The sequence below is a fragment of the Pinus tabuliformis genome, chromosome 8, assembly GCF_031772625.1.
Source record: "Pinus tabuliformis cultivar Carrire ecotype Pingquan chromosome 8, CPIR1, whole genome shotgun sequence".
NCBI classification, from domain to species: Eukaryota; Viridiplantae; Streptophyta; class Pinopsida; order Pinales; family Pinaceae; genus Pinus; species Pinus tabuliformis.
In genome coordinates this window covers 887661062-887733150 of record NC_142294.1, presented here as the reverse complement: position 1 = coordinate 887733150, position 72089 = coordinate 887661062, and the positions used below count along the sequence as shown (strand labels likewise).

General features: G+C 36.6%; 1 protein-coding gene and 1 pseudogene across 1 annotated transcript; both read right to left on the bottom strand.

Moving 5' to 3' along the window:
- Positions 1-18942: 18942 nt before the first annotated feature.
- On the bottom strand, positions 18943-19254 carry LOC149238391 (enhancer of rudimentary homolog pseudogene; annotated as a pseudogene).
- Positions 19255-30242: 10988 nt separating this feature from the next.
- LOC149238390 (uncharacterized) lies at positions 30243-65147 on the bottom strand. The gene is made up of 2 exons (XM_089369547.1): positions 65108-65147; positions 30243-30655 (listed from the first exon to the last, which is right to left on the bottom strand). The coding sequence occupies exons 1-2, from the start codon at positions 65145-65147 to the stop codon at positions 30243-30245; spliced, it is 453 nt and encodes a 150-aa protein (XP_089225673.1).
- Between the last annotated feature and the right edge of the window lie 6942 nt (positions 65148-72089).

Below are 72089 nucleotides of genomic sequence, written 5' to 3'. Positions count from 1 at the left end.
GATGATCAGTGATTCCTCACAAATTTTCATCAAACTATTGAGAAATAAAGATAGAAAACAAGGAAAGAAAGACATATTAAAATTGAGCCTTTCTTTATGGGGGATCAGGTATTTCTCTATGACAACAATTACCTCAAGCATCTAGGTAAGATTCAAATGCATTGGTTGGATCCTTTCTTTGTTGCGGAGATAAGAGATTCTGGAGCTATTAAACTCTCACAGGTTAATGGAGTTATTCTTCCTGCTTGGGTGAATGGCGCATGCCTAAAGTTTTACTATGGTCATTAACGTCATTGGGTTTTTTTCTCTCTAAATGGGGTGTTAGTTAGGTTTAGGATTGAGTCGGTTAGTTTAGTTGTGCCAATCATTATGTTGTTTCTTAGTTGCGACCCACCACAACTCGTTGTTGTTGGGGAGGCATAAAGTGTCACTTCTATCATTTATTCAGTCATTAATATGAGTTTTTTTAGTCATTAAGTTAGTTTTTCCTCGTAACAGCGCCTTTTCAAATATTTGATTTCCACTTTAAGGCATTAAAGTACTTCTCTTTAATTTTTCATCATGGCATTTCCTTTTTGGGTGATTCACGCCATGTCATGGGGATTTGTGTCCTAGTTGTCATCAATATCCACTCCTCAATGGTCAAGTCATTTCGTGCTATGTTACTACTTTTTCTATAAATGTTATGTGTCGTAGTTTTATTTTTTATTTGTTTATATGTATCCCTTGGAGTTTTTCGCCCTAGCTTATGTGCCTAATTAAACTATGTCTCCATTTCATCGTCGTCCCCTTGTTCAAATTTTCTATAGTTGTTGGTCATATGCCATCGATTGCATTACCAAGCCCAAAATTCCACATGATTTATTGGATGATTGTATTGTGCCTATAGAATATGTCTTGGGAAAATATGAGAAAGCTACCCTAGTTAATAATGATTTGTCTAACCCTGCTCTATTTTTGGCTTTAAAATCAGAAGTTTATATGGATTTTATTGATGTTACAAGTGGTGGTGCTAATTTATGGCTCAAGTCTGAGTTCCATTCTTTGCAACAGTCCACTCTGATGAAATTGTGAGACTTTCCCATCTTCAATACCATAGGTGAAGCCATAAGGTGTATCAAGTTTATTATTAGTAGATTACATGGTGGTTTTCTATGGTTCGACAAGGAATACCCTATCCATGTGGATGATATTCACCATATCATAGGACTATCCATGTATGGCCCAGATGTTTCGAATACATTCCAAAATGTATCGAAGTGGGGAAAGAAGAAAGGTAACGAAAATCTCTACGAGAAATATGGCACTCACCAAAAGGGTCATGGAGCTATCATTGAAGTAATCGATAATGAAAAAATTAGATTCACATGTTACATTATCACTAGGAAACTCATCTGGCACTACACCAAGGGAGAATGCACATTAGATGCCATTTCTATTGCAGAAGCTTGTGTGTGAGGTGAGCCTTTGAACTGGTGAAACTATCTTCTGAATGAGCACTTTGAAGCCTATGAAGATGTATATAAGTGGGTGACATATTTCATTTATGGATACCTAGTCATTTCCATTGAAATGATGAAATGCTACACACCAGAAATCCAAGACCCCGTTGAAATATCGAATGGAAAACCCCTTGCTCTTGCCTATGTTCCATGGCGGACGAACTCAAATTGATGTTTCTAACCAAGAGTTTAATGAGAAGGCATTCAAGATATGGCACACTAAAATGCTTGATGTTACTCATCTCAAAATCAAAGTGCCTAGGTCAATTTTGGACAAGCATGCAGTGAAAATGTGGTTTCGTATCAGTGATGAGCACACCTATGTTTGCCCCAAGGTCATCCATGAAACCATATTCAAAATTAAGTTGCTACCTTATTACATGGAGGAAGCATTCAATCAAGAGGTATTTGTTTCAACCTTGAGATTTGACCTCTGATGTATTAGCATCCTCTAAGAAGTGTACAGTTGATCCCGCGAATGATTTCAAATCTATGATGAAGCAACTACAAGAGTGTGTGTCCTTTTTCCATAACACTATGTCAGAATTTGGCTCCTTGGTAAGCTTCGTTATTTTTACTTCTCAAATACCCAATGTTACTCCTTTTATTGGTAAGTCATTTAAACATTTGGCACTTCCATTTGTTTCTATAAGCCTTATTTCATTATCTCCCCCTACAATCACTGATACCGACCCTTCTATATTTGATGCTTTTTCTTTTGCCCAAGCCTATGCCAACGTTACTTCTACGTCCACCAACTTGTTGACAACTCTTCTCATGTTTTTTTTCTAACCAAAATTGAGCCTAAAGACACTATTGATCCTACTAAAAATTTTTAGGAACATCATCTCTCTCTCCCACTCAGTCTCCTATGCATTCCCCTGAATCATCACCCCACACTCCATCACCATCCAAAACCATTTCTGATCATCCTGAACCTGGAAATACTATTGGGGATATTGTTGACATGGAAGTTGAGTCAGACCCCAAGGATACAACACACATGGAGTAGACTACGGTTGAACCTGAGCCGAATATAGAAGCAGTCACTATACCACATGCGTAGTGTTCGTCCATCTCACAACTAGATCCCAACCCAGTTGCTTCTATAGGATAGATTGCTTTTCTTAGTCAGGATCTAAACCACTGTTGGGAGGCATTGCATTTATTCACACAGTCACATGATATAGTCCCTCTTTTACCTTTACATGTTGTTTCCAAAATTTGAGAAGACCTCCCATGTAAGCAGAGTCAAGGACCTGAAACCTCACCACAAGGACAATTAGAGAAGTTTGTCACAAGTGGCCAACCCTTATAGGTCAGGCTCCCTCTGGTTGATATTTTGTCTACAAGTGATCTTCAAACTTGGCCATCACAACTCTTTCAATTTATTCGGCCTCATCCATTCAGTTGGAGGATCATTTAATTTTTTCTTACTCAAAATATAATGATTTCTCTATTATACATGAATAAGAACAACAACTCATTTGTGTTTTGAAGGAATGAGATTAGTTTCGAGGATAAAAGGAGAAACTGACATGATATATTGAAGATATTAGCTCCAAATTATAGTTTATGAGGCCAACTATCATCGATTTTGTACCCAATGCTCTAGAGGATTTTTCAGCATGTTCACCTGCACACCCCATATGGAATTCTTGAATCTTCTTGTATGGAGATAGCAACTGAAAATAGAGAATTACATAGTATTGTCACCAATTTGCAGAAGTCTCTTCCAGATCCCACAATACAATTACAAAAGAAAATTAATAAACTTATCGACCAAACATCCACTGCTTTAACTATGCTTCAACAGTCTATGAGGAATTCCCAGGAAGGGTTCTATCGAGTTAAATATTGGTCAGGATTACTTGCTTAGTGCAATAAGTCAATCTACCTACTGCGAGAACAAAGTAAAACGTCTCATCAAGAAATCTCTTGAAACGGCTAACTTGGTGCAACAACAACAGTTTATTGATTAGGCTAAAGACATTAAGAAGCAAATCCATGCATTAGAGGAGGAATCACATAGGGTAAAGCTTGTTGTTCGTGATTTTCAACCCATTGCTAAAGCCAAATTCATGCAACTTCGCCTACTGAATCATGAAGCAGATACCCAGTGGCAGAAATTGCTTTCTTCAAGGCCTGAACAATTAACTACTGAGGCTACTACTCAATTAAATGAGAGAGCCGCTACTTTATTCACTACATGGAAATTGGCAATGGGTGACTACCATACCTTTAAAACTAAAAATTTACAGGTAGTGTCAGAGTTGGGTCCTTCATTTGAAGGTAAAGTAGTAGAACAGGGAACAAGCACATCAACAATAGTCATGCAAAAACAAGAAAAACCAAATATGCAGCTAAAGGATTGACTTGAGGGTGAAACAATCGGTTGTGGTTGGGGCCTATTGGGTCCTTTATTTTTGAGTAGTTTTGACCAATTTTGGCCAGAAAAAGACTTACAGAAGTGATCAATGAAAGAAAGAAAGGAAAATGGTAAAACTGGTTGGATTCCGAGAACAAAAAAGAGAAAGTGGTAGGCTGAGATCAAAATCAATTATCTTAGGACTCGCCAAATCCACGGAAGAAGGATCAAAATGCTAATTTTGAAAGGATCAAGAAGATATGGACTAAAGCACCTAAATTTTGTCAAAGGGATCAAAGTGGACAAAATCAAGCGAGTGAGATCAAGGTAGTGGATCGAATCTATAAAAGTCACATGGATTGAGTTGAGAAAGGAGGATAGAGAGAACCATGCTAAGATGTTTCTGAAATGAAGCCTTAAACTTTATGTTTATATTCTGATTGTAATTTGGTTCTGTCATGATTCAGTCTAGTAGTCCTCTGAAATATCTTGCGCATTCTTGCAGATCTTTATTGTAATGATATGATTTTGATAATAAAAGGTGTTGTGAGGTATTATCACATGTTTTATGGAATGTATTATGGTATGATAACCTATCTTTAAAAAAAATGATACTTTGTTTGTACTAATTTAGGTTATATTTATTGTACGCAACCTTCTCAATTGTCTACATATTTTGTTAGTAATGATAATTCAACCTTGACACTATCTAGCATTCGCCATCATCTTTAAAATTCTTGGCACGCGTCGAGTGAGATGTTTCTCCCTTGTGGAGGAATGAAAATTTCGGCGTTGCGCAAGACTACAATAGGATCTTTGTCGATAACCCGAGGTTGAACCCAATGTCTGTAAAGTAAAACTTGTTGCCAACAATAATGCTTTTAGAATAGATCATAGTTTAAATTCTAGCATTGCAAATACAGGAGGATAGTTATGACCAAATGTGAACGTGTTCCAAACTTGAAAACAAATAAATTATTTGGTTTTGTAATATATATATATATATGTGTGTGTGTGTGTGTGTGTGTGTGTGTCTGTGTGTATGTATGTATGTATGTATATTCTAATTTTCATTAATGAACTAAAAGTTGGATATGTGTGATGGCACATGGGAGAATAAAAGAATTGAAGGCTCAGCTCAAGATATTGGAATTTGAGATCAAGATCTATAAGGCAGGGATAAAGAAACTTGACAAGCAACAACAAGAACTAACATATTGGAACTAGGAATTGCAGGAACACCTGTAGGAATTGGAATACTAGGTTCAACCCTCATAAAAACAAAGTGGTAACTGTAGAAAAATACCTTGATTAATGGAGAAGGAAAGAAAATATATCCATCGTTGGTCTTGTGGGGAAGAGAACATAAAACAAGATTGTCCTCACAGGTTGAAAAACAAGGGAAATTAATTTTGTTATATATGTATATGCATAGTTAATGATTGATGATACCATGAGTGTTGGACTCAAGACATAGAGTAAATTTTTGGACTACATGCTGATTTTTTTATGTTGTGCTTTTAAACCTTAAGCATGTGGTTGATTTTTAATGATTATTGAAGTATGCATAGCTATGATGTTTTCATTATAATTCTTTTATGCTTGTGAATATGAAATTTATCTCTTTTGTGATGTTGCTTTCATTGTTGCCTCTTCCATTTCCTATTGATATTATAACTAATCATTGATACACATGCTTGGAGCCCTAAGTAAGAGGGTTGAGGTGGCATGGAAGCCACAGATTCTTAAGAGTTACATATTGAGTATGAATATGATAACAAGTACGTTGGAAACTTTAGTGGTTGGGAATTTGTTACATAACAACTAGGTAAGAGCCAAGCAAGTTGGTTGAGTCCATGGAAATCATGGGCATTAAAAATGAATTTCTCTTAAACCTAACTTCATTGCATATGTGCTTATGTATTGATTATGTTGTTACATATAGATATGAAATTACCAATTTTTTCTGACATGGTTGTCAGGGGCCATTCAAATGGAAAGTTGATTGCTCATGGATAACATTATTGACAAATAAAAAAAAGACAGTATGGCCTGGATCACATAAATAGCGATTGTGTGGTCTCTAAATTCTATTTTATAGTGGGTGGAGTCATATGTATATTTGCAAGTGTTATGTGATGTGGTGTTGTGCCATATTTTTATGTATCGTGTTATGTGTTCATGTTATGTGTTATGTTGTCTTATGCGGTATAACGTGTTTGGGGCATACAGGTATGGGATTGTCTGGGCCTTTGTGCTTTGTAATGGGTAGGGTGGAGGAAGGGTGGACTCTGTATTCCTGATGATAACATTATGTCAACATAATACTACCTAGTTTGGTGGTGACTACCTGGTTTGGTGGTGCCCATTTTTGCAGGGTAGTGAATGAGATTATATATATATATATATATCTATATCTATATCTATATATATATATATATATATATATATATATATAGATATATATATATATATATATATATATATATATATCCCTTGTTGATTGAGTGTAGAGGTGAGCCTCTAGATTCCCTTTTCGCTTGGACGACTAATCCAACATATGGAAGTTGAAGAGAACCCTCTTACCCTCAAAGATGTGCTCATTATACTTACCCAACTTCCCTGGTACAGCTATAGAAATGGTGCAACTAATTTATTTTTTAAACTTTTCTCTGAGTTCAAAACTCAAATCAGATGTCACCATCGCACTTGTCTCAGCGAGACGTTTCTGATGATATAATTATTTTTCCAAATTGGACGTTGGGATCTTGAATTATGTTCATTCACTTCTCATGCCACATGGCACCCATGTGGTGCCCACATGGCATGTCTCGACCCTCCTCTTCTTGTCCACACCACCCTTGCATGTGGGTGAATTATTTACACACACATTATCTATATATGTGTGTGTGTGTGTGTGTGTATGTGTGTGTGTGTGTGTGTGTATTATTGTGATGTGCCCTCGAAGCCATCACACAATGATACATATAACATAAATGTTTGTAATGTTACATTGCCTCCACCAACATTTGACGGTCTCAGTACACTCATGTTTAGATCAACATTCATCAACAATTGTGACACCCCCCTTCGATGACGTCAAAAGTGTTGAAATTTGGATAGTGTTGAGATGAAGTTCCCCTAAGGGAAACCCTAAGCCCCAAATTGCAAGCCCTATGGTCAATGAAGAATATTATTTTGAGCAAGAAAATATACATATATATATATATATATATATATATATATATATATATATATATACATTTAAATTTGAATTAAATTTGAATTTCCCTCCAAGTAAAAATTCATGTCGGCTTGTCCTAAAAAGATACTATTCAAATTAGCAAATAACTATAAATTCACCATTGGATAATTCTCGATGGCTCATGGTTATGAGATTTTTGGATGCAATCTTTGCAATGAATGGTCTTCGTGATATCTACGTTGCATGATCTCTATGATATATGGTCTCGATAAACTCTATGATGTATGGCATCTACGATATCTACATCTGTGATCTCTATGATGGATATATATGGTATCTGCAAAATAAACAATGCAATAATTTCACTCTTGGAACAATCTCATTTTGATCTCTCTCCTAGATGCCTGCATGGTCTGACATATATGTCTCCAACACTCTCACATGGCCCATAGGTCTTCGTATATGGCTACAACACTCTTGCATGGACCACAGGTCTTCACATATGGCTACAACACTTTCGCATGGCCCACAGGTCTCCCATATGGCTACAGCACTCTCACATTACAACCATAGGTCTCGCATGATCATTGTAATGCAATGATCTTTTCACTCTGGTTTGGTCTCATTGTATTTGCTATGATCTCATTTGGAGTATGACTATAATGACATTAAGAATTTTTAATGAAAAATGGTTTATATCTTGTTGTGGTCTCGCTTTTCACTACATGCTTGGTTTGGTTCTGCATTATATGTATGATCTTACTACATAGTACCTCATACCAGTATGAACTAGAGGTTTATGGTATGTTTGCTTGACCTAAGTGATAGCGGTTGGCATGGCCTAGGGTGGCCTAGGTCACAATGGTCAGTAGTTCCCAATGCCCAATGGTTAGTAGTGCTTGATGGTTTGCAGTTCCCAGTGCCAAGTGTTTAGCGGTGACTAGTGCTTGGTGGTTAGCAGTGCCCAATTCCCAGTGGTTAATAGTGCCCGATGGTTAGCAGTGCCCAGTTCCCAATGGTTAGAAATGCTCGATGGTTAGCAGTTCCTAATGGTTAGTAGTTCTCAATGGTTAGCAATGCCCAGTGCCTTGTGGTTAGCAGTACCCAGTGCCCAATGGTTAGTAATTCCCAGTGCCCAATGGTTAGTAGTGCCTAGTGCCCAATTGTTAGTAGTGCCTGATGGTTAGTAGTGCCTAGTGCCCAGTGGTTAGCAGTGCTCGATGGTTAGCATTGTCCAATGGTTAGCAGTGCCAAATGTCCAGTGGTTAGCAGTGCCTGATGGTTAGCATCTCTTAGTTCCTAGTGGTTAGAAGTTCCCGATGTCCAATGGTTAGCAGTGCCCAGTGGTTATAAGTGCCTAACAGTTATCATGGCTTAGGATGGCCCAGTGACAATGGTTGGCATCGCCCAGGGTGGCCCACTCGGTGACAGTGGTTTGTATGGCCCAGGGTGGCCCTCTCGGTGACAATGGCTCATATGGCCCAGGGTGGCCCATGATGTGATGATGTATCTTACTATGGATTTACTTTGTATCTCAGCTAAACAATTGATGAATCTCTAATAGAATAAGAAGAATTGAATTATGGGTTTTCCCCTTGTGAGGCTTTTCTTTGGTCTCTGACCAAATTCTAGTGTTTCTATTTGTGCATGTTTTTCTTCTTTTGTCTCTTTATGTTCCACTACATTTTTTATTGCTCTTTCTACATAATTTCTAATGATGTGATGATGTTATGGGGTGAATGCATATAAATGATGAAAGGTATAAAAATGTAATTATCAACAGTAAATAATAATATAGCCCTAGAAAAAATTAACATGGTATTAGAGTTGGGATGAAGAAAAGTGATGGATATCACTCTCATGAAGACATTAATGGACCAAGTAGAATGAAATATGTTGGAGACCTAAAATAATGTTAGGGCTTCAAGGAAACCCTAGGCAGCTTTGTTCTAGCAAGAGAAATTAGGGTGTGATGGATAACATGAGGTTATGGTTTGGAAGAAACCCCTAAAATGTGCTTAGAAGAAGGACCTGGATATGATAAAGGCTTGAGTTCTACAAGTCCTGCAACACTAGATTTATTAGTAAGAAGCTATCTTAGCACCTATGACAGATTCAGTGTAACCCTAGATGGACTAGTCTCAGTTGGGCCTGGTTGATGTTGAAGACAATTGAAACTATTGGAGGTAACCTTGAGATATGGATGATGGGAAAATATTACTCTTGAAGGTTGATTCAAGAGGGAGTTAATCACCTTGTGTTAAAGATAAGTACTTTCTAAACTTATATTATTTCTTTGTGACATATCTCTTATTTAGATTATTTCTTATTGTTCCTGCAAGAATATTTGAATACTTCTAACTTCTTGATGATGATTCCATAATCATATCCTTCTTGGGGGTTATCTGGATATTAAATAATGTAGGAAAAGAGAGATAGTGCAGGGAAAGAATAATTAGAGTAGGAATAGGATGCTAGAATATTAAAATGAATGTACGTTTATTCTAAGAGCTAGGCATATGCGAGATGAATGGATTTGCTATAGGTTGCTAAGGTATCCAAATATTACAATGTATGTATAGTATAGCATAATTGTTTTGATTTGGATAAATATTAATCCTTGAGGTATGACAAGAATATCACCTTGAGCGCATATATGAGTAAGTTTGTGTTGACAATGTTGGATGATGCGAACATCTAGCCTGGTCTCCCTAGTGTGAAGTCCCAATTAGACCTCACACCACTTGGGATAGAAGCCCAATCCGGTATGTGTGCCCAACTACCACCATCAATGTTTTGCTCTTGGCTATTGAATGTGATGTTGTTAGAGCAAGGACAAGAATGAAATGCTTAGACAATGAAATAAATTCAACCCAAGATTGAAAAACTACAAAAAGAGGTATGAGAAATTCACAACAACAATAATACAAATTATTCCATGAGGAGCATCAGTGAGCCAAAACCGCCTCAGACATACATGTAGAAGAACATACTAGAGGTTAATTATAAATTAGTTCACATCAAGTCACCGGAATGGTGTATAATAAGTAAGCACATATTCAAAAGAAAACATATGTGCAGCAACTACAAACTAGTCCATAACATATTGCTTGTATGAAAGCACACATACAAATACAATGAAAATACCAGACAACCAATGCAAATGTAGAAATTCTACAAATTCTCTACAAATATCGCTCTAAGACCATGTAGAAAATATGACTGTAGATTAACCCGATGATGCAATATAAATCAAAGCAAAATACTATAACCTTCTTCTACTATCAATTTTGTGGAAGCTTAAAGATCGAGCAAGATCGAGCTGAACACATATAACCAGAAGAAGAAGAATCAATGCACAATACACATGAAAATAATTTTGGGAAAGCCTCAGCTAAAAACCCCACTATCTGCATAATCATACAAGGTGGAAATAAATAGGAATTATACAAATCCTTAGCTCTCACAGTTAGCCAGCTCTCAGTACAATCCTCACAGATGCTCACAAGCAATCCTGGCTTCTCACAAGCCTTCCTCTCTGCCCTCCAAGCTCCTATTTCCTTGCGCTGTTCTTAGTGGATGATTCTCACCTCACTAAGTGGAACACTACTCCCACACACTGTCAGAACTGCACAATCCTCCAAGGAACCTTACCTTGATTGCATGCATGAGTTTCCTTTATAGGAAAACACATGGAATTGATAGTACACTGCCCTTGTATTTACTCTCAACTGGGTCTTTCTCATAATAGACATGCATGAGTTTCTGATGAGGGAATCTTCAGTTATCTGGAGTACACTAGTTGAGTGCATGCATGCATCAACTAACTGATAACTATGTATTAGTTCCTCAAACAGTTTGGAACTAATTTAACTAGACTTAACTCAGTAAACTGAGCTAACTAATTACAACTCAAATATAACTCAATCTTATCTCCTTAATTGAAGGGATAACTCTTGCATGACTTCAGAAAGACTTCTAATTTGAATTTCTCCAACTAATTAATCCATAATGAATTAATTAATTATTTCTAAGCAGCTGGTGAGACTAAATTCGATTTTAATTCAAAGACAAATTAAAATTGGAATTTCCAGATTCTATTTTTATCATTTCTTGTTGCTATTTTCAACACTCCCTCTCAACAAGAAAGGAATTCAACTCGATCCCGATTGTGAACCTTTGGAATGTTATGCATGCAACACTTCTCTCTAGTGTTGTTGCTCCAGCAACTCCAGAAACAAAAACACATCCAACCTGAATCAGTATGATGCATCTGTCATCAAAGTCTATAACTGCTATTGCCTTTGTCAACTGAAAACTTTGCGCTTCTGCTGACTCTGCCTTTCTACACTGTTGTCAATCCTTCTCTATGCTCTTCAGTATCTCACTGCTATAGCCTCTGTCAATTTGATCTCTAACTACATCAATCCCACTGATTCCTCTCGCTACTATGTATTTTGGGCTCCCATAGCAAGGTACAATCCATGAGATAAACCTCACAATGGACCCTACCCAATTTCAGCCTTCATGGGACTATCACTTCACCTTGCCCCACCTCACACCTGGAGGTATGGCTACACGTGATCCCTCTACCTACTTAGTTCGAAATTCCCCCCTAATGGAGATATCTGCATGAGTGGATCTCTTCACTCGGTATCCTCTTTGCTTCTCCAATTGTGGCTCCTCCACAATTGTCTCATACTTCTTCTGGGACTGCATGTTGAGAGGTAATTTACTCTCCCTCTCAACCACCAAGTCTCTAACATTTTTCTTGCTCCTCAAGGCTTTTCATGCATCTTGAACCTCAAGAGCATACATGTTCTTAACTCCTGAACCGATATGTTTCACTTGTCTCGTGGTGATGTGTCTAAGGAAAACCTTTCCCTTACTAAGGACAACATTGTAGCCTTTTTCCTCCAACATCGTGACCGATACCAAGTTCTTCTTCAGTACAAGCACATACTTCACATTTGTCAAGGTGATAGGAGCTCCATGCTCCCTTTGAAAAGCAACCATGCCCACTCCTGAAACACTATACCTTTCGTCATCACCCGTCTCTATGCGCATCTTGAGGTCTTTCTCCTCCAAGGCACTGAATAAATTTTTATCACTGATCATGTGGAATAAGGCTCCACTGTCAAGATACCAACCACAAACCATCATTGATGACACCATGCATGCGATGAGAGTAAAGTCCATTTCGAACTGAGAGGCTAATGCCTCACCTTCCGATCCTTCCGAGGATCCCTTCTTGGACTTCTTTGATGGGCAATTAGTTCCATAATATCTCATCTCCATTGAAGTATGATATGAATTTGATTTGCACCTGCAACCCCAAACTTCAAATTTCAGATTCTCTTCTCAGTATACTGTTCACAACTCCGATAAACTTGGCTCTGATACCATGTAGAAATTTCTCTATAGATCATCTAGCTCTGATACCATGTATAAATTCTGGAAATTCTCTACAAATCTCGCTCTAAGACCATGTAGAAAATATGACTATAGATTAACTCGATAATGCAATATAAATCAAAGCAAAATACTATAACCTACTTCTACTATCAATTTTGCAGAAGCTCAAAGATTGAGCAAGATCAAGTTGAACACATATAACCAGAAGAAGAAGAATCAATGCACAATACACATGAAAATACTTTGGGGAAAGCCTTAGCTGAAAACCCCACTATCTGTATTATCATACAAGGTGGAAATACATAGGAATTATACAAAGCCTTAGCTCTCACATCTAGCCAGCTCTCAGTACAATCCTCACAGGCAATCCTGGCTTCTCACAAGCCTTCCTCTCTGCCCTCCAAGCTCCTATTTCCTTGCGTTGTTCCTAGTGGATGATTCTCATCTCACCAAGTGGAACACTACTCTCACACATTGTTAGAATTGCACAATCCTCCAAGGAACCTTACCTTGACTGCATGCATGAGTTTCCTTTATAGGAAAACACATGCAACTCATAGTACACTGTCCTTGTCTTTACTCTCAACTGGGTATTTCTCATAACAGACATGCATGAGTTTCTGATGAGGGAATCTTCAGTTATCTGGAGTACACTAGTTGAGTGCATGCATGCATCAACTGATTAATAACTCTCTGTTAGTTCCTCAAACAGTTAGGAACTAATTTAACCGGACTTAACTCAGTATACTGAGCTAACTAATTACAACTCAAATATAACTCAATCTTATCTCCTTAATTTAAGGGATAACTCTTGCATGACTTCAAAAAGACTTCTAACTTGAATTTCTCCAACTAATTAATCCATAATGAATTAATTAATCATTTCCAAGCAGCTGGTGAGACTAATTTCAATTTTAATTCACAATTTTAATTCAAGGACAAATTAAAATTGGAATTTCTGGATTCTATTTTTATCATTTCTTGTTGCTATTTTCAACAACAACCACTATGAGTAAGCATGGGAATCAATGCTAGAAATGAAGAACTTATTATTGATGTCACTGCTAATACAAGTACATATCATGTAATTCACCAAATCCCAACAATGGAACATGGCTTTCTTATACCATTATCCAATGCAAAACTATAGCCTCACCACAACTCACCCTACTAGCTACCAAGAAAAGAGTGCATCTAGCTCTTAAGCACAAATCAACTATCTACTTCTAGACCCTAGCTCAAGTGCTAAAAGTCCAGAGGGAATACTTATAGAAATCAGGTGATTATTCACCTACTATAACCCTTTACCTACTATCACAACTCTTGAGCTTCCTCAGTGCTCTCTCTCGTCTAGTGATTGTTACATGCTCGAATAAATCTCAGCAAAATTGTTGGTATTATGATGATAAATATTTTTGATAGAATATCAATTGTGAGGAGAATAAGGAAGTTGTTGGAAATCCTAATGCATGTTTTCAATGTTGTTTCATGGATATGGTGGCTCATACTGGCTAATGAACAAGGTGACAATGTTCATTTTCCTATTACTACCCCTCCTTTACATCCACCAAAATTGATGTCGTTCCTTTGAGCTTATTGAAATGTTAACAATGTAAACTTTGAAATGGGAACATATATTGTTCCCTGTTTCGTAGAGATAGCAAAAAAGTGACCCGATTTTGAAAAGGGGCGATGCAGAACACAAATATTTTTTTTAGAGCATAGTTTTTGGCACTTTAATTTTTTTTATGTACATTACATTTTAGAATGTTAGTGATTTGCACGCTGATTTTAAAAAGTGGTGATTGCCCTTTTTTTAAAAGACCTATTTTTTGACTTTAAATTTTCTAATATATGAAATGTAAATAATTATTTTCTAAATTTAATAATTTTTGACACTTTAAATTTTTTAATGTATTAAGTGTGGATATTTTTTTAAATGTTACATTTTTTTACACTCTAAAATTTTTTATGTCAAAATTTTTCGACATAACAATATATATATATATATAAGAGGAAAAAAAAAACATAAGATGTAAAAAAATAAAAATTATCTCGTAAACCATAAAAAAGTTTGGGAAAAAAACCTATAAAATTAAGTAACTAAAAATAGAAATTTTTTTAAAAAGCAATAACAAAAGACTAAAAATAAATAAAAACATACTACATTTAAAAAAAAAATTAAAAGAAAAAAAGTCAATAAAAATCTAAAAAACCAAATATACTTAAATATATATATATATATATATATATATATATATATATATATAGGATTTAAAAAAAAACCATTTAAAAATTAAAAAAAACATATATTTTCGATTTTTAAAAAATAAAAAACATTTAAAACTTTAAAAAACATATATTTACGATTAAAACTTTAAAAAACATATATGCACGCAGCTCCGCCGCCCAGGGTCGCGCCCCCACGGGCGACCGGGCGGTGGCTATCTGATTCTAAGAATCGGATAGCCACCTCCACGGGCGGTTAAGTGGTGGCTATCCGATTCTCGGAATCGGATAAACATTGCTCAACCGCTTGTGGGGGTGGCTATCTGATTCCACTCGACCACCCCCACGGGCGGTCGAGCGATGGCTATCCAATTCTGAGAATTGGATAGCCACTGCTCGTGGGGGTGGTCGGGCGGTGGCTATCCGATACTCGCTCGAGCGATGGCTATCCAATTCTGAGAATCGGATAGCCACTGCTCGTGGGGGTGGTTGGGCAGTGGCTATCCGATTTCGAGAATCGGATAGCCACCGCTCAGCAGCCCGTGGGGGTGGTCAGGCGGTGGCTATATAATTCTGAGAATCGGAGAGCCACTGCCCAGCCACCCCCATGGGCGGTCGGGTGTTGGCTATCTGATTCCGAGAATCGAATAGCCACTACCCGGTCGCCCGTGGGGGTGGTGACCGATATAATTGTTTTTTTTTTTTTTTAAATAGAAAATAAATTTTGTTAAATATGTTAATTGTATTTTAAATGTTTTTTTTAATTTTATATATATATATATATATAAAATATTTTAAATGTTATTTTAAAAAATATTAAAAATATATTTAACTTTTTTAATTTTAAATGTTATTTTTATTTTTATTTTTGTGAAATCCAAATTTTAAATCATTGTCAAATCCAAATTTTAAATTTTAATTTTTTTAATATAAAATTTGAAATGTTTTTTTTTTAAATAAAAAATATACTGTTTTTTCTAATTTTAAATGTTTTTTTATTTTTATTTTTTTAGTTTGAAAATATGTATATTTTTTTAAATTTTAATTGCTTTTCGGGTTTTTTTAATTTTTAATTTCAGCGTATTTTTTATTTTTTAGGGTTTTTAAAAACGTTTTTAATCTTAATTTTAGTAGTTTTTTATTTTTTTTTGGTTTTTTTGTTAATTTTTTATTTTTTATTTATTTTAATTAATTAATTTATTTTAGTTTTTGTTAATGCTTTTTAAAAATTTCCTATTTTTACTTACTTAATTTTATAGTTATATATTTATTTATTTTATTTTTTTTTCTAAATTTTTTTATGGTTTACGAGATTAAAAAAAAATGTTATTTTTTTTGAAAATATATTTTTCTTATTATTTATTTATTTATATTTTTTTAACTTTTTAATTCTTATCTTTTATCTTTTATAAGTTAATTTTGTTTTTTTTTTACTTTTTTTTAATATATATTTTTATTTATGTTTTGCTATTTTTTTAAACTTTTTTTTTGTGTTTTTTTTCATTGCTTTTATTTTTAATTTTATGTTTTCATTATTTTTTTGAAATTTTAATGTTTTTCGGAGCCATGACAAAATCTTTTACACCATTATTTCAAAATGTTGAAAATTTTCCCAAAAAAATAAAAATAAAATTTGTTATTCCAGCATCAACATTTTTCATTTTGATGGTGTTTTTTGCACATAAAAATTCGGTTTCACTGGCATTTTTTTAGAAAATGTTGAATATTGACCCTAAAAAAAAAGTCATTGTTCCAGTATCAATACTTTTCATTTTTAGGCTATTTTTTGCACAATTTTTGCACAAAAAAATTGTTTTCACTGCCATTTTTAAAACATATTCAAAATTGACCCTAAAAAAAAACATTGTTCCAGTATACACACTTTTCTTTTTTAGCACTGTTTTTCATGTTTTTTGGGGGTTTTTTGGCCAGAGTTCCCGTTTTGAGTTTATAGTTCCTGTTTCAAAGTTTACATTGTTTGTTCTAGAAGCTTGTAAGGAGTCATCTCTCCCATTAATGGAAACCATAATTATGCAATCTCTTGCGAGAACCCCTAGCTTCCTTTACATAAGTCAACACTTACATCATTTTTGTCCTGCAAGAAAAACAGATCAGTCATACATATTACAAACGAAGAATAATATTGCAAACACAAACAACTAATTTAAAGAATGGCATTGATTTGGACCCTTATATAGTCCCTTTTTGCATTGTTGTTGTCAATGCATGTGGCCTCTGCAGGATCATTCTGGGATTTCAGAATGTTCACAACATATTTCAGTTTAGGCATTCACATTTCTAGAGCTACTCATTTTGACCTAAATCATGTATCCTACACCTAAGCCTACGAAGGCATCCTCTTAATGTGTAATATAGATTTATTAGTGTGCGGTGGCAAGAGGCATGTATTTTAACCACGGATACTCATTTCTCAATTGTATTTGCAGTCTTTCTAATAATTTTTGCATGTTCTACGTCATAGGATGACTAATGCCATACATCCTAGTTGCATAGGCCTCTTACTTTCAAGGGAATGCGCTGCTATAGTTCCCTTTAGAAAGGACACAAAGAAATAATGCATTCATGTGAATGAGCATGATTAGTTGTCTTTAAGTTCAAATATATATTAAATACAACCATTACATTTCCATTCTCCTTGGAATATCTTTTAAGAGCATTCCAAACCCTATTTAATTCATTATTTTCATCTGAAGGTAGGGGAAGAACAGAAAGTGAATGTTCAATGGGGATTTATTGACACGTGGTCTTCATTTAATGGATCCATGGCTAGTGCAAAGTAGAAATGATCCCTTATAAGATGGAAATATCAACAAGAAAAACCAACTAGGTTGATGTGTATTAGGATTTGTCTTTCTCCTTTTCATCTCTTGGATGTGACTTTCATAAGGCTTGGAAATCATTCCTCCTAATGCAGATCATCAAAAATCTTTGAAGCTCGCTCTTAGGTATGAATCATTGCCTTATACCTAGAGAATGGCCAGTCCATACTTGCAACAAAAGCTTATATGGATGTACCATCATCTCCAATTCTTGAATGTGAAATATCAACATAGATTATAAAAGAAGGCATGCCTGATATAAGAGGCATTTGATTCTTTTTTTCATCAACCAACCATTAGTTCTAATCACCAAGCTCTATTTATTCTCAATTTGGAAATGTGATCAGGCCTGCATTTCTTGACATGTTCTACTAATCAACATTGTTCCAAACAGCAAAATGCAACTCGCATAATTTCTTTACAACAGGATAAAGGTGCTTGTTTTCTTATTGGGGCATAAGCTCAAGAGGTTTACCATCCTTATCCCTTGAATCTATCACATATTTCATAACACCTTTAAGCTTCTCATTCATATTTTTTATTAGTGGTGCTACCAAAGTAGGGTTCATACACATACCATATGTTTTGCACAACTATAGAAGTTTGTTAGAAAGTATTTAAAAAAAATTAGAAAACTTATCACTCCTTAGGAACTTATTTCAACACCCATCCATATGTCCTTCCAATACAATCTCAATGCACCTTTGAATGCCTATATAGAAATCCCAAGCGTTATGCAATAAATCACACTTCCTAGTGTGAGATAGGTCGCACCCTTGGAAAACAATGTAGGTCGCATTTTCCTTCACAATGTAAGTCACACTTTCAAATTATCACGGCTAACCAGTAAGTGTGCGACCTATGAATTGCTTGTACAATTTGTGACTAATGAAGCGAGGAGGCCATCTTAATCGTGGATTCCATATTTGGACCTAATCGCAATTTCCAATCATAGCCTCATCGCAACCATAATTGCAACCTGAGGAGAGAAATGGTGACCTGTGCGAAGAAGAAAAAAGGAATTGCAAATTTCAGAGATCGCAAAGTCACATTCTAATGCAGGTCACATTTTCGGGCTATGAATGGAAGCCCTCAGGTGTGATTTTGTTACTTTGGGTTAGTCACACTCATGCCCTATGACCAGATCCTTTCATGATCGCAGGCGACCACCTCCATAACACAAGTTAGTGATCCTATGCATACCATTTTCTTTTTCAAATCTTATTACTTATCCCCCTACAGGAATAAAATTTAGCATTTCCATCTAAAGCAAAACGAGCAATGACTAGAGGATGAGGTGTTGAGAATATCTACCCACTAACCTATAAGAAATTGTTGACTCTTTAGAAGAATTCTCCCTCCCGTGCGACCTCTTTATTCTTCTTATATGTATGGTGTGCGCTTCAAATGTTGAAAAGTTTGATGTTTTATCCATTGACGATCATATGGAAGATAAGTTTGAACTAAGTGATCGTATACACGTGCACACAGGTCTGTTATCCCATCATTGAATTTGTAAAGCTTAGCAATGTCATAAGTGATGTTTCATAAAGCAGGGTTCAATTCTTTCAATTTCCTTTCATACAATCCACAAATCCCATCCATAGCTTGACCGAATGAATCAAAATCTATGAATGTATGAGTTTAACGATTTTGAGCTATTTGCATCAGAATAATGGTATTCTTGTTAGCCATCTAGATCAATTGGGACCTCTATTTAGTGTACTCAATTGTATTCGTCAGTCTCTTGGCTCAGTGAAAGTCCATTTACAGCTGTGCTAACATCGTATTCTTTTAAAATACCCCTTATTAGGAAACATGACTTTGGCATCGTCAACAGAGTCGGCCTTAAGCCTTAAAGAAACAAATCTATCCCTAAATATGTGTGATAATTGCATGGGTAATCTCTCAACGCGTTAAATTTTGTGGGTATATATTTCTAATGCAACCATTTTGATGTATTTTCACCCTCATCGTTATTTTGAGTGTGTTGTTCATCCCCAAATACTTTAATATTTTTTCATGGCATGTCAACAAGCCTTTTATGGTCTTTTCTAGTATGTCCTCCATTGTTCACCTGCAAAAGTGAAATAAAACCCCTCTCACTATATGGTGCATTGGATAACTTGTATATTCACAAGTGGAGCCCTTTCCACTCTTATAACTTTCACACTCAGACTTGAAATACGCGGTGGATGGTGGGAGTCATAAACATAAATAGATATTGAAAATATTTTGAAAAAAATGAAGTTTATGAATTCCAACGAGGGCTTTAAATAATCCCATAAATACTAGGCTCTTCCATTTGCAACACTGCTCAATAAGAACCTACATTTTAAAGACGAGGTTTGAAGGAATAAACAATCATTATCCCTATAACATACCAATCATCTCAATGACTAAAATGATATGTGAACCCATAACATGAAAATTCTAACATTATGTCTTTAAAATGTCATGCAATCACGTGAGGATCCAAACTTATGAATGCAAGCCAAGGAATGAGTAGGGAGATGAAGTATGGCCAATGATGAGGAGTATGTCTACCACTTGTATCATAGAGAGTATGAGGCTTCAGAATGCATCATTAAAATAATGAGGACACAAACCTTAATGCAACCCTGGAAACTGAGATGAGTAGAGGCAAACATATGTGATGGATGGCTATAGGGTTTCGAAAGAGACAACAGTTACCAAAACCATAATGCACATGTTGAGATGGGGAACCAATCATGAACCTAAGGGGATATGATATGCAATTATTCTTACCATGATGCCATACAATGTTGATGAGAATGCACCCCTAGAGGTATATGAATTAGGTTAAAACATGAAGGGAACCTTTATTTTGACAATTTAGGGTTTCTCCCAAACCCTAATATGGTCAACATGGTGAAAGCCAAATTGAATTCCTATCCATCCACACACAGTGCCTCCACTAATTGTGATGCATATTATAGAAAGATAACTTTTGAAGTCATGGGAGACTCTTAATGCATCATTGAAGCAACAAACCTCCAAAACCCTGATGCAATCATAAGGCCGATGCGCAAGATAAGACATGACAAAAGAATGCAATACACATCACGTGATCACGTGAGTAGGTGCATCGATAGGGTTTGAAAGACAAGGGGCATGGGGGTAATTATCAATTCACAACACGATAACAACCTTTAAGGCCTTAAGAAAGCAGATGGGTACCCAAAATTTTGGGTGTTGTTGTAGTGGCTACAATAGTTTGATTCCCAGTACATATGATATATTGATGCACTTTATAATTCCCTTGATATTTGATCTTGACTTTGATATATGCTAGTTTGATATTGTTGACAGTGCTTGTAATGAATATGGTAATAGTATGGTTGTCAGATTGATACTAATAATCAACTAACTATCTTCTTGTTAATCTTAATAAGGCTTTGATAAACTGCAATTGTTATGATGACTTAATGGATGCCCTAACCTGATGATGTTAGGACTCTGATGAAAATTTTTAAAGAAGTGATTTTGTGACCATTAACCCTTGATGTATGTTTGATTAAAAGTACATATGTGACATTGAAGCAATTGATGATGACTTGTCCTGATATGTTTGTGTGTGAACTTGATATAGTTTGATTCCATGATATGATATATGATAGTCTGGATGCATGATATACAATATTTATAATGATTGTAGAGGCTTCCCATTTAGAGGGAGAGACCCTTGATGAGATCCCAAAACCTATTATTATTTGTGGTGGATAAATAGAATGCCCTAGATTGCAGGATGAAACAAGTCTTCTATACCTGAATAGAAGATCATCTGATGTTGTTGAAGGTATTTCTTTGTTAATTAATTTCATGTGCTAAAAATTTATTGTTGACAGGACTGGGTTATCCCAAGTTTTTTTGGGATCCACTTCTTGTATAAAAGGACCTCATTATTAGAGTACGTGTATTGTCAGAAATGGGCATGCTGAATTGCATTGATGGATTATTGTTTCTAGATCTGATAGATTCTTGCATTGATGCACCCTAAGCTATATAGTTGGGAAAGAGACATCTTCATCGATTGAGAGAATGTTGTTGTATGAGACAAGCTTAGGCTTGTGGTTGTTGCCTCATTCACGGGGGCTTCACTTAATGAACCTCTGACATATCACGTGAATTTGTGGCATACTAAAAAATATCCCTAATTTGACTACATATTGGAAAATACCCCTAAAAATAACATCATTTAACCCCATACCAATATGAATCAAATACACCATCCCAATTTTAAAAACCCCTACTTTCACTAGATATTGTAGGTTTCCATTTTTTCATTAACTTTTTTAATACCCCTTTATATTTTTGATTAACTTTGAGCTCCATTTTTTATGCCTACCAATATAAAAAACCTTTACCCCATAATATATGGTCAATATATTATGTCATTTTTTCCACAATATATATCCCCTAATATGAACACACATGGTATGGTATTACTCCCCCAATCAAGCCCCCATGGCCTCCCTACATGAGAGGGAGAAAGGATGAATATGATATTCTTTTATTTATGATATGTAGTTGCTCTAACACAATATTTTATTTGAAGTCCTGCATAAATAGGAAATCAGAGGATTTCTACTCGAAAGTACTGCATAACGCAGTGTGGTTGAACTCTTTAGTGATTTGTTTGAGCCGATACCAAATATGAACACTTTGATATGATATTCAGAGAGCAACTTGAATTGATGGATATGACCCTCTTGGGCAAGGGTCAGGGCTAATCGAGGACACTCAGTTATTCTCTTGCCCCCTGTTTGAGCTCCCAGGGTAAGGAATTGAGCTGGAGAGCTATTTTGGTTGAGGGGACTCATGGATAATAGGTTTGCATAATCCTTACCTCATGGTAGGTGTGTATCTCCCCTATTGTCATCTCAGGGTTGTGTCTCATTAGAGGAAATTTCAGCCTAAAAGTGCGCATGAAATTTCCATGTAATTTCCATGTCATAACATGTAAACCAATCAAAATCCTTTAAATTTAAAAAGAGGTACATGTAAATATTTTGGAGTGAAAAGAAGAAAAACTACTTTTTTTTTTTAAATTATATTATTGGCTTATCTCCTTATAGTTCTTCTCAAATTTCAAGTATAGACACTCGTTGGATGCAAAATTAAATTACACATCCAACGAGTACCCCTTATGCATACTTTTGAAAGGACCCACATTAATAAAAATTGAAGATATATTAAAAAAACATGTTCAATTTGTTTTTTTGATGTGTTTTCATTTTTTTTTATCAATGTGGGTCTTCTCAAGATTATGCATAATGGGTACTCATTGGATGTGGAATTTAATTCTGCATCCAATGAGTGTCTACACGTAAAATTTGAGTAAACCTATAAGGATATAAGCCAAAAATACAATAAAAAAAATGGTTTTCTTATTTTCCCTCCAACTTTCATTATTCTTATTTTATTATTTTTCCTTAGGAGGCCACTTTTAGGCTGAAGTTTCCTCTAATAAATCCTTATCTCACAGTAAGTGTGTATCTCCCCCTGCCGAGTATACCCCTGCTCGATGGTTAGCAATGCTCAATGCTCGGTGGTAGTAGCGCCTAATGGTTAGAAGTTACCAATGCTCGATGGTTAGCAGTTCCCAGTGGTTAGTAGTGCCCAATGCTTAGAAGTTCCTAGTTCCAAGTGGTTAGCAGTGTCCGATGGTTAGCAGTGTCAAGTTCCCAGTGGTTAGCAATGCTTGATGGTTAACATTTCCTAGCGCTCGATGTTTAGAAATGCCCAATGCCCGGTTGTTAGCATTATCTGATGGTTAGTAGTGCCCAGTGTTTAGCAATGCCCAATGTTTAGCAGTGCTTGATGGTTAGTACTGCGTAGTGCCCAGTGGTTAGCAGTGCCTAGTGCCCATTGGTTAGTAGTGTCTAGTGGTTAGCAGGGCCCAGGATGGCCCAGTGACAATGGTTGACATGGCCTAGGGTGGCCCCCTTGGTGACAGTGGTTCATATGGCCCAGGGTGACCCTTGATGTGAGGATATATCTTACTATGGATGTACTTTGTATATCATCTTAACAATTGATGAATCTCTAATCAAATAAGACAAATATAATTATGAGTTTTCCCCTTTGTGGGGTTATACCCTGGTCTCTAACCAAATTTTGGTGTCTCTATTTGTGCATGATTTTCTTTTATTGTCTATTTATGTTCTGTTGCATTTTTTACTGTTCTTTCTACATAATTGCTAATGATTGGATGATGTTATGGGGTGAATGCATATAAATGATGAAAAATGTAAAAATGCAATTATCAACAAGAAAGAACAATATATCCCTAAGGAAAATTAACAACAAGGGGGGTTGCATTTCATGTAAACTGTTGATTTTCATCATCCATATTTTTCATCCATTCGAGTCTAGCCTCCGCACTCAGCCACAATGCATGGTTATATGACTTTTATGTCCCTTGGACTTTACCAATGGCGTTGTCTCATGCCAAGGTTAAGTGGCATAGTCACACAAGGTTTTATGCCTTAACCCTCAAGGCTTAAACCTTTGGAATTTCGACACAGTGAAATTTGTTTGTAAGCCTTGGCACCCTTGACTTGTCCATATATATAATTACATTACATAAAACTTATGTGCAGTATTCATATAGTCCCACTTATGTGCGAGTTGAAACTTCTTGTCACAGGATAGTGAAGTAATTTGATTTCACAGAGCCCTCTTCAAAGTGAAGCATTTTCCCCTACACCATAGTCATAACCAATCAACTATACACATCGTAATGGCTAAGGAATTTAGTCATACTCCCAAACCTCTACACGTAATTCAACAGTGTTTACACACTTATATTTTATATATAGGTTTACGATCTATAAGTTACATGCAATCCTCTTTTGCATTACAACGAATGGATCAAACAATTTAAAGCATTATTATATTATTTTTTGTGAGGTTAATATACCTTATACCAAGTGCACCCTGAATTTACTGGTGTTGTGTGGATGGCACAGGTTTCTTGTACATTCCTTTGATTTTTTAGCCATCATTTGGTGTTGGTCTATTATGCCTGTGAACCATTAATGGTTCATTCCTAGACCAATTCAAAGTTTAAATAAATTAACACAATTATTATCCTTGTTCCCAATGCCTAGCACAACAATCAACACAATTGCATTTAACCAATGCATACAACACATACATATAGATATAGATATGTGTAATTTCCTACGTGAAGAATATTAGTGCAAATACAACATTAAGAACCATTTATCAGAGCTTTAATACTTTCAAGCTTAGGAAAATCAACCATCCTTCATGCAACAACATTAAGATAAAAATTTACATTTAAATTTCATGTATGAAAGCATCAATGTAAAACCACAGTCGCAAGGGTCTAGTAAACAAAGATTTATCCTTTTCGATCACAAGTGAGATTTAAACCTTTCATACCATGAACAAAACTCTAATTTAATATCTCAACGTGAACTTAATGATAAGGAATACATAAAGAACACTTATCTTGAGTCAAATTTGGGCAACTGGTTTAGGCACTACAAGTCTCCACCCAACCATAGACAACTGCAACCAATTCTCACTTGCAATTTTCACCCCCAAGCCATATTTTAGAGACTGAGGGGTCTTTGTCTCGAGGATTGAACCCAACTACCAATTGGCCCAGTGACTTTAGAGGTTATCCCACCTCCACCTACCAACTAATTTGCAGTCAAAAAAATACATTGGGAGTCTAGAGACCTATTGTCTCCACCCTTCAAATTTCATCGTTGCAGTTCCACCCAACTTGGGGACTCTAGAATCCACAATAAGACAAAACTAGAATAAGGAATCCTCCATAACTCCTCTAGGAATTTATAGGAACAATTGTTCCACCCTAACCCTCAATAAACTCAGGAAAAACCCATCTCCTTCCTTTGGACAATAGGGAATCGAGAGGCAATTAGTTCCTCACCTATAAGTGAATTCCTTCTCACTTTTGCCAACCAAGAGTTATCTCTCTACTCCTTTTCATTCTCCCTACCTTTCGATTATTTTCTCTATGTCTTTCTTTGCTTCTTTTTTTACCATATCTCCCCCTTGTTTTCCTATGTATTTTATCTCTTTTCCCCTTTTTGTGTCTAATCATCTCTCCCACTTTTTCTCACATATTGAATACCCTTCAAACCATGACCTCCCTACCAGAATCTTTTCAACCAATAAAAGGGTGCCACCTTCCTTCCTATTCCCCAAGTTCACTTGTTGTTGGTTGGCCTTTTGCAGTGGGTGTCCAGCACCCCTTACGAGATGGCAACTTTCCCACTTTTTATCTTAGTTTCTATCCTTTTTTCTTGTCAATTCATCCAATAAAGCATGCCTTGAATCCTCCCTCTTGAAACCCAATAATTTCTAAATTCACCATGCCATTAAAACTCACCAACCAACCTTCAATGGTTTTCAAAAAAGTTTAGTTTTTTTCTTGCAACAACTAACCTGAACATCCCAAGCAAGTAACCATCCTCAGACCCTAGAATCTGTGTCCCTTGAAATAGCCCATTTTTTTTGTAATTAAAATACATTACATATTTACAATGCATTTACAAGTAGAAAATAATCGAGTTGTCACAAGCATGTTGTTGATTTTTTGATAAATCCATTATCCTAGATGATGTTTTCTTTTATGAGAAGCCTAGAGTGGCTGAGAATTCTTCTTGAAGAGAGATGTCATTGGTTGTATAGCATTATGAATCTTCCTTGGGTTTTAGCTGAGAGGCCATAGATTGTGGTCCGGAAGATTGTCACTCTCTTAGGCCAATTGACTGAGAGGTTGTTGAGTCTATTTAGGGAACTTGGTTATGAGACATGAAGTGATCTCTTAGGTCATGATGACTGAGATACCAATGAGTTTCGTTTGGGCCACTGATTTTGTGATCTCTCCCTTAGGTAGTTACTAAGAGACCAATGGATTGGTTGAGGAGATTGATCTTAAGTTCCCTTCCTTGGGTCATTGACTGAGAGGCCAATGAGTTTGGTCGAGAACGATGAGTTCTCTCCCTTGGGTCATGGACAAAGAGACTATATATTCGGGGAGATTGATGTCAATATAGGGATTCATCGCTTCGGTCATGGACTGAGAGACCTTTTTTCAAGATCAGGGAGATGGACCCTTTTTATACTTTCTTTAGTCATTGAGCTTGACTGAGAAACCATTGCATATGGTTGGAGAGTTTGGCCTCATGAACGATATTGGTTGATCCCATTGGTCAGTTGGGCATTGACCTTGATGCCATTGGGTTTTGGCTTATGGGATGTGTTTGATGCTATGTATCTTTCCTTATGATGAGACTTGTAGATTTGATCTCTCCCTTGGGTTGTTGCTAAGATAATTGTGGATTGTTTGGGGATACTGATCCTAAAATATATGGATAATTATACATCTAATATCTCCCTTGGGTTGTTTCTAAGATACCTGCGGATTGGTTGGGAGATTGAGTACCTCTGCTAAGAGGGAATGTTTAAAATTGGTAGCTATGGTCAATCTTTTCATTAGCAAAATCAAGAAGAGAAAATTTGAATTTAAAATAATTGGTTTATTAGCCCACAAATTTTCCAAGTTAGACCTCCTAGATCATGTCAGTCTGCCCAAGAGGCACGTCTCTGCGCTTAGACGAATAACTATATATTGAGCCTATTCACTCTCATTTTGGGTAGATTCATGTAATCTCTTATATCTCTATCTTTTGTGTATTTTAGGTTCTATATCTTGCATATCTAAGGCTCTATACCTTGCAAACTTGTAATACTTTTTTCGTTCCTCGTCTATGTGGCATGTGAGATTCTCTATGGCACTTATCTTTATGACATGCGAGCTTCTTTATGGCACTTGTCTCTATGGTATGTGATCTCCTTTGTGGCACTTATCTCTGTGACATGTGAGCTTCTATATTGAACTTATCTCGGCGTTATGTGAGCTTCTCTATGGCACTTATCTTTGTGACATGTGAGTTTCTTTGTGGCACTTATCTCCATGAGATGCGAGCTTCATTGTGGCACTATCTCTGTGACATGTGAGCTTCTTTTTCGCACTTATATCAATGATATGCAAGCTTCTTTGTGGGACTTATCTCTGTGGTATACAAGCTTCTCTATGGCACTTATATCTATGGTATGTGAGCTTCTTTGTGGAACTTATCTCTATGGAATGCAAGCTTATCTACGAAACTTATCTCTGTGGCATGCAAGCTTCATTGTGGAACTTATCTTTGTGGCATGCAAGCTTAATTGTGGCACTTATCTCTATGGTATGTGACCTTCTTTGTGGATCATTATCTCTATGGGAAAGTGAAGGACTGTGGCACTTAGGCCCCTCTATTGCAGACTTTGATTATGAACCAACATTGACTATTTCTCTCTCCCTTGTCTGGTTTTGACTTGGAAAAAATTGAGGTCATAGATTGATGTTTGGTTGAATATTTTGATGTAAATTTTGAAGTACTGAATTATCTCTCATAAGTAAATATTTGTTGGGTTTCCCCTTGTGGGTTTTTCCCTAGCCGCTAGCCTAATTTCTATTGTCTCTTGTCTTATTTTTTTCTATCATATATATTGTTTCTCTATTGTTATGGTTGAAACTTTTCATGTATAACTACTTGATTATTGGAATGCTATAAAGAAGTCATATTGTATCAATATAAATAGTTATCAGATTAAAATTTTGTACTAGTCTGGATTACACTAGAAAATCAACAAAAAGAACTAGTAATTTTGATGGAGGAGGAATGTTTGACATGTCACGGGATATGGTACAAAGTAAAGAAAGAAATGACTAATGTCCACTTTCTTACTCTTGGTTCACACTATGACACATGACCCATTGAAACCATTTCAACAAAATTCTAGCAAATCATTAACCAACTAGTGGGCTTCATATTTGTAGCAAGGATGTTTCCCTCTTATAGCTTCCAACTTTAATTATCAATTCAATATCATACAAACTTCCAAGTTGTTTTGTACTACATGTGTAAGTCACACTCCTTTTCCTCATTGTGTAATTATTTATATTGGATATCCTAACTAATGGTGGGGCAAGTGGCACTAGAGGTGACACTCTTAAATCTTTACTCAAAGGGGAATATCACTAAAGAAATAAATCCATGATTGCTACCTATCAAATATATGAGATATTCTTAACCTAAACTAAACAAGTATAAAAAAAGTTCTCAAATAAACCCTCTTCTAACTATTGTAGCTCAATTAAATTAAAGAAACAAAACCATTTCAAAAAAGGAAATGTTGCCATCTAATCAATTATAAAAAACAGAATTCAAACCATAAAGGAAAAAAACATAGAAATAACAAGAATTAATGGAAATTTATATTCTCTAAATCCTAATTCCCCTTTTTTAACATCCTAGTCCCATTAATCATATTATGAATAGAGTGTGCATTGCTAGATGAGAATTGTGATGAAAACAATATTCTACGAGAATAGGCAGGCCTACAAGAAACTCTACAATGTTACAAGAAACCTACTCAAAGGGTTAAATAAATATATGGAAGGAAGTAAAATGTCTTTATGCTCATGCACACTACCTGAATAACCTAAAACAAACCATGATAATCATATCTACACTCAAAAATTTGACTAAGTCATGAAACAAACTTCTACAGGAAAGTAAACAAATATATTTCCAGAAACTTTTGTTATTATAAATTATCAATAAATAACAAAATTTAAAGGATAAAATGGATGAAAAACATAATAAAAGTGGTTTCATAGAGTCCCATTGGGTGGGCCCTCCCCAAGGGACTCAAAGAACCCGAAATGATGACTAGCAACTAATTGAGTAGAAAAAATTCTCCATTAAATTGATAGAACATAATACATAGTTCAATAACTTAATTGAATAGCAAAGATCTCCTTGAGACTAAAACCAATATTACAATAAATAAATATAACTCTTTTTTTGGGTCTCAAATCCCTTTTTAATACATAAATAATATGGAACAATCCCCTTGATAGGTGGACTAGTTCCCTCCAGAATCCTGAAATCAAAGGGCTCTATTTTTACTAGTAACTTGGGTAGCTAGATTTTATCTTATGTTAGATAAGGTGTCCTTGAGTGAATTATAGTAGTATCAATTGAGTGCAAGTTATATCAAGATCAATGTCCCTAATTCCTTGCAAGGCTATTGGTGAAAGGCTTTTCATAACATCCTATCACATTAATGCACTATTTGTACCAAAATCAAACAAAACCATGAGCATGACCATACCATTCAAGAATGTTACTCAGTTCATAATTAAACATGAAAAACAGTGAAAATTCATAGCAAGTGAGGTCCAATTACATGTTTTTAGGGAAAATTGGTGTTATCGATGGGCCTAGCTGCAATATTCCCATTGCAAGGACCTATCATACCCCCTAGCTTAGAGTGTTGTGCATCCTTGTAACATTATAATTCTTTTTTTTTTTTTTTTTAACAAGAACGGTTATGGTGTTTCATTATCTGCTTGGCCAATGGCCACGAATTCGGTTACAAAATGAGGAGTGCTTTCCAACATGCTGTTCTGCCAGGAGGGGATTGGCAATTTCTCTTATCCTCTTCCTCTTTTTACAATTTTCAAAATAGACTTTGAATGATAATTGTCCTAGATAGAAAATGCAGACAAATTGATCTAATAATAAACAATAAAACATATCTTTTCATGGAATAGGAGTCCATAGAGAATCCTTATTTCTAAGAACGGTTCCAGCTTCTAGATGGACAGCAATATTTGCTTGGGCGTCTGCTGCTTTGTTATTTGCTCTTAGAACATGAAAATATGTCAAGCGAAGCGATTTTGAGATGCTTTTGATTCTGGAGAGAAACCTGGCCAGATGCAGGTCAGAAGGGTTGGAGTTGGTCACCACAGCTCTTATAATAACTTGGGAGTCTTCGAGAATGTTTGTTTCCTGAATTCCCAGCTCCTTGAGGAAGATCACCCCTTGCAAGAGGGCAAGAGCCTCGGCTTGTATGCTTGATGTATGTCCAAGCCCCCAGGCAAAGTTATGAGAAGAAATATTGTCTGGCATGATAATGTGGCCACCCGCCCCAGCTTTCCCTGGGTTCCCTTTAGCTGCTCCATCAAAAAAAAGAGATGGAATTAATTGTTTGGACAACCATTCCTGGAAATCGATCTCATTTTTCCTGATTTGCCAAACTTCAAGTTCTGGAGGTGGGCTTCTTGGTTTATGGAAGCTAATCTTGAAGGCCGTTCCCAGGTCTCTGTCATGTTGACTGAGGTTAGAGTCGTCTTCTATGCCTTCCAATCACTCACTTAATTGGCACTTCACTGTATTAACTACTATTCTGTGATCCTGAGCTTCGTCTCGAAAAATCCTCCTGTTCCTTTCTAGCCAAACCTGCTAGCTAGTGAATTTTGGCAAAGCACTCCATGCTGCTCTGATCTATTTGTTCTTTGGTTGAACGCCTGGGTATCTGGCCATCCAACCTGCAAACAGCTCTTGAACTGAAGTGGGGAAATTGAAATCGAGATTCCACTTGTCCAGCAGATCTTGCCAGATAGATTTAGTGAAATTACAATCGATCATTATATGGAGAGCGGTTTTAGAATTTGACTTACAAAGAACACATCTGGATGGTCTGTTAAATCCTCTGATTTGAAGTCTATCCTCGGTAAGAATTTTTTGGTGGCTAAGAATCCAGCAAAAATGATTGATTTTTGGAATTGACGGGAAGTTCCATATCCCTGCCCAGGGAGCTAGGTTGGGAGGGACGTTTGGACACTCTAAGAACTTGAAGTAACCCTGTTTGACTGTATAACTAGAGCGACTGTTTTCCCAGCCTCTTGCGTCCTTTCTGTTGGTGTGGAGGGGAGCCAATCCATGGAGATGGACTTTAAAATCCGTCCATTCATTTTCCAGATAGCTGGGCACTGGTAATCGCTTCCAGCCCGTCCAGTAGTTCTCTGTCCAATCCGACAGATCCCACAACGTGTGTATGTGCGCTGCCTCCATCCAATTTCTGAGCGCTGTAAAATTGCCTGCGTCTACCAAAGGGGGGCGATTCATTATTTTATCCGTCCAAACCTGAATTTTCTTACCGTTACCTGGAACCCAATGGGCACAACTGTTTATCATCGGCGTGATTTTGTTAAGGAGAATATTGAGGTGTGATCTGGTCGATTCTTTGGGGTGGTCTAAACACCGGAGCCTTGGGCCTCTAAAGAACTTTTTCCATAGTGCAATCTGAGCCCAGCTAGGATTAGGGGCAATAATTTTCCATGCTAGTTTGGCTCCCATAGCAAGGTTTTTGGCATACAGATCTTTGAGATTTAATCCTCCTTCGAGATAAGGTTTTGTGACTATATCCCAACTGATTAGAGAGAATTTCTTATCGTTGTGCTTGCCTCCTCTCCAAAAAAATCCCCTGATTAATTCATCCATCTTTTTTATAGTTCCAACTGGTGCCAGAAGGACCGCAAATCTGAAGATCAGAAGGCTGTTGAGGACTGCTTTGACGAGCACAGCTTTGCCAGCGATATTAAGCCAAGAGGAATCCCAGGAATTCATCTTTGATTTGAACTTATCTATGAGGGAATTCCAGTCTTTGCTTGCCACTCTCTTGTTGAAGACTGGAAGCCCAAGATACTTGAAAGAGGACCAACTGATGGAGGCAGAAAATCCCAAACATCTAGCTATGGAGGATGCAGTGGAAGCAGGAGTATTCCAACAAAAAATCTGACATTTCCCCTTGTTTAGCTCACTGCCTGAGATTTTGCAGAAGTCATCCAAAACTGCTTTAAAGTTGATAGCTGATTGAAGAGTTGCAGCTCCCAGGAGAAGGGTATCGTCAACGAAAAGTGCATGATTGATGCGCTTCACCCCCCTTGCAATGCACAACCCGTTGATAGCATGATCCTGCTGCTTTTTATTCAGATAGAAACTAAGAACAGAGGCTTGAATGACGAAAAGGAGGGGTGAAAGAGGGCACCCCTGCCTCAGTCCTCAAGTGGCTTTGAAAAATTCAACGGCCCTTCCATTCACTAGAGGAGCAATCCAGGGCTCCATAATACAGGCTTTTATCCACTTTATAAAGCCTTGCCCGAATCCCATTTTAAGCATTACATCAAACAAAAATTTATGATTAACACGGTCAAAAGCATTCGATAGGTTGAGTTTGATGACCATACCTCTTTCCTTATGGTGCTGGCTGGAATGGATTGCCTCTTGGACCAACACGAAATTGTCCACTAGCTGTCTGCCTTTGATGAATCCCCCTTGATTGTCTGGGATGATTTTGGGGAGGAATCTTTTCAGCCTGTTTGCTATCACTTTGGTGATCACTTTGTACCCGATGTTGCAGAGTGAAATTGGGCAGAATCTGCTGAAGGTGTTTGCCCCTTTTTCCTTAGGGATGAGGGCTAGGAATGCCGAATTAGTGCAATCTCCAATCTTCTAACAGTTCTGTGATTTCTGGATCATTTTGATGAATTCCTTCTCAATAATCTGCCAACATGTTTGTAAGAATCTTGGGGTGAAACCATCCAGGCCCGGGGCTTTATCCGGGTCCATGGTGGATAGGGCCTCCTTGACTTCTTTGGGCGTGATTATGCTTTCTAGAGCCTGATTGATGTTGGGTGAGATGATCTTAGGAACATCATCTAAGAGGCTGAGATTATGGTCTGCTCTGATATCTTCTCTGTACAGATTCTCAAAATGCTCAGAGGCTGCTTTTTTTATGCTAGCAAAGTCCCTTAAAACACTGCTTTCTTCTTTTATTTCTTTAATAGAGTTTCGGCCTTTCCTAGCTTGAGCTTTCTTGTGAAAAAAGGAGGTATTCCTGTCTCCGGATTTAAGCCAAAGACTTCTAGATTTGAGTCTCCAGTACTCTTCTTCGGCCAGGCATGCTTTGTGGAAGTTTTGCTGAAGCTTGGCCTCTTTTTCCAGGTCTTCATTTGAAATATCAGCTGTTTCAAATTAAAGGTGATGCCGCTCCAGGTCTGAATAAGTTTTTTTCCTTTCCTCAGTTGGGTTGGGCAAGGTCCTGGCCCATTTTTTTAGCATGGCTTTCACTCTTCTGAGTTTTTCTTCCCATACAAAGGAGGCAAAGCCCTTGACTGGGTTTTTCCAGCAGTCTCTGACCTTATCCATGAATTCTGCCTCTTTGATCTAGAGAGAGCAGAATCTGAATGGAATAGGCCCCAGATCTGGAGAAGTCAGCAACTCCAGACTGATAGGTTTGTGGTCTGATGTGCTGCTGTGCAGGATGCGCGATCTAGCTTCCAACCCAATGAGTAGGAAGGAGCTTTGAACCAAGAAGCGGTCCAGTCTTGCCGCTATATGTCCTGGTCCAGCCCTTTTGCTTGACTATGTGAACTTGCCAATGGTTGGCTTGATATCGATCAGATCCCAGACTTGCATGAGATCCTCTACTGTTTCTCTTGCTAGATCTCTGACAATATTGCCTCCTCTCTTTTCTGATGGCAGTAGGGTGAGATTGAAATCTCCTGCAATGATGATGTTCTCCAAGTCTTCCCGGTCTGCCAAATTTTTTATGGAGTCCTAACATAATTTCTTTTCACCTACATTATTTGGAGCATATACATTGACTAGACTCATAATTGTATTAGATTCTAAATGTTGCAAATTTAACAATATTCAATGAGTATTTAGGGTTTTAGAGATGAGGGAGAACTTATGAGGATTCCAGAGCGACCCAAGTCCTCCTGAGGCTCCCAGAGCCGAAGTTGCATGCGCACCATCTTTTTTCCAAAACTTTCTACTTGCTTGGAGGAAGGATGATTCCTCCATCTTAGTCTCCTGGATGAGGAGGATGTCCGGGGATTCCTGCCTTATCAGACTTCTCATCGCCTCTTCCTTGGCTTTGGATCCCATACCCCTACAGTTCCAGGAGACAATCTTCATTACTTATTTTTGTTGTGGAGAGCTCCTTTGGAGCTCTGGATTGGGGCCTTCTTCGTCTTCGGAGTTTTTGATAGGAGTTTCTCTAGCGTAGGCTGGCTGCCCTGGAGCTTATCTTTGTATGTTTCTTGTTCCCTTTTTTCTTTTGTTGACATTCGGCCTCTTGTAGATCTTCTGGGGGTGGATTGCGATTCCCCTATTTCCCCTTCTTCCTCCGACTCGTCGGATTCTTGGGTTTCCTCCTCGTCTTCAGATGTCTTTCCTTTGGGAATCTCTGGTTCACTTTTAGATTTAGTCGGGGAGACTTCTTTCGGGGTTTTTGTATCCTGGGAAACTATTGTTTTTGATCCCAGGATTTCATATCCATTTCCTTGACTTTCCATGGGCAGCTTCTGAGCAGGCGTTGTTTGGGGTGTTCTGGTGTTAGCATTTACGGCCTTCCTGGAGGTAGTTCTGGATCTCTTCGCTTGATTCCATCCTTCCTCTTTCCCTTTATCTTCAGCCCCTTTGGACGGGCAGTCTCTAGCGAAATGTCCATAGACTTGGCACTTCCGACATTTGAACGGCAACTGCTCATAGTCTAGTTTCTGAATATGTGTCCACGGGCCCACCCTTATTTTGACAGCTTCAGGAAGACCAACCTCCAGATCCACCTCCACGCAAATTCTGGCGCAGTCATACTGGTCTCTATTGTTGGCCCTGTCAATGAATTTCCCGAGGGTGTTCCCGATGTGCTTCAGGGAATCCCAGTTCTAGCAATGGACCGGAAGATTGGGGAGTCTTACCCATACTGGGACTGCTGAAGGCACGTCCATTGCCGGGTCGAAATCTGGCATCCATTTATTCAGGTACAGCCCTTGAGGCCCCATGAAATAGGGACCATTTCTGAATATGATGTCTTTGTCTTCTTTTTCTAAGAATTCAAAAAGAAAGTATCCTCTTCCAAGAAAGTAAGATGTTACCTTGCCCTGGATCAACGGAGCCCAGTTTCTGGAGACCCAACTCTCTGTTGATTTAGGAGAGGGCTAGAGACCTGTAAACTGACCCACTAGGGCACGTTCCGACAACAAAAGGGCTACTTGGATTCGACCTTCGAGAGGAAGGGCGATCTCCGGGATGTCATCGAGTCTTTTGACGAACTTAGCGGCTTCCACTGCTTTCTTCTTGGGGAGCGAGGCCAACAAGGATCTAAAGGCCTCAGCTACAGAGGATGGAGGAGGGGTGGAGGAAGATCCCAGGGGAGGGTCCGAATCTTCCATGAGGAGCCAGCTCTACCCACATCTGGAAAAGGAGGGAGAAGGATAGGCAAACACAGGGCCTGTAACATTATAATTCTTACTCTTGGTATTCTTTCTATTATTTTTCCTTATCATGTTTCTGCTTACATTCCTTTCTAATATCCCAAGGCACATACTTAATGAGGGCCTCTTCATGATAAAATTATTTTGATTCCTCTATTTCTTGCCACTCTTACGCTTCTCTTCTTTGATCAAATTATATTACTAGTTTGAGTAAGAGTGGTGGTTCAAATATTTGAGTCCCCACTATTAAAGCACCTTTCTTATTTATAGGTCATGGATTCAATTTTCTCAACACTCTTGAGGTCAAGCTCCATGGTTGAGTCAACAAGAAGTGATCCCTTTATTTATAGTCTCGAGGGTTAGCTCAATCGATCGAGTCCCCGTCATTAAAACACCTTTTGCTATTGAGAGGTCATGGGTTCAATTATCTTGACACTCTTGGGGTTAGGATCCATGGTTGAGATGGTAGGAAGTGATTCCTTCAAGTGGATCTATTTGGTATAAATATTTCGTGGATATAGAGGTCACTGATCTCCAAGGTCTGTGAACCACATAGAAAAAAAAAGAGTGGTGATTTGAATCTTAATCAAACCCCTTTTATCCCTAAATTTTGCATTGATATTTTATATAGTGGTGTCCAATATATGGAAATATATAGAATGGTAGGAATATGAAGCTCCCTTATCTGAAGACTACAGGGCAAAGACTACCATATCCTTTAGTAGGATAGGTTGGCTTCATCCACCAAGAGATTTCATATATTTTTAAAACGGGATATAGATTATTCCTACCTACTTTTCCATGTTGGATCCACCACTTCATCAAAAGATAAGATCTCATGTTCTACCAAAATAGCTTATGGTTTGGGAATTTTTTCTCTTATCCAAAGGGAGCTAGATAATCCTTCCTCCTTATACTTTTTCATTTTTTCATCTCTTAGTTCTACATTCCTAATCCATAATGATAAGGCCATTATTTGTACATCTCCCACATAAGGATTGGGGTCCCAAGAATGTGGATGAGAGACAACAATATTGTGGGGATAAAACTCACACAATATTATTATCTCTTCTATATTTTTGTTTTGATATTCTTGTATCAATACTTTGGGTGTTTTGATGTTGAATTACCTTGTTGTGCCAAATTAGAGATTTGGTTTTTGTACCATTGATACTTGAGAATAAGGGTATAAGTTTTGGCAAGTCATTTTTAGTTTTTCTCCATGCCTAGATGACTCATTGTTCTTAAATAAGTTTCTAGTATCCTAATTTTATCATCTCTAGTAGCTACTTCTCTTTTGGTATTCTCCTGCTCCTACCTAAGTAATTGATTCTCTTTTAGTAATTTTTTATTGCTTTCCTATTCTTGTAGTTTTAATTCCATCATGTCTACCCTCAATTGCTTCAATTTATCTTGTATTTTTATCATATCCCCCTTTCCTTAATCTATTGCTACCCTCTTCCACTTATGAGCTTCAATTTTATCATTTTCTATCTCCAACATGGTATGAGGTAAATGAGTGTTTTGTGTGATTATATCTGGGTTTGATGTTCCTACTATTGCCAATGGTTCCTAGTCTTCCTGAGGTATCTTCTCATGCTTAAGTTCCTCCTCTTTTCTATAGATATTTCTTTTCCAACAATTGGTGATCTTAAATGTGAACTATTGGGATAGAAAGCAATTCTATCATTTTAGGGGATCATTGATATCTAGTCCTTGTTATTCTATAGGCTTGGGTTCCTGGTTGCAAAACCAATGTCTTTCCTTTTAGATTTGGTGTTATTCTCAACATAGTTATAGTTACAACTACTTATTTATCTAAGGATTCCATTTTCATCTATTTCTTTTGTTTTTCTTCAAAGATCCAGGGATGTTGAGGTTTCCTTTTCCCTTGTTTGTAATGTTCTATTCTTTCATGGCCTATTGAACCTCTAGGAATATCTATCTATCTATATCCTTGAAATCATATCATGGGATATTATGTTCTAAGATTCCTAGGGATTTTCAAAATATCAACTTGATCTTTAGAAAATTTGTCATCACATTCTCTAAATCTATTAAAGTAATCTATCCAATTTCTTCTATCAAATATTTCAACTACCTCTGATTTACAGTAAACCCTATATGATTCTATGGATTCTCTCATATTGAACCATGCCCCCATATTTCATAATTTTGTAAGATGCTTCTTGCTACAGGAAAGATGATGGAGGGTTCCAATAGATAAGTTGTGTGTAGGATTTTTTTCTCAAAGGATTTTAATTAACAAACAACAAGTATTTTTAATTCAAAAACTTTGTGGAGGACAATGTTGTTCCTCGAGATTATTCTATTGATAAAAATAGTACCATGGCATCCTATGGAGGACAAATGCTCCAATATTTAGGTCTATATAGAATATTACAACAACCAGAGGTGGTATTTCTCACTCAAGAAATTTTTTCTAAAAATTTTGAATCTCTACCTGATATAATGGATAGTTCATAGTTCTAAGTCACAAGACTGAAAACTAAAAAAATAAAATTGATGAAATAAAACTAGGATGCTATTTATGATCAATTTGATTGTCATTGATAAATGGAACCATATTCTTATGTACACTAGCATCAAAAATGATAGAATAAAGAAAATATTTGAGACAAATTCTTCACATATAATTATGTAAAACACCTATATATAAAGAAAAGTAAGAAATCAAATAGATAATTTGATTTCTGTAAGAAAGATAAGTGATGCAAGTGCAAAAATAATGTTTGAAAAGGATACTTGTAGGATGGCTTGAGGAGTAATGGTATTGCTAAGGGGAGTTTGGATTGGAATTCTATATAAGTTACTAGAGAGCATTATTAGTGAAATATGAAATAGTTCCATATTTCTTGAGAGTGGAGCATAAGGAGAAAAAACTCTCGCAGTCTTTAGATAAACGACTATGTTGTGGCATAAAATATTGGAACATATCAGAGAGAAGGGCCTTCGAGGATTACACAATAATGGTATAGTAGAATATATGTATAATTTCTCTTTGGGTTTTGATTTCTATGATCGTTTCTTATATGGGAATAAGAATCGAGTAAGATTCTCCTCTGGTAGGGAAAAGGAAATATTATAACTAATGCATTTGAACCTGCATCAGTTCCATCATGGGGAAAATTTGTGTCTTATGTCTCATTTATAGATGAATTCTTAAGGAATAGATGGATTTATTTTCTCAAGAAGAAATCTAGTCTTTTACAAATTTAAGGTTCTTGTAGAGAATCAAACAGAGAAAAAAAATAAGGCGTTGAGGATAGATAATGGTGGAGAATTCAGTTGGAATGGAATTCAAAGAATTCTATAAGAAGTGTAGTATATCAAGGTACAAGACTAATCCATAAACATCTTAGCATAATGGAATTGTAGAGGAAAGGATGAACAATATGTTGATGGAAAATGAAGGAAGCATGCTCAATGGTGTTGAGTTAGGACAGGTATTATGGGCAGAAGTAGTGGACACTATGTGCTACCTAGTAAATAGAGAACCCTCATTAGTGTTGAATGATAAAACTCCAAATTAGGTATGGACTGGTAAGAAACCATCTCTTAAACATCTCAGGGTATTTTGCTATGATGCTTATGTACACATTCCAAAGAGCAATAGGACAAAGTTAGATAAGAAATATGAAATGTATCTTTATTGGATACAAAGATGGTTTAAAATGTTATACGCTTTGGAACCTAGAAACTAAGAATGTTTTCTATAGTCAAGGTGTGGTATTTAGAGAATCAAAGGCATTGTTCAATAGAAATTCCAATCTAGAGAGAAAGAAGCAAATAATATAGATTTTGATTTGAAGGGTGATGAATCAAACTCCATAGAAGAATAGGAATCAAAAGAAGAAGAAGTACATAGTCTAATATTGAGGAGCTCAATTAGAGAGAGAAGCCAACCAAAAATTTATACTTTGAATTGATTTCTATTCAATTTTTTTTTCTTTATTATTGATCATGATCCTTAAACTATTGAGGAGGATGTGGATTCAAAGGATGTAAATTTATGGAAAAAGGCCATTGTTAAATAAACGGCTACCTTGACAAAATGAGGCATGATGTCTAGTGGAGTTGTCCAGAGGGAGAAATCTCGTTGGTGGAAAATGGGTGTTTAAGAAGAATTTGAATGCAAAAGAAAAGTGGATAAATACAAAGCTCTGTTAGTAGAAAAAATTTATTCTTAAGTAGAAGGAATTGACTTTGGTGAGATTTTTTTCCCTATTTCCAAGTTAACTCATAGTATATTTCTTTTATCTGTTTTTGTTGATTTTGATTTTGAAGTATAATATATGGGCATGAAGATAGGATTTGTACATTGGAATCTAGAAGAATAAAGCTACATGAAGTAGCTAGAAGGATTTGTGATGAAGAGACAGAAAAACCTGGTATGCAAGCTAAAAAGTCCCTATATGGTTTAAAATAATCATTAAGGATGTGATATCAAAAAATTGATATATTGGGAATTGGCTTCACAAGGAGAAAAGTGAATCACTATGTGTATTTCAAATTAGTTGGTGATCATCTTATTCATTTTGTATTGTATGTGGATGATTTTTTATTGATTGGTAATGATAGGGAAATCATCTAGGAAATGAAATATTAATTGTTTTCTAAAGTTGACATAAAGGATCTTAGTGTTGAAAATTTCATTTTAGGCATGGAAATTAAAAGAGACTAGGAAAATAGGAAAATTTGGTTAAATTAGAGGAAGTGAATTGACATAATATTATATAGGTTTAATGTGTAGTAACGTAAACCAATAAAGGTCCATATTATTATAGGTGTGAAGTTATCTGCAGCTCATTGTCCCCAGATAAGAAGAGGAAGAGGACATGTTTCACATTCCATTAGTCGATGCAGTTAGAATTTTGATGTATCTAGTGGTCTATACTAGAGGTCATACATTGCACATACAATGGGAGTATTGAACAGGTATATGCCAAAACCAAGGAAGGAATATTGGAAAATATTAAAGAGGGTTTTCAAGTATTTGGGTGGCACTACTAGTTATGGATTGTGCTACCAAGGAATACCATGATTGGAAAGAGTGTTAGACATAAGTGGCTTTGAAGATGAAGATTGGACTGGAGATATATATAGCAGAAGATATATAGGTGGGTATGTGTTTAACCTAGATGGAGGAGCAATCAGTTGGATGAGCAAGAGACAGTCTGTAGTGGCACTCTCAATTACATAAGTTGAATACAAGGAAACCATTCATGCAAGCAAGGAATCATTATGGTTATGAATATTGTGTTCAACTTTTGGGTTGTTATAGAAAGCTATAAGAATAGATGGTTATAGTCAAAGTGCAATATTCTTGCAAAGAACATAGCTTATCATTCTTAGACAATCTGTATTGATGTTAAATATCACTTTGCGAGAGATATTGTTGAGGGCAAGAAGGTGCTATAGGTAAAGTTGGACAAATTTAAATAGCATTGTAGATTAACTAAAAAATCTGTAAGAATTGATAAGCTCTTTGTGTAGAGAAACAGTGGGCATTGCTTACTTAGATTATTGATCATGTACCCCTATGACCCCTTATATGCAAAGAAAACAACAAGTGGTAGAATTTTGGGTATGTGTTATATTCTTTGTATGAGTACTACCATGCATTTTACATTATTTTGAGAATAGTAAGGGGGTTATTTTGGGGAGGGGAGAATCCCCCTACACATGGATTCTACACCCTCAAAAAACATTTGGGAAGTTTTTGCGATAGTTTTTGGCATTTTTTTGCTCTAATTTTTTTTCTTTTAGTAGTTTTGTGGTGCATAGTGTTTCAACCCATGGTTTTGTAATTTCAATTAAGAAACTATATTTGTGTTATAATATAGTGTAACTAAACTAGAGGTTAATGGATACCATGGGATATATATTATTATATAAAGCTATAAAGATAAGATATACTAAAAAAATATTCATCATTCTCTTGGTTTTAGTTTCCAGGGTAAAAATATTTGTGTTTGTTCCATTCAATATTTTCTTTTTTTAATTAGCAATATACTTGCAACAATTAATTGTACAGGGTTAAAACCTACAATGGAATAATAAGAACAATAGATCAGTGCCTTTTTGTTGGGTTGAGGAGTCATATTTTGGTCACGTCATAGAATTAAGTATTCATGCCAAGTCGAGCCCCTTTAATATCAATTAGGTTTATTTATTAATTTCATAATGAATATCCTCAAGGATTTGATGTTTGAAATGAGGTTTGAATCTCACATGATTTTTGAATAACTTATTAATAATTATGTCTATGGATGAATTACTATAGATACACCTTAATTAACTTATTTCTTTCAAAGTTGATCAAAATGTTGGGGAGTAAGCCAAAGTCAAGGAAAGGAAGCTTGAGAAAGGTTTCAAAGGATAAGATGGAAAAGAAACAATAAGGGTCTATCTTTTAGTAGTATAAACTTTGAAAGATAATATGTGTGCGGTATCGAAGATTCAATTGACAAGAGCATTACAGAATCGACATTCTCCTTGTCCCAATTCGAACCACTATCAATGTACCTAAAGCATGAGAACATAAGTTAACTATCTTAGATCAAATTGGCTCCTACAAAAGTGGTTGTTTCTTTGACACCCATACTATTATTGAAGAAAATATTGACATTATAATGGTTGATATCATAAGAATCAAGGAGGAATTACACAAAATGAGATTTCCTCAATGTCAATCTATTCAAGCTAATTTTGATAATGAAGTCATTTCTACAACTTTCGATAACATGAAGATAGTTATGATGACTACTCATTCTACTATAAACCTCTTTTGGATTTAATTCTGGGAACAAATACTAATGGATGTAATTTGTGTGTGTATATATATAAAGGGATCATTTATGATATGTTTTTATTTTTTTATATGATGAATTATCCACTTAGTCAACATATGATTATGTTTCTATATTGCAAATATTATAAATTGTAATGAATATCCATGTTAAATTGAGCATTCACTTAAGGTTATGTTCCAAATTTAATATATTTGTGAAACTTGGTTATATCTCAATAATCGCCATTATGCATATTCAAAAATAAATACAAATTAGGGATGAGTAGAAGAAAACAATGTGTTATAAACATTATATTGAGTTCAATTCTACACATGGTAAACATTAGTCATTTTCCTAATTTATCTCAATTTCTATCAACAACAAAATCCTAGTTTGGACCAATGTAATATAGATAAGGTTTTTATTATTTATGGATACATTAGTCAAAGGATCTTCTTTTGATATCACTCCACTTCCTGCGAGCATCCATATCTCTAATGGATTCATCATGGCATCACCGTCGTTGGTCATTTTCCAATAAACGTCCATAGCCCCAATGGATATGATTGCATTTCCTAATTCATGAAAAACTAAAATTATACATACATACATACATACATATATATATATATATATATATATATATATATATATATATATATATATATATATATATATATATATATATATATATATATATATATATATATATATATATATATATATATTCATTCCTTGAAGAAACATCTTTAGATTCCATATGAGGAATATACATGTCTCGGTCCTCAAGAGACTCTTAGACAAGAAGTATTTAATCCATTACAAAGTTATACTCATTATGAGCTCAACATATCACATGCGGGAATTGAACCCTAGTAGGTTGGATAACAACATTTCTCCCAACCACTCGAGCTACATCCAATTGATACATGTGTGCATATACAATATATATTTTTCAGTCCTTGAGGGACTATTCATTCCCAATAATAAGGCTCAAATTCATTACTTCAAATCTCATCATGTCACTTGCAAGAATTCAACCTCGGTGGGGAGGATCCTAATCATTCCTCCCAACCACCCAAGATAAACCTAATTGACACAATATATATGTATGTATGAATGATATAAAGATACCTTTACAAGTCACCATGCAATCTAAATCACACCTTCAATACAATCTACATTTGTAGGAACGTAAAAGCACATTGTCTAATCTATGTTGCGAGAAATTAAATTGAAAGAAAGTAAATCAAACTTTCAGAAAAAGAAATCACACCAACATCTAAATGTCACTTGCTCAAGTGTTAAAAATGGTCTTTGCTGCTATAACTAATATGCAATTGCATGTGCAATGGAAATGCATTTAGTTACAAACCATTAACTCACACTTTATTTTAAATAAATTGAAACCATAAACCAAATTCATAAAATAACTAATCCAAATTGTTTAGGAAAACGTAATTGTTAAGATTCTACAAATCGAGCGATGTTAACGCTACAACTGTATTGCATCAATGGGAGTTGCAACAACAACCCTAACTCATGTGATGTTGTAATTCCTTCATGAAATCAATTAAAGGGTGAGTAAAGATAACATTAACACTTGAGTGTAGAAATGTAATATATCAAAGTTGTAGCAATTAGTAATTCAGAGTTGCAGCAATAAGAAAAATAGAGTAAATATAGAAACAAATAGAAACAAGAATTATAACTACATAATGGATATAGATAGTACCTGACTAAGGATGGGGGGATACCTCCTTAGAAAAGGCATTGGTTAAAAAAGCAACAAAATGTGGATACTCAGTACACCATTACTTGAAATAGAGTGGAAAGGAAATTAAATTGCAAAAATAAAATCCTCAATTCTAATTAAAAGCTAAGTGCTAGTTACAAGCTACTAACTTCAATATTATAGGTTACCCAACTCAAGGAGAGCGAGGTATTTTTATAAAATATACATATCAAATAGTTGGATGGAAAGTCATGAAAATCAAGCTATTGTCATGTTACATTGATTTCTTCAAAAAATAGTAAAAACAAACATCACCTTGTTTAATTTAGTCATGCAATAGGTGGTGGTTAAGTCAGCTCCATTTCATGGTCATTCACTTGTTGCTATCAATTTCCTACTTTAAAAACTATTTGTTGACTACCCAATCAGTCCAAGACTAACAAATGGATGCTTGACTATTGTGCTAGCACGATAGGCACATAGTTGTAGCATTATCACCAGAGTTGCAGCAATGGGAATAACATTGAGTTGCAGTAATCACACTATTATAAAGGGAAACTTAGTTGCAACAATGATGTTGGGATAACACAACTCACAACACAAAATTCATAGCAATGATGATAGTGACTGTAGTTGCGACCCTTTTGATCACATCCTAGTGTTGTGGTATCAATGAGGAGTTGCAGCAACAATGGAGAGTTGTACCCAATATCACATCTTGTAGTTACAATCATTGAACCTTTCCTGAGCAAAGCAAGTTGCAACACCTACATGGAGTTGCAACACCTACATGGAGTTGCAACACCTACGAGGAGTTTCAACATCTATAGGGATTTGCAACTATTGTCAAGGCCCTACATTGAGTAGTGCTTGTGTAGTCCTTGAATCCTTGACCAAAGTGTATCAACATGGATGGAAAAGGTGATAATAAAGGATTGAAAATGGTGTATAAAAAGTTATTATACTAGTGCTAAAAGTATGCCAATTTAGGTACCCATCATCTCCCATAGCCAAACTTCTTGCATGTCCTCATTCAACTAGTAGTTAGTCTGAATTTGAGAAGGTGAGGGTCCCATGGAGTTTACTAAGGTTGTAATTAATATTTACCACCTCATCTACATGAAAATACCCCCCTTCTTTCCTAGATTTCTCTCCAAAAATATACTTATTCCTTCTTAGTCAACTTATAATATTTCCTGTACTCCTTGGTTGGAAGCTAGATCATAAGATAGCGAAACTTTAAATCAATCCAATTGTTTCCATATCTATTCAAGCGTTTAATATATATGTGCACTCTTTCCAATGCCATTTTCATATTGTTGGTATTGAAGGGGTCTCCTTCTTGGGTGTCTTTTGTAGCTTTCTTCCATATTTTTGCACATCCTTCCATGGTTGATTTCTCTGTTATATTGATAATTACTTATGGATATTTATGACTTGTAGGACATGTAGTTTTCTCCTCTAACACAAAAATTACCAGAAAAATTATGTTGTGAAATTTTGTGTGTTGATGCCCAACAAACATGATTATTGAGGTAGGACACAAAGACTCTCAATTGTGCATCCCCCATAAAGTGATTATGGTTCCAAACATGATCATGAAATAACAAGACATTGTGCTCACAAAGGAGGTTTTTCTCCTCATTAGTATGCCTCTTGAAATGTCGTTGGGCTTGTGATTTCAAATGGGTACCACTCATTATGTCTTTTCTCTAGAACATTATGAATTTCACTATAAAAACCATGTTGAGATTTGGATAAGGGTATTTTCAACCAAGAGTAGATTCTACTAGTAGTCGAAGTTGTATTTTCTCTATTAATAACCTATTAACTTTCTTCTCCAACTGAAATGACTTCTTCTTCTCTTATTTTTCTTCCTTCGATATATTCATGTAGATTTCATAGAATTTGACCTAATTTTCTCTACTACTTCTAAAAATTGGGATATGCTCCTTAATGGGCATCCCTCCCTCCTCATTTGAAACCAACAATTGGTTCAATTTGTCTTCATTTTCCTTCAAAACAAGCATGAGTTCTATTGTTTAGACAACTACATCTCATGTTTCTTTCCTACGGATATGAGTTGTCTTTGTGGTCTCAATATGTGATTCCTCTTTTGTTTACTTCCTAGGCAAGGTAGTCAAGCTTCTCAAAGGACCGCACATTCTTTGGCTCATCTATTAATTTTTTTATAGTTACATCAAGCCTAATATTTTCCATTAATAATTCCTTACTCTCTCTTAAAACATGTGTACAATGGAAAATAAAACAAGTTACTTACTTTCTAAGGCTTCCTGAGTTTCAGAGTTGTAGCAATGGTTTTCTCAAAAACAACATCCTTTGTTTGCTCTTCCTCTTCGAGATAGACTTCAAAGATAGTAGAAAAACCTTCCCAAAAAGAATCTGCTTTTGTTTCTTATGTTATATAAATATCTTTTGTTCTGAGCTCCTTTGTAGGTTTGGTAGCAAACTAATCATCCCCCATCTCACTTACTGTGTCAGTAGGGGATTCCGCTTCAGATTTATTTGTTAGTTATTGTGGAGCAGCAAAGGTCTCTCTTAGTGTTGAAGCTCCATATTCCACCCCTATTGGTTCTTGTGTGTCAGTAAGGGTTTCTTGTTGTACTTGTTGAGTTGCAGTCGTAGGGGTGTAACTAGTCCTCTTTTTCTTGGGCACATAAGATGGCCTCTTTGTCATCCTCCTTAATTGCGTGGTAGTAGGTTTACCATTGATGATCTTTGTGTCATTTTATTCATCCTTCAATGGAGTCACATTAATTCCTTATAAGGTTTATTCTTTGATAGGCAGAGGTGGGTACTTAATGACTAAGGGAATTGCAGCAATGTACTCCCTGATTGTAGCTCCGAGAGTGGTAGCAGCTATAGCTTTAGGAGTCATCCCATGATGGAGTTGCGACTTCTACTCCTCCTATTGGTGGAATTGAAACTTTTATGATTTTGACGGGGCTATGGTAATCTCATCCTATGTTCTCAATTCATGGCTCTTACCTCTAGTAATTTTATCAGTTTGAGGTTGCAAAGAGCACCCCAAGACCGTCCAAATTTTTGTACTTGCATTTCCATGGGCTATAACATGTTGATGAGAAATTATGTCATGTTTATGATTTTCCCATGTGTTAAATTGTCCATTAGTCAAATATGTTGGAAGTGCATGAATCCAATGTGGTCCTTGCTGGTGATATACCTATGTATGACAAGGGCTACATCCTCTCATGGGTTTGGCAGTGACCTCTTGTCAAGCCTTATCCACTTATTTACTAGAGCTTCACCAGTCTCTAAAAAATGTTCCATGATTTTTTGATTTGATCTTATTTTATAGTACCATTTTTTTCACATTTTTTATAACCTTGTTACCTCAGCCGAAATTTCTTCTATGACCTCCAAAATTGTTTTTGATACCACTGACCAATTTTATAAAATTAAGAGAAAAATTGAGGGCAACTTCATCATTATATCTGTGCAACCTTTGGATATACTCAATCCAACACCCTTATTTAAATGTTTCCCATATGTGTTGATATGCAAGCAGCAACAAAGCTTCTATTGGTTGTTTGCAAATGAGGGAGCCTCCCATGGTTTCCTTTCTTTCTCAGAATTCAAATTACTATTGTTGTAGTCAGAATAAGCATTTAAATAATGGTGATTTATAATTAGGGAAGGACGAACTTCACTATGGGAGATTATGCCATTGGTGGTGGCGGCGATAATGATGTGGGTGATTTGAATCAAGTGGTCAAATCAAATTATTTCAATAAATGTTATCCATTATGAAAATTGTTGGGGAAACATACATGTCCTTACTTAACAAAAGTGGCTTTGGCTTGTACCTTCATTTTGCTAGCATCTTGGCCTCACAAACAACTTGAATTCATGTTTTCTATCAAATTCATAGCATGAGCATCGAGTTTCCGCAACATTCCATAGTTGTAGAAACATGCCAAAGTTTTAGCAATAACAATGTTAGAGTCGCAACAATAGGCTTCAACCAGTATTGAATCATTGACATAAGTCATTCATGGCGTCATGACAAGAAGCATCATTACTTGACCAATGGTATTGTAGCAATGGATTTTTAGTTCTGGAGATACAACAATGGAATTTAACAGTTGCAAAAACAGTTTCCTATGACTGATTTGTAGCAATGGTGGTGAGCAAAGTCACAGCAATGGAATTACAATAATAAAAATTCAGTGACAGAGTTGTAGCAACGAAGTTCAAAGTTTTAGTAACTAGATAGTGTAATGGAGTTGCAACAATGGTATTTTAGCAATGGTAACGTCCTCTCCTGCATATCCTAGAAGTCATTTTATTAGCAGAAAAAGAAAATCATAGGTGTATATGCAGAAGGATAATTGTGAGGTTCCCTTCTATGATTTTTATTATTTTCTTTTTAATTTTTATTTTTATCCTTTTGTTCTTTTAACATGTCATACGCTATCCTAGACTGGTGTTCACATGATTTTCACTCAGGTATGACCCTGAGGATTACATGGGATTTTAATTCTTCCTTTTTTTGCAGTGGAAAGGTGGAAGAATGAGTAATTTGCGGCAAGTATTTTTCCTTTATAGAAAATTTCCATATCACTATTAGGCTATACATTAGTAATATTCCTCAAAAAGGCCTATTTTGATAAGGGTTAGTGATACAGGCAAATTTTGTGTCCATTGACCATTAGAGGAGTCCTTTATTAATCAACAATAGGAATTTTTATGGATTTGTTATCATATATTGTATAAATCTCATATTATCTAGGCTATATGATGCATGAATTCCCTTTGAAGTCTTTGAACTTGGAGTCGAATATTAGTGCCCAGTCTTCAACTTTAAATTTCTTCTTTTTGATGAACTTGTCATGCCACTGGGCCCTATGATATTGTATCAGTATGGTTTAATGTAGGGTAACCTTTATTTTTTAGCTTCGAATAGGTCTAGTCCAAGTTGTATTATTGTCCTTAGTGTTTGTATATTTGTTTCAATAGAAGAAATAACTCTCTTTCCATACACTATTTCATATGGAGTACATCTAGTAGTAGTTATCTAGGTTGTTCTATATGCCAATAATGCTTTAGGGATTCAATCATCCTAGTCATTGAGGTGTAGCCTGATAGTCTTGGTGATCAATACCTCAAGGATATTTTTAGTCCCTTCCACTTATCGATTGGCCTATGGATGATACGATGTTGTTACCCTATTCTTGATCTTCTATGTGTCCATGAATTCCTTAAGGAGCCTTGAAGTAAATTGAGTTCCTCCTTTGGTCACTATCTCTCTAGGTATTCCAAAACTACTGAAAATTCCTTCATGGAAAATTTTCATTGCTTCATGTTCAAATTCCATTAGGAGTGATTTAGCTTCCATCCATTTTATACCATAATTTGTGCAAACCAAGATGTAGGAGTTCCTATGGGAAATGGGATTTATTGGCCCCATAAAATTAATGGCCCATCTTTCAAAGGGTTCCAATACTAGTTGAGGATCCAATAGCATCCCCTCTATTTGTACTAGTCTACCCTTGCGCTAGAATCTATCACACATTTTCATGTATTCCTTGCAATATTTAGAAATAAAAGGCCAATAATACCCCTAATGGAGTAATTTGTACACCATTTTTTTTCGGAAAATTGACCCCCACATGACCATCATGGAAAGCTTTCATTATTTCTTAGACCTCATCTTTTCGGACACACATTCCAATAATCAAGTCTATGTAGAAAAGGTAGCCATCAATACATAAGAATATTTTACTCTATCTAATGATCCTTTGTCACTCTTTTAGAGTTAGGTGATGTAGAAGCTTCCCTACAACCAAGTAGTTAGCAATATCTATGAACCTTGGAGAGTTATTAGATACTACAAAGAGTTGTTTGCCAAGAAAGGAATCTTCTATTGAGGCCTCATTTTTATTGTATGTTAATCTATAAATAAAATCAATGACTACATTATCCTTTCTAGGTTTATTTAATATGGTAGTATCAAACTCCTACAACAAAAGAAACCATCGAATAACTCTACCATTAGTGATTATTTGATTCATTAAGTACTTAATAGTAGCATGATCAATGTATAATATTGTCAGATATCTTGTAATATAATGTCTAAAATTATTTATTGCACAAATAATGGAAAGGAATTATTTTTCAGCACTATGTATTTCAATTCTATTGGCAAGAATTTTTTGCTAATGAAGCATATTGCATATGAATTTTTCTCTTCATGTTTCCCTAAGAAAACTCCAATGGAAATGGTCAACATGTTTGTAGAAAAGTGAAAGAGGAGGGACCAAGTGGGCCCTCTCTAAATATGATCTTGTGACACTTTAGACTTTAATTCCTCAAAAGCAATATGTCAGTTACATATATAAAAAAACCTAGCTTTTTTGTTAAATGAAGAAAATAATGGACAAGTTATTTTTGAAAAAATATTCAATAAAACAACAATAATAACCAACATACCCTGGGAAACTTCATACTTCTATTTGTGATCATGGAACAAGAAGGTTGAGTATTACTTTAATCTTCACTAGATCCACTTGGATGCCTTTAGCTTATATACGATACCCTAATACAATTTTGTCAATTAATAACATCTTGCACTTATCATTACTAAGTGCAAGATTATTTTCCTTACACCTTGTTAAAGTTTTCTACAAAATTATGAAGGTCTTCATAAAACTCATTTCCATAAATGGTGAAATCATCCATGTATATTTCAACAAAATCATGGACAAGGTCAAAAAATATACCTATTACCACCCTTTGAAAGGTGGATAGATAATTGTATAATGCAAATGGAAAGACATGATTAGAAAATTTCCCTCATTGATAGGTTAATGTTTTTTTGTCTTGGTCCTCAAGAGTGAATTGAATTTAATTGTAACCAGTGTATCGATCGAGGAAAGGAAATTATTTCTCTCCAACGAGTGTATTTAGGACTTGGTTAATGAATGGAAGAGGGAAATTGTCCTTGTGCATTTCTCTATTAAGTTCCTTGTATTCCAAATAGATCCTCCACTTACCATACTTCTTTGGGACTATGACAAGAGGGTACAACCCTTGGATGTAAGAAACTGGGTGTATAAAGCCAATTGTGAGTAACCTATGTAGATCCTCTTTTGCTATTTGTTTTAGTATCGGTTTCATCTTACATTGAGGTTGTTGAAATGGTCAATATCATTCCTTAATGTAAATTTTATGTGTACACAAGTCAGTATGGATCTCCTTAATGTCTCAGTAAGTCCAAGAAAAAGCACCACTATGATTTTGCAATAGTTTAACCAATCACACTTTTTCCTCTTCAATCAACACTCAATTAATCTGCAAGGTTTTATCAGGGATGATTTCAATTGTCTCTGAATTTGATCCTTGGTCTTCTTCAACTGGGGACTTGTGTTTAAGAGTTGAAAAAAAAATCAAGGCTACATTATCTGGTCAGGAGCATGTGTGTTAAAGGATGAGGAGGAGGAGGCAATGGAATCAGTGATTTCCTCATCCCCCATTTTTCTCCCTAATGGTAAGGTATTGGTCAGTTGTGAGGACCTAATGAGATACCTATTCTTCATCACTATCTTCCCCATCAGCCGAGAAAGATGTTTCAAGGTCTACACTGGGCTTGGCGGGAGGATATAAGGTCATTTTTTTAGTGGAGGTGCCATGGGATATTTTCATACTCCCAAATATATAATGAATAGATGCATCTACAATGTCCAACCATGGCCACCCATGCATTAGAGTGTATCCCCTTAGAGAGGATTCAGGCCAGACAACCATGAAGTCAGTAGGATATTCCCACAAGTCTACGAATATCACCATGTCCTCCAGAATTCCTTCTAGTTTAGATATTGACCTATTACGCAATTAAAGCACAATGGATGTTTGCCTGATACTAGAGAGCCATAATGCCTCCATGGTTTCTCATGTCATAACATTAATTATGGAACTCAAGTAATGTGTTTGGAATAACAGTATTATTGATTTGTATGTTAACAACTAGACTACCATGATCAAAATATTTTGTTGCAAGGACTTGCCATCATAAGATTATATAGTTTTCCCATGGTATGGAATATTTGGGGATATTTCCTTCTTTGCCTAGTCCTCCTCAAACAAATTTCTCTCCCTGATTTTAAGTAAATTAGCACATCTTTAATAGCTTTAAGGTGGGATGTTGACAAAAATTCTTGAGCTTGCCCAAAAAATCAAATTCTAATTGAGTTACAAGTTTTTTTTTTGGTAATCCATAATGAATTAAGCAAAGTCTTGGTTTTTTTTTTGGTTCATCATCACGACCAGATGATGAACCACACTTGTTGGTTCGAAATGTGTCGGCCAAAAATTTCTCTTATGTGATTTCTACCGAAAGATTTTGCTTAAATACAAGCTTTTCTTAATTTAGCCTTTCAAGGTAAGGTGGTTCTTGAATTTTAAGGCTTATGTGCTCATTTCTTAACGATTCAAGAGTTAACTCCTACTTGGGTTCTTCATTTCTAGCTTTCTAATCGAGGTCCTCAATATGCATGGGAGGATGCTCTTTAGTTAGTGTCTTCCCAAATCTAAGATGGATATCATGGAAGTCTAGGGAAGATGTGGAGTAAGTCAGGTAGGTTTCCCAACAACTTGTGTTGGTTGAGGTGGCCTATCATTATTGGGATTAGATATGGGTTATGTAGGTAATTGTAGTTGTGGAGGGATATATGTGGATGCTTACCTTTGAGGAGAAGGAAGAATTTGCATAGGTTACACAGGGGCCAATAGAGGGCTTCCATACATACAATTTCTCCACCCTTGCTTCCAAAGTTGTTGAAGGGGAGGAGAAGCAATCCAAGGCAAGGAAGGTGAGCACCACTATTGAGAGGGACACTACATGGAAGGGTTACTTCTGTTAGTGTCAGTCTTTGCAGCCTTCCTCCAGTGATCAAACATGCTCTTACAAAGTGATTTTAAGGTGTCAAGGTCAAATTTTGTCATTTCAGTGAGTCTTTAAGCAAAATTTGGCCACTAGGCATTAGGTCTAGGGTTTGCTTTTACTCTTGTCAAAGTTGTCCAAATGTCGGTCCATGTCACCGTTCAGTTGAGTGTACCTTCATTCAGAGGGTTTTCATTATCATGTCAAGTTCCACTGGGTCATTTTACACCTTGTTCATGCTTCAGTTGCGCCTAGGTAAGGTTCATTCCCTCTCCTAGGGTTTTGAGGGAAATTTCTCCTGGATGGTCAAATCATCAGCAAAACTTGTATCCTGATGTTCATACGCCTTCCCCTATCCTTAATGTACCTTATTAAACACTTCCCATAATTGAGATCCCCCAATTTCCTCATTTTTGCACAAACCCTAGTTTCTTGCTACAACTTGACAATTTTCTAGGTTGGGCCTGTGTTTAGCCCTTTTGGACCCCTTCCCCTCACTCAATATTTTACATTCCATTTTCCCCTATTTCCTAACATCCCTCCCCACCTAGAAAAATTTCCTCAAGAATTTAGAAGCCCCTTATCCCCTTCATTTCACTTCATTTCGACAAATCTCTTGTTCCACACATCGGGGTAGGTTTTACTCAAATGATGTTTGTGAGAAAGGAAAGATTAATTTGGAAAAAATGAGAGAGGTTTTTGTCCAAAACATGTAAAGGAAGAAAAACCTCCTTCACTTTTTACACAGGTGTCATTTTTTTTATATAAATGTCAAAACTACAATTGCCTCGGGAGAATTGTTGCACCTCTAAAGTGACCTTGGGAAAATCAAGTTTTCTCCTAGCTTGGTTGGCCAAATGAATTTTTTGATGAATCAAATGATAACTAGAAACAAATATCTTTCCAATGAGCTATCATGAGCTCAATTTGGAGTTGAGGAAGGCATTCCAAAGTTGACTGCAACATCACTCTGCCTTGAGGCAGCCTCATTTGGCACATTTTGACCAGTCTTGGGAGATTTGATTTTTGACAGAGGAAAATGAAATCCAAATTGAAAAATTCTAGTTGGGTTGGAAATTAGACTCAAATAAATTTCCAACGAGCTATTCTGCACCCAATTTGGACACCGGGAAGGCCTCCAAAAGTCACCTGGAAAAAGGCGCGGTGCACTGGGAGAAATTTTCCAGTGTAAATTTACACTGGCGCGGCGCACTGGGAAGGCGCGGCGCATTGGGCTAAAAAGCCTAAAATTCTTTCAAATCTTCCTCAAAATTGCAAATTCTTCATTCCACAAGTATAGATTCAAGCATGGAGGAGCTGAACTGAAGCACAAAGGGGGATCTTCATCAAGCATGTCGTAATAAGTGCTATGGCTATGATAATATCAAAGATGTCAAGCTGAGGCCAGCAAGCATATGTAGAAGCCGGCAATGTTGTGGAGCAGTTGGTTCATTTAGCACGGTTGCTGCTTTTATTGGGGAGAAGAATGTTGTGACTGACTATGAAAATTCCCTTGCGATTGCTTACAAGGCTATTGCTCATCAATGGTTGGACACTTGGGATTGCTTTGGCATATCATTGTACATTCTATCTTTGCATTTTTGGCTAAGGAAAGACCATGGTTTTGTAGCACTGTTTGGGATCCATGTGGCTTTATGTTTTGATGGTGTTCTTCTCTAAGTAATTGTAAGTTCATTAGTGTTATGTGCATCATTTTCCTGTCTCTTCTTCTGAATTTGAACAAATGAGTGATTAAGGTAGAATCCATTAACTGCTATGCTCTGCCTTTGAATTTGTTTAATTTTCCATGTTTTCATTTGTTTAAGGAGAATTCTTGAGACTCTCTTGCTCTCCTTATCTCCTCACCAGTCTGATCTATCCATTCACTCACTTTAAAGCAACAAAACGATTGCCTTCCTTGCCCCAATCAGAACTCTGTAGAAACTGTGCCTCATCCCTGAGCCCAATTTGCCTTTCCCTGTTTCCAGCACAAAACCCCCAAAAATTTAAATCAAATCCTTTGCACTTAATACCTAGCCTAAGATTAGCTTTTATTACAGTCATCTCGAGCCCCATCGATTATCTTTTGCCGAGATTGACATGGAGAGAACCCTCTCCTGTCCTCGTAGGGTTAGCTACGAGGCTGAGCGTGGTTTGATGTGGACCTAGAACCTTGTATTTTCAACCTGAGGCAAATCTAGGCTCTAACAACTTCAACAATACTAAAAACTTTGAGATGGATCTAGGATCATATTTTGTTTGTTTTGTGACCATGGTCATTTTTGTGCAACAAAACAAATGTTTACTGACTCTTCTACTTCTTGATGGACATCATTCAGTTTGGGTAGAGACAAACGTCTACTCGTAGGATTTTCTTTGCTACATATGACACAATTTTAGATTTGATCCAATGGGAACTCCTTCATTGGAATCTTTCTTCTACATTTTGGGTACAATATTGCCAGTGCTAATTATGACTCCTGCGTATTTTTCTTCACTTGAAAATTGTCTAGCTTAGAGCCACATGTGTTTACTATATTAGTTTTGAATTTTTCCATCATGTTTCCAATTTCTTCTTTAGTGATTCTTGCACCAGTAGTCCTATCAATCTTGGTAAACATATCTCAGGGTCCTTTCCCAATCTTGTAATATCCTCATGAGTATCGCTAACAGAGTTCCATAATCTGATCATAATATTGTTGCAAGGTATCTCTTCCACTCATCAAATTAACGAGTTCTATGATGACATCTTTGATCCCTTGTAATAATAAGACATAACATGTATATAAGGGAAAGTTTTCGTGTCTTTCCTTTTGTATGGTGTATCATAATATCTCAAAAAAGTCTTCAAGCCTTTTGTCTTCATTCAAGGTCATTCAAAAGACTTCTTCCCTTTACTCATTGTCCTTTCAGTACTTGTTGGAAATACTAAGAGGGGGGTGAATCAGTATTTCATAGATTTTTCACAATTGGTCAGTTCTTTTAAATACTCAGAGCATGAAATAGAAAATAAAGCATCACATGAACAGTATACTGTTAGGACCCCATATTGTCTATTTTTGACCTTATATTTTGTCATAATATTACCCTCTTAAACCCATAGTTGAAAGCCTTTGCTAGTGTTTTGACTTAATCATTCCAAAGGTATACAATAACTCTCCTCATTGCTATATGTTTAATTATTCAACACATAATCATGCTATCTTTATAATTGATCCTTGAAGTTGACTAAGTTGCTGAACAATTGTTGAAACTGCCTAAAGCTGGCATGACCATATTTTGCAGTTGCTGAAACAACGGAAACAGCATGAACCTCGAAGCTGAAACAGCAAGGACAGCATGCGAACCTCGAGGAGACAGTTGAGATTTGCGTATCAGATCTGCAACAGCAAAGGAATCCGATCGATTATTGAATACACGGTTACATTGGTCGTAACGATCATGATCCACATTACTGTAACAATGTTCTGTTAACGGGAACTGATTTCCCTATTTTTGTACAAAGGGTCGAACTAGAATGTATAATGAAAATCTTTTGTAATAGATGTCTCCTCTATAAAGAGGAGACATCTACATTAGAGGGATAGATGGAGAGAGGATGAACACGCTGTAACACAGGAATTGTAGTGGAAGGACGAAATTGAATCTTTCTTGTAATATGGTATATTGACAGATGAATAAAGTTCTGTTCTGAGTATTTCATCTTAGTTTCCGTGTCCTGGGGAATCTTGTGAGAAGGACAGGGCCCACCTTCATCACAAGATTCACCCATCTTCTTTCTGTTGTGTGTTGTGTGTGATTTCTGTTCATACCTTATTCACGAATATTGCTTCTAATGATATTTTACTTTTGCTGAGACTCTTTTTTTCTTTTAATAGATTGATGTTGTATATGAGTGCCTCACCGGTGACTAGGATTTACATAGTGTATTGGCGAACTGGATAATAGAGGCAGGTGCTGAATGTTTCTACTCTTGAGATAGGGTCCTGATCCTTTGTTACAGGACAACCATCACTTCCTTTTGTAGATTTATTCTCTTTCTTTAATTATCTGTTCTTATTCCATTCCTGCAATAGACTATAACTGCTGTAACACAGAGTAAGGGTTTAACAAAGAATGAATTGTTTATGCTACAACTTTTAATGCTATTAAAATCGAGTACATACAGTACGTAGTCACCTTTGAAATAATCAGACTTTCCCGGGTTGATAATTTATGTGGCACTCGACTGTTTAATTAATAAACAATTAAAGTGACCAACATTTTGGCGCCATTGCCGGGGAAGGTGACCGAAGATTTTAAAAAGTATTAACGATTTTCTTTTAGAGATGCAGGATGCATGAGAGGATGTAGGAAGGCTAACCCTACAGGCAGCAAGGGCAAAGGAGGAGGAAGAAAAACTTTCATTGACGATATTATTTCAAAAGCTTAGACATCCCAGAGGTTAAGCTCTCGAAGGCCACAGACCCAACACTCTTTCCAAACAGACTATTAGACAGAGGAATTAGTGGGATCGGAGAGGGTTATAGAACCATCAGAATATACTGAGGAACCGGTGGAAGAAGTCGAAGGACCAGTAGAGGAGCCAATAGAGGAGACTAAAGTGGAGGAACCAGTGCAGGACATTGAAAGTCCAACAGAAAACACCGAAGATCGGGCAAGCGCATCAGGAAAACAACCAATGGAGGATAACAATGAAGGAATTTTCAGTGGAGGTCGCAGAGTAGAAGGAAGGGGAGAGAATTCTCTCTCCACCCTGGAATTCCCTATTGGGGAACTCCCCAGAGGAGCAACTCCTATGAAGAATATCCCACTTTCAACATTACCCAATTTCCATGGTTTATCCTCAGAAGATCCTGATGAGTTTCTTTTTGAATTTGATATATTGTGTAGAAGCTATGACTATGTTAATGCTGCTCAGAAATTGAAGTTGTTTCCAGCTACATTAAAAGGGAATGCACTAAGATGGTTTATGAGCTTGGGAGCTCATGTGATTACGACATGGGACCAGATGAAGGAGAAATTTCTGGCCAAATACCAAGATTATTTCCGAACAAGAGAAAGGAAGGAGGAATTATTTAAGATGGTTCAGAAGGAGGACGAAAGTCTGGAGGACTTCGTGGAAAGACTACAGTATAATTTGCAGCGATCTGATCATCCGGATATGAGTAAGGATATTCTTAAGTCAATACTTCTAAAAGGGGTACGAGATGATTGTTTAGATATGTTGAATATGCTTGGAAAAGGGGATATATCTAAGGAATCATATGATGAGATTGTCAACCTCTGTAAGAGATGTTCAAGAGGAGCAGCAAGCAGACCAAAAAGCAAGGATAGTACATACTCAAGAGTCCAGAAATCAGCAAGTGGAGGAGCAACACGGGCCGAAATAGGTAACTTGAAGAATTTAAAACTGAAATGTTAAGCTCTTTTGCTTCACAAATTGATACCTTGCAGGTTAAAAAGAAGCAGGCAGAAGCAGAAGCTACTCTGGCTATTTTCTGCTCTAAATGCAGAGAAAAACACCCACTAAGGGAATGCCCACAGGACAAGGTACCAATTTACACTATTTGTGAAAAGGACCATGAGACTCAACAATGCCCTTATTTGCCAGGAATAAAAGCAGCACTGCAGCCAACTGAAGAAGAAGCTGAAGCAGTGTGCCTGTTGACACAGAGGAGGCAATGGCAACCATGAGGACAAGGTATGAATTCTAACATGCCATTTAATCGTTGGAATAATCATCCTCCTTTTCAAGCAAATTACCCTCCCTTCAATCAAATGCAGTACCCACCATTTAATCAAATGAATTTCCCACCCATGCAGCAACCAAATCCTCCTTTTGTTGATCCTACGATATGGAATCCCTGGGCTCTACAGCAAACCTATTTTAATCAATGGAACCCAAATTGGACAGCTCAACAGATCCCATTTCCAAACCAATTTCCTTAGTATCAACAATTTCTCTCCTTACCATTAAATGCTCCACCGAATAATCAGACAATGAGACCCTAGCTACCTATACAACCTAACCCCAACCCAAATAACAATAAATCTATGCAGGTAATAATATTCAAAACCAACCTGTTTCCCCTATGCAATGTAATGATATTCATTTACGCTCCGGGAGAATAGTTGAACCTATTATTGATGACATTACTTCTTCCGATTCTGATAAAGAAGAAACTGGAAAAGAAAAGTCATCTAATAACAATGCTGAAACAGTTGAATCATCCTCTAATAAGACTACTGAAGCAGTAGAGCCACCATTCCCTGAACGTTTGGCTCTTACCAAAACACTTGAGCCACCTGCTTTTAATATTTTAGGAGAATTGCAGAATTTATATGTTAAAATTCCACTCTTACAAGCACTGAGAGATCTACTAATTTATGCTAGAACTGTTAGAGATATTTGTATTAAGAAACCTGGAAGAAAAGCTAAAGATCCCCTCACAGTTCATGTGATGGGTGATCTAGCTGCTCTAATGTCAGAAAAAAACCCTTTTGTGAAATATGGTGACCCTGGTCATCCTACGGTCACAGTGCAGGTTGGAAAAACTTTTGTTTCTAGAGTTCTAGTAGATCTGGGTGCTGCAATAAACATCATGACACTTAAAACCGCACAGTTACTACAGTTAAAGAATGTAATTAGGGAAACCCCAACCATTTTAGAGCTAGCTGACCGCTCCATAATCAAACCTGAAGGAGTCACTGAAGACTTGATAATTTCAGTCGAATCTTGGAACTACCCAACTGATTTTGTTGTATTACATACCAAAACAAAGTTGGGGGGTCATCCTTTGATTTTAGGGAGACCTTGGCTGTCTACAGTAGATGCCTTCATCAGCTGTAGATCAGGTTCAATGACGATTTCTAATGGATTTGAAACCAAACAGCTTACTCTTTACCCTCATGCTACACCTATGATTAATAATGATAACTTTGTATGGTTAGATTATGAGGATGATGAGACCCAACCCATCTTGATTGTCGGACAAGCTTTAACTTTTAAAGATTCAACCGAAGATGAATTAATTAGAAACTTTATTTTTGAACCTTCTTCGGTTAACTCTGAAATACATGATCACTTGACTACAATCTTGGAATCTGAATCCCAGCAAAACCTTAGAACTGAAAATTTATCTCAGACATCAGCTGGTATCCCCTCCAAAGGTATAATAGTAGAAACCGAGCCTGGCAAAACATTAAATATAAACCCTAACCTAACAAATGTTGAAACACAACAGTTAATTAAGCTACTCCGTGAGAATAAAGAAGCATTCGCATGGGATTACACAGATATGAAGGGAATCTCTTCTGAATTATGTACTCATCATATTTATATTAAAGAAGGATCTCGCCCAGTCTGTCAACCCCAACGACGAATGAATCCCAATTTAAGGGAAACTGTGAAGGAAGAACTTCAAAAATTGTTGAATGCAGGATTTATATATCCTATATCTGATAGTGAATGGGTTTCTCCATTAGTAATTGTACCCAAGAAAAATGGGAAATGGAGAGTGTGTGTAGATTATAGAGCTCTAAATAAGGCCACTTAGAAAGACCATTTCCCCTTACCATTTATTGATCAGGTACTAGACAATTTGGCAGGTAAGAGATTCTTTTCCTTTTTGATGGATTTAGTGGATATAATCAGATCAAGATTGCACCCCAAGATCAGGACAAGACCACTTTTACTAGTCCATGGGGGACTTTTGCCTATAGAGTTCTTCCATTGGACTATGTAATGCCCCAACAACATTTCAAAGAGCAGTGATAGGGATTTTTTCTGATATGCTTAATGATTCCTTAGAGATATTTATGGATGACTTTAGTCCTTATGGTGTGACTTTTGAAGATGCATTACAAAAGCTTGAAAAATTACTTAAACGATGTATAGAAGCACATCTTGCCTTAAGTACTGAAAAATGCCATATGATGATGAATCAAGGTATTGTATTGGGACACTTCATCTCATTCCTAGGAACTCAAGTTGATCCGGCTAAAGTACAAGTAATTCAGACTCTTCCTATCCCTAAAACACAAACTGATGTAAGAAGTTTTTTAGGACATGCTGGATATTATAGAAGATTTATCAAGGATTTTTCTAAAATAGCTTCTCCTTTGTTTGTGTTACTTATGAAAAATGTTGAATTTAAGTGGACTGATGGTTGTCAAAAAAGCATTTAATGAACTTAAACATCAATTGTCTACAGCTCCCATTTTAAGAGGACCTGACTAGGCACTCCCCTTTCATATATCCTCTGATGCTTCAGATACTGCAATTGGAGCTGTCTTGGGTCAAGAAGAAAACAATCTTCCCTATGCTATCTATTTTATTAGATATGACCCCTGCTGAACTTAATTATACAGTTACCGAGAAAGAATTCTTAGCAGTCATTTATGCTATTAATAAGTTTCGACATTATATTACCGGTTACACTACTTTTGTTCATACTGATCACTCGACCATTAAATATTTAGTGAACAAATCAGTTACAAATGCTCGAGTTACCAGATGGTTATTATTATTACAAGAATTTGATATCACAATTGTAGATCGACCAGGTAAAGAAAATGTAGTTGCTGATTTCCTTTCTCAGTTAAAAACTAATGAAAATATTCCAGTAGATGATTCTTTTCCTGACGAATATTTATTTGCAGTATCTGCTCACTCACCTTGGTATGCAGACATTGCCAATTACTTAGTTGCAGGGAAACTACTATCACACCTATTGCACAGAGAGAAAAGAAAGATCATTCAGCAAAGTGCTAGGTACAACTGGATAAGCGGGTGTCTTTTTCACACAGGTACCGATCAGGAAATTCGGAGATGCATCAGAGAAGATGAAGTTTATGATATATTGAAGGCTTGTCACAATGGCCCTTGTGGAGGGTATTTTGCGGATAAAAGAACAACACACAAAGTTATTAGAATGGGTTATTATTGGCCCTCACTTTTCAAGGACGCAGAGAAATATGTTAGGGCCTATGATAGCTGCCAGAGAATGGGCCGGCCTAATCACAGGGATGAAATGCCACTCAACCCCCAGGTAATACTTGAACCTTTTGAAAGATGGGCACTAGATTTTATAGGTCCCATCAATCCTCCATCCAATCAAAGAGTTTATATACTGGTTTGCACAGATTATATGACTAAATGGGTAGAAGCTAAGGCATTCCTCAAAGCTAATGAAGAATCAGTGTTAACTTTTTTATTTGAAGAAATCTTTGTTAGGCTTGGTTTGCCTAGAGAGCTAGTCACAGATGGATGACCTCTTTTTAACTCTCATGGCTTCAAAGATACACTCCAGAAATATCACATTAAGCATAAAATGACTACACCTTATCACCCCCAGGCAAATGGGCAGGTGGAAAGTACGAATAAAGTCATAGAAGCCATTTTAACAAAAACAGTAAAATAAAATAGAAGGGACTGGTTTCAAAGGTTGCCTGAAGCATTATGGGCTTACAGAACTACTTGGAGGAACACTACGGGTTTTTCACCTTATGAATTAGTTTATGGTAAAAATGATGTTTTTCCTGTGGAATTTGAAATCAAAACCTTAAGGACTGCTTTAGCTGTTAACCTTGACTTGACTGATGCACAGACAGCTAGGTTGCAGCAGCTTCAGGAATTGGATGAAAAGAGGTTGGATGCCATCCATCAAACAACCATGATAAAACAACAAAGAACCAGGTGGCATGACAAAACTATTAAGCATAAGCAGTTCCAAAAAGGTAATTGGGCTCTACTGTATGACTCCCGTTTTGAAAATTTTCAAGGTAAATTAAGAACAAGGTGGCTAGGACCTTATGAAGTAGATATTGTTTTTCCAAATGGAACAGTCAGACTCCTAACGATTGATGATTCTAGAACACCATTATTAGTGAATGGGTATCGACTCCATTTGTATCAACAGCCTATTTCTAAAGAGGATTTCAAAGCTACTTGCATGACAGACATACACTATTTCTTTTTGGGGGAACCTGCTATCCCTCAATGCACTTAATTTTCTGTTTATGTATTTATTTTTAGATTAGATTTCTTAACCAATAATCCCTGTCAAGGGTTGCCATGTTACAATTAATTATTTTGCATATCTTAGCTTCGGAGGGTGGCTGAAAAGAAAAATTCCAATATAGGAAGAACTAATTTGCGGCTTGGGAAGCATTGCCATGTCACTTCAGATCATAATTCATTCCCTCTTACATTTTTCTCCACCATTTCCCATTGCTGAAACACCATTTCCCGTGGCTGAAACACCATTTCCCGTTGCTGAAACACCAAATCCCAATGCTTAAACACCAATCTTTTCCATTTTTTCTAAAAAGCACCAATTTCCCCATTTTTGTTCCCGAGAACGAACTATTACTCCGATAGAAACATATCATTCTTCATTAAAGGAATCAACCATTCATCCTGATAATTATGTTCCTTCACTACTACTTCCTGTGAATAATGAAAACCTTATGTATAAAAGCCCTCATACTTTACAAACCCTTTTTATAATTATCATCAACCTATTAAGGATGAGATAATACTTGTTGGCGCAACAACCAAAGGTAAATATAAAGGTATGCGTGTTTTAGTATGAATATTAAATTGTAGTTAATGAGGAGATATTGATACGACTGTCGAAAGCGTCGTACCGCCAACCATATCATTCAGCCGCAGTTGGGGGGATTACCGAAATATTGTAATCATTACATGACACGCCAATCACCGCCATCTCTATTTCTCGCAGTAGTATCTAGGCCACCTCGTCTGTACCTTATCATGTCATAATTTCATTTGTAACGATCTGCTCTATTTCGACCTCGGCAACTCTGCTCTGCACTTTGTATTTTGTCTGAACCGGTAACTATGGGAGGAGATGTTGTTAGACATGAACCTGGCTCGACGGCATTACTGGAACTCTACCAGGAGTCATACCAAATCTTTCTACAAGCAGGATGGGTGGATTACTTCAGAAGACTTCTGGATTTTGATTCACAGCAGGTTCTGCAATTTGCATGCAATTTGAGGGAAGGATACTCCATTGTCCAAGGGGTGCGAATTCCAGTAACAGAGAAGGACATAACACAAGTTTTGGGACTACCAAGCAATGGTACTCGCTGGTTCAGCAGGAAACACCTCATTCTCAATGCACAACAAGATTTTTTGTTACCAGGGGAGCACGTTGAAACCAAAGGCAGGGGTGTTGCACTTCGATCACTACCACCACCATGGCCAAAGGTTGCAGAATTTGTTAAGCATTATTTCACCTGCGAGGGTCGTTATCAGGTAGTCTACCAACATGACTTTGTTTTATTAAATCATTTGAGGCATGGTCGTCTAATAAATATGCCCTATTATCTGCTTGGCTGTCTAAAAAATATGGCACACTATATCGTGAACGCAAGGCACCAACTCCTCTGCCTCACGCACCATCGTTTGGTCCAGCTCTTAATAAATAGAGGCTTTGCCCTGCACAATCCACCTCCCCTCAATAACCCCCCTCAGCAAGCTGAGGAAAATCCTCAGCAAGACGAAGAAAATTCCCAGCAATCCGAGGAAAACTCCCAGCAAGCTGCCGAAAATCAGCAACCAGCAGCAGAAACACCCCAATTGAGCACTAAAAATCTACAGCGGACCCCACCCCTTAATAAAGTCGAACCATCCACTCCCATAGTCCATATCCCCACTGATGATTCGGATGACAATACCCCCCTCATTTTCCTTAAGAGGAAAAAGCAACAAAAAGCTGCAACCCCACTAAAAAGAAGAACCAGGGCCTCAGTTAAGGAAGCCACTATTTCTGATAATCCCCCTACCCTGAGGAGAAGTGCTCGTAAGAGAAAAACTACTGTTTTTCCAGATTCCTTACCATGGCAACGAACAAGGTCATCTGCAGCAACTGAGGCCATTATCCCAAATTCCCCACCTATCATTCTAAATCCCCGTATCCTGCCTAGCCCTGAACCTTCACCTTCCTCACCCTTGGGTGCCGAAATGCAGAGCGTTCACGATTTTGTGACATCATTTTTTTCAACAGAGGCAGCTACTCCACAAGAACCAGCTGCCGATACATCTAAAGTAGACACCCAAGACAATATAAGGTATGTGGCTGTTACACAAGAACCATCCATTGACCCAACAGGTGCCACACAAGAACCACCTGTTGGAGAACAAAAAGAAGATGACCTAGATGTGGCTGATACACAAGAACCAGCCACTGACCCAACAGGTGATACACAAGAACCACCTGTTGGAGATCAAAAAGAATATGCCCTAGATGTGGCTGATACACAAGAACCAGCCACTGACCCAACAGGTGATACACAAGAACCACTTGTTGTGGACGCAAATGATGAATTTGATGCCGAACAACAATTCTCTCCTCCATTGGAACCTGCAACTACAGAAGCCCCGGTTACTTTAGCCTCCCTGCAGGAAGAAAATGAGTTTTTGAAATCGGAAATTAAGGCTTATCAGCAAGAGTTAACAATGGCTAGGGAAACCTATAAAAAGGAACTCAATCTGTACATGTTAGCTCAGGTAGCATCTACAGCTGAAAAGAGTGCAGAAAAGGATCAATACAGTGAATACATGTGCAGTGAATGTGGTGATATCTATACTCGAGCAGGATATAAGATAGTTGAAGTTCCGTTGTCTGGAGCCAGTCCTGTTATAGTAAAAAAGGAACACCCTGCTGTTACACAAGAACCAGCAGGGTCTTCAAGAATTTTAGAGGAAGAAACAAAACCACCCCGGCCTACCCAAGTTGTTACAGAACAGAAACCAGTACCAAAGTCTTTTACAACTATGTATACACAGACTGAACCTTCCTGTGTCAGCAATGCTTACGCACAAACTTCCAGTTTTCAAAAACTAAGTGACACATGGAAGACAGAATATGAGCTCTCACAAGGAAAGGCATTTCAGCAACAGAAGTCATTATGGCTCAACTATGCATACAGAAATTGGGAAGTGCTTGAACAGTCTCATGCACAACATAAGGAGAATAAGAAATTAAAAGCCAGACTGTCCCTCATCTTTGACTTGGTCCAGCGGTTACTTGCTACAAGGAAACCCTCTTTTAACTATTCTGTACTTTTGAGAGAACGCTTAGCGTTCCTCCAAATAAAAGCAAACAAGGATGGAAGACCCCACCAAGTCTCTACACCGCAGCAATTTATTGAGACTTTCGCAGAAGCACCAAATAGTGACCAGAACTTGCTGTGTGAACTCTATCTTCACAATGAGGCTATGCCTGAAGATAGAAAGATTAGTTTACTTCCTCTTGTTGGCGATATCCAAATAAGAGCCTTTATTTCCTTCTTGGCCATTCAGCTTACTTGGCAGAATGCTTTTATGTCTGCAGCACACAATGAGGAGAATTGTCTTCTCTGGATTTGTTCTGAACCACAGAATGCAGCTATCTTCATTGCAGAACATCAACGAATTCTACGAGAACCAGGGATGACTGATCATATCAAGAAACTACAAGCAGCAGTCTTGGAAGACTGCCAATATTATGTGAAAACTAAAGGAGCTTTGGCTATAAAAGCAAATAATCTATTCTGGGAACACTGTCCTAAAGAAAGATGGGAATATCATCCTTATAATCCTCTCAATCTTCAGGCGGCAATCTCACGCATACCTGATTATGTTAAATGCATTAGACAGTGTGTTGAACGATGGATTGGTTACCACTTTCATTTCCCTCTCTTATGGCTCCCTGGACAGCAATATAAGGCTCAATTTAAATTGACCAAACAGGAGGAGTTGGCAGCATGGCAGAAACTTCAGAGTGTCCATGGGTTTAGAGACATGGTTGACAGCACCTTCTACAGTTACTGCATAAGCAATTTACATTGTTCATCCCAGTATTCTGACTCAGATTCAGAGTAGACGTTGCATGCGGACATGCAACTTTTTCAGTTGGGGGGATGTTAGGACCCCATATTGTCTATTTCTGACCTTATATTTTGTCATAATATTACCCTCTTCAACCCATAGTTGAAAGCCTTTGCTAGTGTTTTGACTTAATCATTCCAAAGGTATACAGTAACTCTCCTCATTGCTATATGTTTAATTATTCAACACATAATCATGCTATCTTTATAATTGATCCTTGAAGTTTACTAAGTTGCTGAACAATTGTTGAAACTGCCTAAAGCTGGCAGGACCATATTTTGTAGTTGCTGAAACAACAGAAACAACATGAACCTCGAAGCTGAAACAACAAGGACAACATGTGAACCTCGAGGAGACAGTTGAGATTTGCGTATCAGATCTGCAATAGCAAAGGAATCCGATCGATTATTGAACACACGGTTACATTGGTCGTAACGATCATGATCCACATTAGAGGGATAGATGGAGAGAGGATGAACAAGCTGTAACACAGGAATTGTAGTGGAAGGACGAAATTGAATCTTTCTTGTAATATGGTATATTGACAGATGAATAAAGTTCTATTCTAAGTATTTCATCTTAGTTTCCGTGTCCTAGGGAACCTTGGAGAAGGATAGGGCCCACCTTCATCACAAGATTCACCCATCTTCTTTCTGTTGTGTGTTGTGTGTGATTTCTGTTCATACCTTATTCACGAGTATTGCTTCTGATGATATTTTACTTTTGCTGAGACTCTGTTTTCTTTTAATCGATTGATGTTGTATATGAGTGCCTCATCGGTGACTAGGATTTACATAGTGTATTGGCGAACTGGATAACATAGGCAGGTGCTGAATGTTTCTACTCTGGAGATAGGGTCCTGATCCTTTGTTATAGGACAGCCATCACTTCCTTTTGCAGATTTATTCTCTTTAATTAATTATCTGTTCTTATTCCATTCCTGCAATAGACTATAACTGCTGTAACACAGAGTAAGGGTTTAACAGAGAATGAATTGTTTATGCTACAACTTTTAATGCTATTAAAATCGAGTACATACAGTACGTAGTCACCTTTGAAATAATCGAACTTTCCCGGGTTGACAATTTATGTGGCACTCGATTGTTTAATTAATAAACAATTAAAGTGACCAACATATACAAGATATGTTGCTCAACAATATTGGGTTACATATGGGTTACATACAACTTTACCAATCGAACTGGAAGGAAGTACAAGACTCCCCAAGGGGTTTTTACTAGCAAGGCTGGAAGGAAGAAAATTCTCCCTAAAAAGATTTGGGATCCCATACTAGGAAAAATGACCCAAATACAACATAATTCTACTATGATCACTACCACTGTTGCTAATATTGTCACTACTCAAACTATCCACTGCTGCAACTACTACTCAAGTCTTCTTCACTGCCATCACTACCTCTCTGCTACTCCTATCATTAATTCCATTGTTCCTCCTTGTTGTCACATGCTAATTTTGTTGTCACTTATTACTCTTATTTTATGCTACTAATTCACTCCTATATTTGGTATACCTATCACCACTATTGTTGCTAACATCATAGATCATAAAATGCTCAATACAAATTTGTAATTCATGGCTACTTCTAGGTTCATGATATGCATATTGTCATTAGAGTGTCATTGTCATGCAATAGGTTCAATGCCATGCCTCCAAGTTTCTAACACAATCAATCCAAACCCTAGTTTCTCACATCTGACTCTCAATCAACATATTGCACTTTGTGAAGGTAGCATAAGATAGTCCAAAAATGACTAGCTCATAAGACAAAGTCAATCAACCTTTATTGTTGTAGAATGATGAGGATAATGCACAATATTGTAATCCTATAATCCAAAACCACACTTCTACACAGAAAATATGCCAAGTCATTTTTAATTGTTGTTAAGTAATGTTATGTTATATGCTCAAAACATCACTATTATATATTATCCTCCATTGCTATCATCAAGAGTACTCCCGTGTCAATGTTCTTTAGGTTCACTATTAATAGACAAGGTCATTGTTATTAATAAGCATCAAAAAGACTGTAGAGTCAACCATTTCACTATCGTAGGGTTAAAGGAATTATCTAAATTGTCTTAGCATGCTGACCCTTATGAAATAACTATACTAGAATACATCACTCAATCCACAATCATACATCTTCAAGAATCACCCATCATATTTTATGCTGCAAACCCTGGCTCATCAATCAAGTCCAATTTAACAAGCTCTCCCTAGACTAATCCTCTTGAACATGTCACTAAATTTTGTCACTTTGGCTATGTCACTAGTTTATTGTCATATCACTACTTATATTTTATATCTCTTAGATTTGCATAGGGTTTCAGTTTACAAGAAGTAAGAACAGTAGTTGCAAGGAAAATAGCCTATACACATATCAATTTCTTGGTTTATAGATAGAAGGCTAGGGAAAAAAAATCATAAAGCTTAATATCTTCATAATATTGAGCCCTCATGAGCTCACTAGTTCCTCCAGTAGATTTAGGTTGAATCTGTTAGTGCTTACAATCTCCTAGGCTAAAAAGGAAATCGACAAGGGTAACCTCAAACCACTTTAGCTCAGTAGCTAGCCCTATAAAGAATGAGAGGGATCTCTCTAAGTATATTATCACTGATATGACTTTAAAGCAAATTAATTTTAGGCTAGATATGTGTATTTGTTTGTGAAAAAAATGGTTTTTTAAGGATTTGTTGAACTTAGGGTTTGGAGCCACAAGTAGGTCTAAGCCGTGGGAATGCAGGAGCAAACATAAGAAGGAGCTAGATATCAGAAGCCATGGTGTAATTTGAGTATTTGTCAGTGTAGTATAGAGGATATAATGTGGAAGAAACTAATGAGCATAAATAAATATGATTTCATTAGATTAGGAAGACAAAACACATAACTATGAAAACCAGATAACAGAGCTTGAAAAACAAGAATTATGAGTATTTGATAACAAGGCATTCATAGAAAGAAAGGATATAATGTAGATAAATATTTTTAGACCATGAGAAAAAGAAAAAAATAATGAAGTACAAGCACCATGAACTCACTGGACTAGAGTTCCTTGAAAATAGCTGCAACCTATATCTGTATCAGCTGAAAGATGATTACAATGAAAGCCTCCTTCACAAAAAGTTCAACCTCTTCTCCTGAGGTCAAATAGTACTTATAGACTCTCCTAGACCACTTTCCCACCTTCAGGAATCGAATTCCTTGGTGGAGGAACTGACTCCAAGATTATCTCAACCAATAGGTGAGAGTGAGAAGGTGCAACTCAAACACCTCATGAAGAGTTTGTTTAGGAGTTTGCTTCTTTTATGAGGCCTAATAAACATAAAAAAAAACCTATGATATACATTTATTCATGCCTACATCAGCTAGCCTCGTAACTAGTGCCATTACATAGAGAATCTTGACTTTGACCAAGTCATATTAGAAACTAGAAATTTTACACAGTGAAATTTTCCAAATAAAAACACAGAAAGTGTAGAAGTGCAAGGCCCACTTTGAGCTGATTTTCAAGTGCTTTCTAGGGGTCAAAATGAAAATCTTAGAGAATGATCAACTAGCCCTTCAAGTCAAGTTTCCATAACAGTTTGAATTTCTAAATTTGGAGCACAGAAAGACCTTGAAAAATCCATTCTCCCAAGGTCACTCTAGAAGCACAACGCCTGTCAAAAAATGGTCCAGAATGCTAGTTTTTTGCCACTTTTTTGCATTTTTCTCCAAAATTAACCCACCTCTGAAAAATCTGGGCAAATGAGTTTTTAGAGGATGGAAATACCTTTCCAAAAATGTATACCTTTCCTCAAATGGAGGCTTGAGGAAAAAGCGCAACACCAAGGCGCTGCGCTTCTGGAGCAGCTGAATTTCTGAACTTAGACCAAAATTTGTCAAAAACTCAAAATGCTCAGAATTTGCTCAAAATTGGAGGGAAGGTGTAAAAATAGGTTTTTTATAGCTTCATGGATGCTTCAGTAAGCATCTCCAAGTTTCCCTCATCCTTTTGGTCTTTTTTGGCCTCCTTGAGCTTGTTTTCAAGTTGTTTTACCTTGACATTAGCGATCATGTTTTGAGCTTGATAGTGATGCACCATGTGTCTGAGAAATTGATTGTCTTTGTTTGCCTTCTCAAGGAGCTTCTCCAAGTTTTCATTCACCCTATTAAGCCAATATTCCTTATCTTGATGAACTTCTAGGGCGATCCTTTCTTCTAGGTCAAGGTCTTCATTAAGCAGAATTTGTTCTTGTTCCCCTTGCACAACTTTCTTGAGGCCTCTTGTTCTTGGTCTTTTCCTTCTTCCTGTCACCTCTGATGCTTCAGTCTCACTTGATGTCATTATCTAATTACCTTTGCTGACTTGCTGCAATAACTTGGCTTTTTCCTTTTCTAGGATCAATTCCTTTGCTTTGAGTTGATTGTTTTCCTGTTTGAGGAATGATATAACATACTTTGCCCTTTCCAAATTTATCGCCAGCTCCTTGATTTGGTAGTCTTTGTCCTTGATAGTTTGTCTCATGCTTGTGGTTTGATCCTCAGCCTCTGGATCAATTAGCTCAAACTCATGCTCCACTGTATCCTTATCCTTTGCAAAATTCCAAGCAGTGAACATCCTCAAAGCACTGTTTGATGAAAGGATAGGAGTTGATTGTGTTGTAGTTTGATGGTTCATATCTGAGAATCCTCCCTCCTTTGTGTTGTCTCTTTCTTTCTGGCGAAGATTCAGCCTCCATGATGACACAAAGTCCTAGCAGTAGGAAGTGAAAATAAATGTGAGGTGTGAATGGAAATGAAGTGATATGTAGGAGATTTTGACAAAATTATGGCAGGGGTTTTATGAAAGATGAGATTACTTTGAAAACTGATGGAAATGAGTGAAGAAAATAGTGAAAAGATGTTGTTGCTTGCAAGTGAGACCAAGAGGGTTTATGATGAAATT

What these genes read in the sequence shown, in the direction of transcription:
- LOC149238390 (XM_089369547.1), bottom strand. Translation starts at nt 65,147, where the DNA reads ATGGCCTCAGTTGCTGCAGATGACCTTGTTCGTTGCCATG. An exon ending in TGACCTTGTTCGTTGCCATG is followed by an intron (nt 30,656 to 65,107) that starts GTAAGGAATCTG and finishes TTGATGGAGCAG; the next exon opens with CTAAAGGGAACCCAGGGAAA.